General features: G+C 50.7%; 1 protein-coding gene across 2 annotated transcripts; it reads left to right on the top strand.

The window, feature by feature from the left end:
• The first annotated feature begins 2,343 nt into the window (after positions 1-2,343).
• Positions 2,344-54,903, top strand: USH1C (USH1 protein network component harmonin). Of its 2 annotated transcripts, XM_036862498.1 has the most exons (27): positions 2,344-2,446; positions 13,474-13,541; positions 14,963-15,106; positions 15,244-15,382; positions 19,114-19,222; positions 19,349-19,373; positions 19,567-19,624; positions 19,923-20,017; positions 21,766-21,850; positions 22,799-22,858; positions 23,019-23,075; positions 23,382-23,524; positions 24,586-24,651; positions 25,026-25,150; positions 29,437-29,486; positions 32,506-32,658; positions 33,997-34,113; positions 34,676-35,158; positions 38,437-38,556; positions 39,584-39,634; positions 46,745-46,786; positions 47,343-47,396; positions 47,731-47,830; positions 50,628-50,734; positions 51,189-51,191; positions 52,095-52,150; positions 53,260-53,700. In XM_036862498.1, exons 1-27 carry the CDS (start codon positions 2,411-2,413, stop codon positions 53,384-53,386), a joined length of 2,673 nt encoding a protein of 890 aa, XP_036718393.1. In that variant the 5' UTR covers positions 2,344-2,410; the 3' UTR covers positions 53,387-53,700. The 2 variants fall into 2 exon arrangements, with proteins under 2 accessions (XP_036718393.1, XP_036718391.1); XM_036862496.1 differs by lacking the exons at positions 29,437-29,486; positions 32,506-32,658; positions 33,997-34,113; ... (3 more) ...; positions 51,189-51,191; positions 53,260-53,700 and adding exons at positions 28,262-28,335; positions 54,504-54,903.
• The last annotated feature ends 491 nt before the right edge of the window (positions 54,904-55,394 follow it).

Genomic DNA, 55,394 nt, shown 5'->3' with positions numbered 1-55,394 from the left:
GAGCCCATGTCAACAGTTGCTATGGGAGCTTGGTTAATTCCGGAGTTTTTAATCCTATGTCCTTGATGTAGGGCTCCACAAGCCCCACACGGGGTATTTGAAGCCATGGGGTTAGATGGGAAGATGAAGAGGAAAGAGCAAAGGATGGAGCCTTAAAGAACACTGGTTAAGGAATGGGTGAAGGCAGGGCTGTCTTAGTGGAAGCTTGAAAAGGAACATTCATGATGTAATAGGGAAGGACAAATCTGACTCCATATTGAAGCTGTTTCTTTTACTTTAACCTTTGTATTCTATTGCTTTTGCTACAAGTTAAGAATGTTGCCAATTGCCTGAAATATACAGGATAGCCCATTCTCAAGGCTCTGACCTTTAAAGGTATAACACTTTCCCATTCATATAGAAATAAAAAGTTTCAGAACAGAGAATAACATTTGTCTTGTTGGACCTTTATAGGAACATTGTGACCCAGACCTACCTGGACAGCTATATGAACAAAGAATTCCAGCACCAAGAAGTTTGCAACCTCACCCCTTCCCCTTTCAGTATAAAAGAAGCCTGAATTCTAACTCAGGGAAGATGGTTCTTTGGGACACTAGTCCACCATGTTCTTGGTCTGCTGGCTTTAAAAATAAAGTTGCTGGGGAGGGGGAAGGGTAAGCTGGGACGAAGTGAGAGAGCAGCATGGACATATATACACTACCAAATGTAAAATAACTAGCTAGTGGGAAGCAGCTGCATAGCCCAGGGAGATCAGCTCGGTGCTTTGTGTCCACCTAGAGGGGTGGGATAGGGAGGGTGGGAGGGAGGCGCAAGAGGGAGGGGATATGGGGATATATGTATGCATATAGCTTGTTCACTTTGTTATACAGCAGAAACTAACACAACGCTGTAAAGCAATTATACTCCAATAAAGATGTTAAAAAAAATAAAAAATAAAAATAAAAAATAAAGTTGCTGTTCCTTGCCCCAACAACTCGTCTCTCAATTTATTGGTCTGTTGTGCAGTGAGCAGTTCAAACTTGGACTCAGTAACAATGAGAAAGGAGAACCAGGACTCAGTTTTGTCCCTAAAACCAAGAGGGAAACATTTAAAGAAGAGTCTGCAGGGGGCAATGGTCATGTAAAAGAAGGATTGGGGTGCCAGTGGATGGCATTCCCCTCATAAGGGCATTTGCTGCTCTGCCTGGATTCTGTATACGAAATAAACAGCCATATGACATAGTTACGAAATGCAGAAAATCAACAAAGTAAATTGGAGGGGAATATATTTTGTGTGTCTTTCCTGGGCCTCTGAAAATCTCACAATTCTTTTATCTCTGACTTAACTAGTTAATACGAAGGGGAGAACATGGATGATATTTTAAGGTTCTTCTCCAGGAAGGATTTATATCTTAAACTAGGCAATAATTTAGCCCAAATAAAAATAGTCTGCTGACAACACTTCAGCTATTGGTGGTGGGCTGCAAAGGAGGGGGTCTTTAGGTGCCTCTGAAGTTACAGTTGTTCACTGATTTGGGCTGCTGTCCACCTCCTGTCCCCTGTCCCTTGACATGGTGCAAACAGGGCAGGCCCTCACCCTGAGTTAAATCCAAGAACAAGCCCCATAATTAAAAGTGCCCACTCTTTCCATTCACGTCTGTTTTTATCACCCCTCTCCTGGCCCCCTCTTTCCTCTCAGTCTGTCCCAGGCTTGGTTCATCATTATCTTTGCACCCCAGCACTAGACCTAGGAGTCAAGCAAACTTTGGTTGAGTTGAATCAAATGAATCAGATGGGGCCTGGGCCCTGGGTAAAGGTCAGTTGTAAATCAGGATGTCATTGCCAGGCCCTTCTATGCTTCTGTGTGTGTGTGTGTGTGTGTGTGTGTGTGTGTGTGTGTGTGTGTGTGTGTGATTGGAGGGGAGCTAGGGAACGTGGGAGGGGAAATCAGTTAAGAAGGGGCACTCCCACCCACTGGTTCAGGCTCCTGTGGGCCACAATAAGACCCAGCCCCAAGGAATTCACAAAGAGAAGATTTCTTCCAAGTGGGAAAAACCCACGGAGGAATGCACACTGAAGGTGAGATGCCTGGCAAAGGGTGACAGACAGCTTCCTGAGATCCTTTCCCTCAACTGCGTGTGCCTGGGAGCCATTCCAAGAGCAGCGCCAGCCTCAAGTCCAACCACCGCTGCTGCCACCATCACTGACACACACTCCAGCCCATTTGCTCCAGGGCGTCAGTGAGAGGCGACGCGATTCAGGACTTGGGCCTCCCGCCTCCCCGCGGCCCCACCCCGCCCATCCCAGGCCCCGCCCCCTCCCTCCCAGGCCCCCGCCTGTCAGGGTCGCCGCCTCTGCCGGCTCGGGGCAAGCAAGCACTCCGCACCCGAAGGAGCTAGTTGTGTAGCAAGCGGTTCGATCTGGCCCAGCCATGGACCGGAAGGTGGCCCGAGAATTCCGGCACAAGGTCAGAGCTGCTAGGGGCCCCTCAAGCGCCCCGGACCTCGGAGTCCGGGGCGGAGTGGGTGGGAAGTGGACACCCTCGGCACCACCCCTCGCTTTCCCAGCAGGGCCTGGGGCTTTGGGCGGGCTGGGACCCCGAGGGTCATTTGGTTGCCAGCAGGGATCCCCAGTAAAATGAGGGAGGTGCAGTGGGACTCTAGGTATAGGAACCACTAAACTGATCTCCTTAAAGTGTCCTTTCTCTTTCTGCACTCCAGGTTTGGGACTTCTCTGGGGTTAGAATTCCTTCCAGTCTTGGTCTGAGACAGGCTATTTCTCTGAGATAGCCCATAGCGGGCAAACCCCCTCCCTGCTGGTGCTTCCAGCAGGTGCTGTTGGAACGTGTGGAGAGGCTTTGGGGTAGTGTCTGAGAGGTGAGGAGTGGTAGAGAGGGGAAGTGGGTGCTTCCTTCTGTCTTTTGACCTCAAAATTCCAGTTCGAAGCACTCCAGGCAGCCCCCTCCCCACTTAAGGGCATTTCTGACGGCCTGAGAAGTAGCTGCGGAACTGGGGCTGGCCAGGGGGCAGTGGGAGGAAGGGAGGAGGCCCAGGCAGTCAGCCAGAGCCTTCGGGCTCTCCCCTGGTGTGTCCCAGTGAGGGGCCTCATTGGTGGCCCGGAATCCTCAGAGACCATCACGGAAAGCTATTGGATTTCACCCAGGCTTTCCAGAACTGTTTCCAGAGCTGTGCAGGAGTCACTGAGACCCTAAGGTCAAAGAGGACCATTTGAAGAGACCCAGTGGACCACCCCACCAGGCCTGAGGATGCCTCAGAGCCTAAGGATAAAGGCAGGGGTGTCTGGAGCTACCCACAGGCCCTGCCTGAGGGACGGGTGACAGTACCTTGAGGCCTGCCCAGAAGGGCAGTGTCTTTAGACCAAGCCAACCCCCTTCCCAGGCCTGAGGGGGCAGAGGTCAGGTAGGCAAGGTCAGGATGCTTAGCCCCTCTCTCGCCACACAGAGGCCCAGGGGAGCCCAAGGAGCCAGCCAGTGCGGAGGCCACAGGGGCTAAAAGCCAGGGGCTTGGGGCTAGGGGCCGACGGTCAGTTGTCCATTTAAGAAACATGCTTTGAGCACCCACCCTGTGCCAGACCCAGCCTGTGCCCTCAAATTGCTGGTCATGTGGGTGGGAGGCAGACCCTACACTAATAACTACCCACAACTGGTTGCTGAGTGTTGGAATCAAGGTTTGGTGGGGGGACAGAGAGAGCAGCTCATACTGGTGGAAGTCTTCTGAAAATGAGGCCTTGGGATACCAGGGGTGAGAGATAACCGGAAGTTCAAGCAGGAGTTTGGGGGCTGGCAGATAGCAAGGGGAGTGTGAGAGAGCGTTCACCAGCTCATCCTGTTGCAAAGGGACCTGAGGGGAGAAATTTCAGCCGCTGAGGCCGTTTGGTGAGTGTAGATTTCAGGCAACCCACGTTGAAAGAGCACAACTGCCCGTCCCCCACCCCAAGATGACTCAGGCTTGAATTTCAGTTTCCTGCCCCTGGGCTGAAAATAATGTCGGGTCCTCTTTTGTCTTCTCCTCATGGGGTACTTTTCTCTGCCTCTTTGAGGGAATTATATCTGGGGTCCCTGGTGTCTGACTCAGCCCCTGGGTTAGCCCCTATTCCTCTTCCACAGGCCCCATGGGCTCCAAAGGGCCTCAAGCCTCTGTGTTTCCACTGCCCTCCTCTTCCGCATCACAAAAGTCATTACCTATTAATGCCCCTGTGTGAGCAGGCAGGGCATGCTGGGCAAGGCCGGGGCTGGACTTTGTGCCCTGTTGCTTCGGAGGCAGCAGCAACCTTCCCCTCCCAGGGTGGAGATCATCTAGGAACTGTGGAGAGAGGATGAAGCAGCAGAGGAGAGACCTTGCCTGTTGATTGCTTTCTAAGATGTCCCTTCCCTAGTGTTTCAGAGCAAATTTACCCCTTGGGAATGGTTTGTAATCTAAATAAATTCTTAGTCATTGGAGGTAACATTTTAAAGGTAGTGTGTTGTCATGGAAAGTGCTGTGTGACCTGGAGCAAGTTATTAGCCTCTCTGTGCCTCAGTTCTCCAATTTGTTAAATAGGGATAACAATAATATTTAACTAGTAAGTTTGTTGTGAGTACTAGATGAGATCTACACATGTGTAGGAAGCTTAAATAGACCCTTTTACTTAGTGAAGCCTCAACAAATGTCCACTGTTGTCTATTGTCTGGAGTTAGTTAGAACTGGGGTCAAATCTCAATCCTGTCACTCACTGCCAGTGAGACCTTGGGCAAGCCACTTAATCTCGCCGAGCTTTAGTTTCCTTAGCTTTGCGATGAGGTTCGTAGTGCTTACCCCACAGGACAGTTAGGATTAAATAGGAATTCAAATACTGGCTGCTCTGGTCATTTGGTAACCATTTGGTAAATGACCACACTGTTCCCAGCTGATACCTGCAGAGCATCCTGTTGGATGAGCCAACAGTCTCCAGGCCATTGAGCAGGGACTGTTGGGCTTGTGCAGTTTCCCCAAGGCCACCAGCAGACCAGCAGTACTTGCATGCCCTTCCCGGTCACAGCCTTGGAGTCAGGATACCAAGGTGAGGGGAGGGGGTATCAGAGACTAAGACTTCTACCCCAGAGAACCAGCTTTTCAAAAGAAGGCTGCCCCTATGCTCACTGCATCTGCATGTTGCAGGAACTCGGTTACTCATTTGCTCAAAAAGTATTTATTGACTGTTCAGCAATCATGCATTTATGGGCATCTATACTGTGACCTGCCCAAAGCTAGGCATCTGGCAGAAGAGGTTGGGGGGATAAATAAGAAGGTCAGAAAGAGCCTCTACATTCTAGGGATTTGCTAATCCTTCATTCAGTCATTCATTCATGCATGCAATAAATATTGACTGAGCTACTAATACATGCTGGGCAGTACTCTAACCATTGAATAACAAAACAAAGTCTCTGCCCTCTTAGAGAGCACTTTCTAGCGGGGAAGACAGACAGTTAACAAGTAAACCAAAGTATCATATATGAAAGTATCATATAATGCCAAGTAGTAATGAATGCTATGAAAAAAATAAACTGAGGTGAGGGGATAAAGTGACGAGATAGTACTTTTTATAGGATAGTCAGGAAAACCTCTCTGAAGAAGTGATATTTGAGCAAAGACATAAAAGAAATGAGGGAAGGAGCCATGGGGATATATGTAGAAGAGCATTCCAGGAAGAGGGAACAGCAAGTCCAAAGGCCCTGAAGCAAGCATTTGCTTGCCTTCTTTAGGAACAGCAAGTAGGATGGTGTTTCTGAGAATTATGGAATGAAGAGAGGTAGGGCGTGGATCAGAGTGGTGGTGGAGCCCTGATAGGCCATACTCAGGATTTTGGGTTTTGTTCTAAGTGAGAGAAGCCAGCTGGGGAGTGACATGACTGAATTACAGTTTAAAATAATTGCTCTGACTGCTGGTAGAGAACAGACTGAGAGGGCCAAGGGTAGAAAAGGGACCCTCACTTAGGAGGCTTCTGATGTAGCCCAGGGCACAGGGAGGGGAAGCGGGGGTTGGACCAGGTGGAGTGGCCAGACCGAGGATACATGTTCAAGGTAGACCTGACAGGCTTTGCTGATGGGATTGGCTGTGGGTGTGGAGAAAAAGGTATCAAGGGTGAGACTATGTGTTGGGAGGAGCAGGTTGGTGGGGACAGAGCGGGAGGTGGTGGAAACCAAGAGTTCCATTTTGAATGTTTTATGTTTGAGATGCCTTTTAGATCTCCAAGTACAGAGGTGACTAAGAATGCCCTCTTGCACTGTTGGTGGGAATGTAAATTGATACAGCCACTGTGGAGAACAGTATGGAGGTTCCTTAAAAAACTAAAAATAGAACTTCGATACGACCCAGCAATCCCACTCCTGGGCATATACCCTGAGAAAACCATAATTCAAAAAGAGTCATGTACCACAATGTTCATTGCAGCTCTATTTACAATAGCCAGGACATGGAAGCAACTTAAGTGTCCATCGACAGATGAATGGATAAAGATGAGTGGCACATATATACAATGGAATATTACTCAGCCATAGAAAGAAACGAAATTGAGTTATTTGTAGTGAGGTGGATGGACCTAGAGTCTGTCATACAGAGTGAAGTAAGTCAGAAAGAAAAACAAATACCGTATGCTAACACATATATACGGAATCTAAAAAAAAAAAAGATGGTTCTGAAGAACCTAGGGGCAGGACATGAATAAAGACGCAGACGTAGAGAATGGACTTGAGGACATGGGCAGGGGGAAGGGTAAGCTGGGACGAAGTGAGAGGGGGGCATGGACTTATATATACTACCAAATGTAAAATAGATAGCTAGTGGGAAGCAGCCGCATAGCACAGGGAGATCAGCTCGGTGCTTTGTGACCACCTAGAAGGGTGGGATAGGGAGGGTGGGAGGGAGACGCAAGAGGGAGGAGATATGGGGATATATGTATATGTATAGCTGATTCACTTTGTTATAAAGCAGAAACTAACACACCATTGTGAAGCAATTATACTCCAATAAAGATGTTTAAAAATATATATATATTAAAAAAAAAGAAGGCCAGTAGCTGTAGGAGTGTGAAAATCAGGGGAGAGGTCTGTGCTAGGATAAGCCTCAGTGAATCCTTGGGGAATAGGTGGTATTTAAACCCCAGAGACTGATGAGGTCACTTAGGGACACAGTGCAGATGGAAAGAAGACCCAGAACAGAGCCCGGAGCACCCCAATCTGTAGAGGAGAGGAAGAGGAGAAGAAACAGCAAGGAAGGCAGGAGAACCAGCAGAAGAAGGGCGTGATCGTCTGTGCCCAGCACTGGGTCAAATGCTACCAACTAGGTAGCATGACACGAGTCTCTTGAAAAGATGAAGGACAATAAAACATGAGTCAGATAAATCCAGTACTATCTGGGATGCACAATGTGAAGGCCTGGGCAGAAGTGGAGCTAGATCCATTCATCCCAGCGACATTTATGGAGGGTCCACTCTCTGCCAGCTGCTGAGAACATGGAATTTGTATTCATTTATTCTTACTTAATTTAATTAACAAACACTTAGAACTTGCTACTTTCCAGGCACTGTTCTAAGTATTTAACAACTATTAACTCAATGAATAATTAAAAAAACAATTTTTAATGTCTCATAGAAGGATGAAGTCCTATGAGATACTTTTATCCCCATTTTACAGATGAGGAAACTGAAGCACAGAGACGTGCAAACTCAGATGGGGAAGGGGCTTGTGGCCTCACTCCCCACCTTCCCCTAGACCTGTGTCGGGACTAGATACAGATTAGTGAGAGACAGGCAGGTGAAGAAAGAAAGTCCGACACAGCTTGGTGAGTCCCATGGCAGAGGTGGGGACAAAGTGCCATCCCGTGCACAGAGAATGACAGGACAGGCTTTGTGGGGGAGCCTGAGGAAAGACTTGACCAAGGAGAGCTGGTATTTGAGGAGACTTGCAGGTGGAGGAAAAGCTCCAGAGAAGAAGTACTGCTGGTACCACCAGTACTAATAGCTAAGGTTTCACACCAGCCAGGGTCGCAGCAGGAAGCAGGTGGCTCATCCAAATGGGAAACTGAAGAGTTTTATGAAGGGACTGCATAAAGGGAAGGGCAGGGATGGCTGAGCTGACAAGGCGTGGTAACACAGTCTGGGAGGAGCAGCAGCTGGAGGCCAGGGGCTCCTGAAGGGGCAACGGAAGGGGGTTCCAGAACAAGGGAGAGCATGGCTGCAAGAGAGACGCCCAGTCAGACGCTGCAGCCTCAGCTGGGGGCACCTGCCTCGTGGTGGTCCAGCATGGAGGGAGCCGGGGAATCAGAACCCCACTCCCTTTCTCCCCAGGCCCTCTCACCACCCCCTGGCTGAACACAGCAGGGAGCAGAGGGCAAGGGGCCCATGCAAAGCTTCTTGGGACATAAAACCAGGTGGAGGAGGCTGGGTTGTGGGTCTGGAGGCAAAAAGGAAGGGATCCAGCACACATTTTAGAGCCCTTGAAATTTTGGAGCCCTGGGCACTGTCCTAAGTACTTTATATACATTCATTCATTTAATCCCCAGCACAGCCCCAGGAGGGCAAATGTCACCCAGTGGAACAACATGCATTATTTAATTTGCTTCTTGCTCTCTTTCTCCTTCTTTGGCTGGGTGCATGCCTGGAGTTGAATTTGCATAAGCTGAAGGTTGTGTGCTTCCCCTGTGTGGCTGTTCTGAAAGGCCAGTCCATATGCAGGAAGGCGGGGAGATGAGGCTGGAGAGGGCTCAAGGCCAAAGCCAGAATTTGCCTCCACTGCCCCAGACACGGGGCCTGAACCTTATGAGGGGGGAGATGCACCTCCCCCGCTCACCATGCAGGCCAATAACACTGAGCCAGCTGAGCATCTGTCAGAGAATGCCCATGCTGGATGGAGGGGACCAGACACAGGGTGGGTGGGAATGGGGGATTGATGTGATAAAGAGACCCCCACACAGTTTTTTGTAGATGGTGGCCTCCTTAGGGCTTCTGTGCCCATCATCAAGGGGGATCCAAGAAAAGGAAAAGCTTTCTAAATCTAGCTGTAGAAAGAAGACACGGTCTTGCACACAGTAGGTGCTCAGTAAATGTGTACTGGACAAATGCAAACAAGAAAGTTCTATCTATAAGTGGATATCATGTGGTAGTTAGAAAACAAGCAGGGGTTTTGGAGCCAGCAGGCATCTCATCTCTCCCACTTCTCTGAGCCTCTATTGCCTCATCTGTCTAATGGGGATAATAATATCCATCCACTTACAGGGTTGTTGGGTGGTTAAAGATAATGCAAGTAAAGTTCTTCAGACTTGGTGGCCAGTCTGTAAGCAGAGTCTGTACTGAATGAGGGAGCCGGGCAAGAAGGGCCTCGGGCTGGGAGGCCTGTGAGGAGGCTCTGGGCTGGGCACGGTAAGGAAAGACTCTAGAAGAGGGGGCTTGGACTCCCCTTAAATGAAGGCAGGGGTCAGGTGGGAGGAGGGAGGGCAATCCCTCTTGCTTGGGTCTGGGATCTACTCTTTGTGAGCAGTGGGAACTGAGCTGAGAGGAGACAGATCCAGGAGGCTGTGTACTGAGGAGCGATGGGAAGGTGACTCGACTGGGCGGAGAAGAAGGAAGGAGGGCTCCAGTCTAAGGCAGAAGGAGTTCATTCGTCATTCAGCAGACACACTGAGCACTGTGCACCTGTGTGCATGGCACGGTGCTGTTGAAGACCTACTTTGTGCCAGGTGGGTTACAGGTACCTGAGGTCAAGGTTTCGGGAGAATGGTACAAAGGGCCCAAGGGCAGGGCTCCCTGAAACTGATCCTTGGACTGGTGCTGGGTAGACCCTCCTGGGGAGTTTGCTTGAACCCAGATTCCAGGAGGAGGGGATACCATATACATTTTTTAAATATTTAAAAATTTGAATTACAGTGGTGAGGTTACTGCACAGTTTGGGCTTCTAGAGAAAGTTCCATGCTTCTCAGTTGTCTTTCTCGGTGCCTTTTAAAGCCCAGAGACTGAGGTGTGACTGTGTGTTTTCACTTGGGTGTGGTCAGAGAACAAAGCAGTGCTGTTATCCCTGAGTCTCTCTGGAGACATTCCCGGGTGGAGACTGGTCAGGGTCACGAGAGTACCACCATTTTGATTTATCGCTTACATTGTACTTAAAGAGCATTCTACGTAAACCGGATACGTTTTCCCAGATATAATGGTATGTGGATAATTTTTTAAATGGACGAGTTGAATTTCTGGGGGTCAATGAAACATTCTGAGTGAGGATGGGAAGGTTCCAATATGTTGGGGGAAGGGTCTGTTCAGCTGCAGCCTGAGTCCCACTTGGGGAATGATGGAGATGACCCTGGAGGAGCAGGTAAAGGCAGAACTGAAGGCCAGGATTGGAGTGACCTAAGCAGTGAGAGTGGATGGACATCAGGCTAAAGAGCTGAACTTTGCGGGCTGCCTCAGAAGGAGACTGGTAGGATGTGGTTTCTCAGTGGGGCCTCTAGATGCAGTGATCAGCATTGGAGGGCTGCCCACAAGGACCGGGAGCCTGGGACCCCCCGGGAATAGGCTGTTTCCACAGAGAGCATCTCCAGGCGTTCTATGCTTGGCCCAGGAGGGCAGAAAAGCAGAACTCTAGACTCTAACATTGGAAATTGCCCTTGTCTTCCATTCCCACTCTCCACCCAGTGCCTAAACGCTGTCTACCGAGGACAGTGCCTCACTTCTTACATTTAATGATGCAGCAGGAGGCATTTCTGCAAGGAGGGGTGGGAGAGAGCTTCAGTCTTAAGGCCTCAGTCAATAAGAGATTTCCCTCTCCTCTTTGTCTTATGTCACCACCCATGGCTGGAATTGAGCTAGAAGCCCTTTGGTTGGGCTCTCCTCACTGCAATCAGAGCAGATGGGATTTTTATGCTTCCTTAGAGAACAGAACATCTGCGGTTCCAAGAGGCATCCAAAAGATGTTGTGTTTTCTTTCTTGTTATGAACCAAACCCAAAGGGTTTTCTTAATGGTACAGAGGAGAGTGGTGGGGATTAGAGATAAGGGAGATCTTCTTGAGAGCAAAACGTTTCAAATTTTGGCCTAAAGAGGCCCTGGAGTTTTTTTCTCTGGAAGGCCTGACTCACCCACGCACTGGTGCCAGCAGGAAGAGCATAGGCTTTGGAATCAGATAGACCAAGGTTCAAATCTTAGTTCTGTCTCTTATTAGCTGTGGGACCTTGAGTGAGATGGCTTAACCTCTCTGGTCTTCAGTTTCCTCATCTGCAAAATGGTGTGAGAACATTGGCCTTGTAGGGCTGGTGAGATAAACAAATGGAATAAAGCCCAGAAAAGCTCCTGGTGCCATCCCATGATGCAAATATTATTTCCCTTCCCCTTCTGTTCCAATGATTCCCTTTCTCCCATCTGATTGTGGATGTACCAAGAGGCAGGGGGATGGACAAATCCATTTGATGCTTATTTATTGACCACTTACTATGCATTAGGCACAAGAGATTTGGAACAAACAGACCTCATCTCTCCCTCATGGGGTTTTCTGTCTGATGAAGGAAACAGACCAATTCACAAAAAAGCAAGCCTTTAATTACAAATTGTGACTCTTACGGTGAAGGAATTGAAGCATCTCTAGGGTGTGGGAGTGGGTTCTGTTTAGGTAGGTGAGCAGGGAGACCTCCCTGGGGAGGAGGCCAGCCATGCAGGGAAGAGGGGAAGCAGTCTAGGCAGAGAGAACAGCACATGCGATGGCCCTGAGGCTAGAGCGAGTGGGGCCTGTGGGAAGCACTGAAAGGAGGCCCATGCAGCCAGTCAGGAGCTGAAGTTGGGCTTTGATAAGTTAAGGTAAGAAATTTGGATTTGAATTTTGTTTTGAGTACAATGAGAAGCTATTAAGTACTCAAGTGATATGATCCAATTTATTTAAATATTTCTGGCCCCTGATCCTAGGGAAATTCAGAATTTTTCTCTGCTCAGACTCCTTTTCCACAGCCACATGTGGGCAGCCCAGGCCTATCTTGGTGCTGTTCCCCACCCCTCTCTTGCAGGCCCAGGCAGAGTAGGGAGAGAGAGTCCAGGCTGGGCCCTCACAGAGATGAGCTTTTGGAGGTACCCACTTCTGTGGTGTGTGTAGAAGCCCGGGCTACCACCTAAGATTCAGTACCACCCACTGTAGCTGATGCTTCTGTCCCCCATCTTCTGGCTAGCTGGGAGCCCCTGGCCTGGAGGAGAGGGGCAGTGAAGTAGGAGAAAGCAGCAGTGCCCTTCTTGGAGCAGGTGGGATAGACTTCTGTAGCTGCTGAAGCCCAACTGTGAGTCAGTGAGTGCAGGGCAAGCCTCCTAGGTTATTCTCATCTTTAATGAAATGCTCAGCCTAATTCTAGAGGGAAGGGGGTACAGCTAGGTGGAGACAAGAAATCTGTATTCTGTACCCCTCCTGTTCAGCCCAGAAATCCCAAGGGCTGGGCCCAGTACATCCTCTCTGTGTTGGGACAGACAGATTTCCCCCAACCTTCCAGAATCCTTAAGATACCCATAGAAAAAGGCAAAGATGCCCTGGCCCTCCTCTGAGGACCAATCAGGTGGGAGCTTGCAGCTTCCAGCAGCAGCTTCTCCCTCTGTGGGCTGAGGCCCTGGACCATGCTGTTGGGCCTGGAGGCTGGAGGAGGGAGGGACCCAAGGACCCCTCGAGCCTCCACCCTGCCCTCTTACTCAGTCCTGGGCTGAAGAGAGAGCTAAGGATATAGTGCACAGAGATTCACACTGAGCTGTCCCAGGGAGTGGAATCTGGGGCTCCTGGCCCACCAACTCCCCTGGGATTGAGGTGCTAATGAAACAGCTCTTGACCCTGACCTTGGACTCCCAGCCATTGACGTCAGTGAAGTTGAAATAATGTAACCCGATTCTCCCCTTGGGGTGGCGGGGGAGGCATACAGGGGCCTGGGAAGGGGAAGGAGTGACCAGAAGTCAGGGCCGACCCAGCTTAGGCCAGGACTGGACAAGGAGGAATTCAGTGGTCGGGTGCTCCCGGCGGGTGGGATGTGCTATCTGAGCGAGTGGCCTAAATCCTTTCTGAAAGCAGTTATCCGGCACTACAGCCACCATCAGGTAAGACAGTGGGCTTCTTCCAGAGCGGGGAGCTGACGTTGGTGTTGCCACACTGGACACAGGTGACACAGCCATGGAGGTGATCGGCAGCACGGCTGCCATGGGGGTGCATCGCTGTCACATGGGGGTTCACGTGTATGATATCCGTGTGCATGCCCGTGTGCACACACATCACTCCACCTGGGGACGAGGCTCAGCCTGACCACATCGGATGTTTAGAGGTACTCTTGGAACCACATTGGGGTGGTCTGCACAGTCTGATGTGTTGGAGTCAGGGGGCCACCCTGGCTCTGGCTTCCTTCCTCTTCTCACAGCCCTGAGGAGATGTGGAGGAGGTCCCCCAGCAGGGGCCTCCCCTTCCCTGGGATCTGCTATCAGGGTGCTGGGCCTGGAGCTGTAATTCTGCCTTTGGGTTTTCCAGGTGGATTTTCTGATTGAAAATGATGCAGAAAAGGACTATCTCTACGATGTGTTGCGGATGTACCACCAGTAAGTGTACTGGGTCCAGCTCCTGTGGGCCACCCCGGGTACCTCTGTCTTCAGGGAATCCTGGGATGGATTGTTCTGAGACAGGAGGACCTCCCCCTCCTATCCTGGGGGGCTCAGGGAGGCCGATGCTCGGTGTTGCTGGGAATCAAATAGACATGCCATTCACTTGTCTCGGCAAATATTCACACAAATACGCTGTGCATGCCTCTGTGCTAGGGGATAGGGGTACACGGATAAGCAAGACAGGCTGGTTGCTGCCATTGAGTTGCCTACAGTCTGATGGGGGAGGCTGTCAAGTAGCCAGATGGGTTCAACAGAGTGTGATTGCTGGGATAGGACAGGAAATGCCAGCTGGTCCCAGTGCCAGCGTCAGATGTCTGTTATCGCTCACCCGCTCTTTGATTCATTCAGCAACATTCATAAGCTCCTGCCACTGGCCGGGCACCATGCAGAGTCTGGAAATGAATATCTACTTCCTCTCCTCAACTAACTTGTGGCTTAGCTGGGGGGAGATGGACAGACACTAGCAACTAATACAAGTTCCAGTAAAATAACTGCTGAGTAGAGGTAAAAGCAGGAATGTAAAGAAAGGAGTTCTCAGTTCTCACTGTGGAGGGAGGATCAAGAAGGCTTGAGCTAGGTTTTTGCAGGGTAAGAAGGATTTTGCTGGGTGGAAATATCAGGGAAGGACATTCCAGGATGAGAGATCAACATTAGCAACGGTTTAGAGATGTGAAAGCACAGGTTGTGACTGGGAGGTGATGAGTGATCTGGGGGAGTAGAACTGGGACACACAGAGACCATAAGAGCCACCAGCCTGGGCAGTTCCACAGAAACAGGTCATGGAGGCCCTGAGTCTACTAGGAAGGATGGACTGTGTCCTCTGGGCAGTGGGGAGCCATCGAAGGGTTTTGAGAAGGGGAGCAGTTTACATTTTAAAAAAAGATGGGCTGAGAGTGAGCCAGTCAGCTGGCAGCTGGAGAAGTGCTGGCCCCAGACGTTGAGGGTCTGAACGGTCTGAGGTGGAGCTTTGTGAGAGATAGTATGAGGCTGCAGCTCAGAGCAGGAAACAAGGGGATGAGAGGGCTCACCGCCATCTCAGAGAGGTTTCCTGTCTGGAAGGATGCTGGGCTTCAGAACTAGGCAGAGCTGACTTTGAATCCTGGCTTGATTTCATCCGCAGGATGGGTTAACAACCCCTACTTCGATGGTTTCCTTGAGGTACTTACATGGGAGAACAAACTCTTCTGAGGCACCCGACCCATCGTTAGGGGCTCTGGGCTTTTCAGGAGAGTTCTCCTCAATTCCAAGGCCTGGGCCCAGTGGGTGGGGACCCAGCCCAGGGCTGCTTCCTCTGGGAATCCTTGGGTCTCAGAGGTCATGGCTAAGGGGGAGGCTTCAGGGTCCCTGTGTCTGTGCAGAACCATGGACGTGGCCGTGCTTGTGGGAGACCTGAAGCTGGTCATCAACGAGCCCAGCCGCCTGCCCCTGTTTGACGCCATCAGGCCTCTGATCCCACTGAAGCACCAGGTGGAGTACGACCAACTAACCCCCCGGCGCTCCAGGTGCGGAGGGAGCCACAGGCTGGAGGCAGGGGTGGGAGAGGTCACCCTGGGATGGACAGGGTCGCTCACGAGTGGATGGGGCAGCGCTGGCCATCAGGCCAGAGCTGGGCCGTCACCGGCCCCTCCTCCCATGGCAGGAAGCTGAAGGAGGTGCGTCTGGACCGGCTGCACCCCGAAGGCCTCGGCCTTAGCGTGCGTGGCGGCCTCGAGTTCAGCTGCGGGCTCTTCATCTCCCACCTCATCAAAGGTGGCCAGGCAGACAGCGTCGGGCTCCAGGTGAGTGAGCAGAGCTCGGGGGATGTGGGGACCAAGCCCTCAGGCTTCCTGCCTCCCCCTCATTCACTCACTAGGCTGTGTGGTGTAACGTGGTCACCTCGCCCTTCTGAGCCTTTGGGAGAGGAAAAGGTGACATATCCTGACAGATTGTCCTCGGGCCTATAGATGTCTGGCTGCAGGCACTTGCCTGTTTTCTTTTTTCAATTTTTATTGGAGTATAGTTGATTTACAATGTTATCTTAGTTTCAGGTGTACAGCAAAGTGAATCAGTTACACATATACATATATCCACTCTTTTTTAGGTTCTTTTCCCATATAGGCCATTATAGAGTATTGGGTAGAGTTCCCTGTGCTGTACAGTATGTCCTTATCTATTTTGTATATAGTAGTGTGTTGCCTGTTTTCTTGAGTGGAGCTGAGAACCTGGCTCCCAGCTGCTGCTGCACCTGCTGCACTGCACCCCACCTCCCTTATGTCTGAAGGAAGAGCATAATTATGTCCTGACACCTGAAGTTCTGGACACATAGCCTTCTCCCTGAAAGGGAAAAGGAAATACTGGCATAGTGCAGTGCTTCAGAGCATAGACTCTGGAGCTGGAATGTCCTGGCTTTGCTATTCATTAGCTGTGTGACTTTGGTGAAATTACTTAACCCCCTGCCTCAGTTTCCTCACCTGTAAAATGGGATGATGATAATACTACTTACCTCATCAGGTTGTTACACCGGAATAAATGAATTCATATTACAAAGTACTTGTATCAGTATCTGGCACATAAATGCTGTGTGTTAGTTTGCAGAAAACAACATGTATTTTACACTCCCAGAATATATATGATTTCTGTTTGTGTTTGCTTAAGGAAACACACACACACACACACACACACACACAATGAAAAGCAGTTACTTGTTGGAGGGGGAACTAGAGTGGATGGGGGATAAGGTGAGATTGAGTCTTTTAAGGCTACGTCTTTTAATATTATTTGGCTTTTGAATCATATGAATGTATTATTTTTTTCTAAATGTATTCTTTTTATTGAAGTATAGTTGATTTACAATGTTGTGTTAATTACTGCTGTACAGCAGAGTGACTCAGTTATAAACATATATACATTCTTTTTCATATTCTTTTCCATTATGGTTTATCACTGGATACTGAATATAGTTCCCTGTGCTATACCATAGGACCTTGTTGTTTATCCATTCTATATATACCAGTTACAGAATGCTGTGTGTTTGTTAAGCAAGCAGAGAGGGAGATTTAATAAACACCTATAATGTGCCAGGTAACATGCTGACAACCAGTTCTCACTGTATGCCTTGGCTTTATCATCCCCATTTTACAGAGTTGATAGAAGATCAGAGACTTGACTAGAGTCACACAACCAGTAAGTGACAAAGCCAGGATTTGAACCTGGGTCTCCTGACTGCCAAGTCCAGGGATCTCTCTTCAGCACCCCAGGGGCCCCTCCCTTGGGGTCGCCACACCTCAGTGTCTGGGCAGAGATGGGCAGACCTCCAGGTCTCGCTCCTGCCAGAGCCCAGAGCTGTGTTTTTATATGTCCAGACAGAAGAGGCCCTCCCACCCCCGCCCAGAGCTTCTAGCGTGTTTGTTATCAGCATCCCAATCTGGGCTGCCAAGCCAGGGGCTTCAGGGCCCCTGAAGGCTAATGGTACAAGACACCATGGAGTGGGAGGTGGAAACTGGGAGCTGACAGACATTGCTTTGTTCTAAATCCCTGTCTCACGGCTCACTGGTAGCGTCTGAAATTTCAGCCCCTTCATTATTCCTCTCCTGTGCCGCACATTTTCCAGCCCAGAAACACAGCCAGAGAAAAAACATAATGAGCTCTTCTCTTGGCGTCAGCTGAGCCCTCTTTTTTTTCCAGGGTGAGGTCTCCTCCTAGGACAAGCATTTCTCAACGATTCCTCCATGATTGGGGGCATCAGGGCATTTTAATGAAACTTAGACTTTTACCTTCCTGCCTGTTTCTCAGGCTTATGAATTATCAACCCTTTCTCGGGTTAACGGGCTCATCTCTCCTTTGTGCCGCTGTCCCTCAGATCGTCATTTCACTGTGGCCCTTGCACAAAGGGCCTTTTGCAGGGCTCCACGCGGGAGCGAGAGGGAGAGGAAAGCCAATCCTGCAAGCTGAGCCGGGGGTTGTGTGGGAATCATTCCACTGGGGTCCCGGGCAGGTTCCCTTTAGGAACAACACAGGGAGCTTCACTCAGAGCAGCTTGGGGAAAACATCTGCATCCATTCACCTGTCTGGGGGTGGTTCATGTTTCTGGGGAGATCGCATGTCTGAGGGCGGGGGAGGGGCACGTTCAGATACAGCCTGGCTCAACTGAAGGCCCCGCTGATTTGACCTGTGAGGCTGGGCCCCGAGTGGGGGGCTTGGACCCAGCCCTGAGACTCCTCCATCTCTGCACTTGTCCCCCTACTGGAGTTATTTTAGATTTTTGTCCAAGTGTATCCTGTCTGAACCTACATCCTCTGCCCTGCACAACTTGCTGTATAGTCCAGGGCTAGAGAATAATTCTGTGTGCCTTGGTTGTCCCAGCTGTAAAATGGACAGAGTTATCCCTGCCTTTCGTATGGGACTTGAGGGCTCTGTCAGGTGGCAAGGATCCAGAGAGGACAGGACACAGGGAACTGCAGCCAAGCTTGGCCAGATTCTCTTCTTTTCTGCTTCCAGACACCCAAGAGACAACCCTTGTCTGTCAGGGAGCCCTGATGTCAAATCTCAGCAACACTGTTTACTAGCTGGATGACCTTGAGCAAGTCACCTCACCTCTCTGAGCCTCAGTTTCCTCATCTGATTAACAGACACACAGAGTTGTTGTGAAGAACTGATGCAAGGAGGCCGTCCAGCCATTCTCCTTCCATGAGAAGTCCCCAGAAACCTAGAGGGGTCTTTAGTGACCGCCCCCCCCACCCCCATGTCACCTCTTTGAGCCCCTTGCCAGACCGCTGAGAAGACTGGGGTCTGGGTCCAGGTGTGGAAGGGAAGTGTTCGGGTGACAATAGGGAGAAGGTGACTCTGGGGGGTGTTGTAAAGAGTAGGTCTGGTGAGGACCCCTCAGAGGCTATGTGCCCACCCAGCCCCCAGACCTCACTGAGAGTCAAGCTGCGTGCCCTACACAGAGACCAACAAGTCTCTTTAGAGACCAACAAGTTGGTCTTTAGAGACCAACAAGTCTCTAAAGGGTCAGCATGTGTGGTGTGAGGTAGGCCGCCAGCTGACCTGCACTGGCCTCAGGCTGGAGAAGGTCGTCCACGATCCAGTCCCTGCTCTGTAGCTAATGACTGTGACTGTGGACAAAACATCACCTCCTGGGCCTCAGTTTCAACTGATGTCTGAGGATCCTTCCAGCCCTGTAGTTATTTAATGGGGAGCTTCAGGACTGATCTCCAGGGCCAAGGTGCTCGGAGGACAAAGGCCAGGGAAGAGCTGCTTGAATCTTGTTGGAGGGTTGCCCTTCGCCTGAATTCCAGAACCTGATGGTGCCCCAGTGGGTGGAAGGGACAGAGTGAGGGTACAGAATCCTGACTTCTCCTCCCAGCTCTGCTACTCGCTCTCTGTGCCCCTCGCCCCCATCTTGGTTCCCCCATCTGTAAAATGGGCAGAAAGACTCCTGGAGAGCAGGCCAGGAGTATCTGGCCATGAGCCTGCCCAGCTGCCCGATGCTTCCCTACCCTGGTGCGTCTTCTCTCTGTCTGTGGTTAAGGTAGGGGACGAGATCGTCCGGATCAATGGGTATTCCATCTCCTCCTGCACCCATGAGGAGGTCATCAACCTCATCCGCACCAAGAAGACTGTGTCCATCAAAGTGAGACGTGAGTGAGGCCAGAGCACGGGGGTGCTGACGGTGGGGCAGGGTGGGGCACCTGGTGGTACCCAGCTTCTAGGGGAGGAAGGGAGGGCAGAGGAGCCATCCTAACCCCCATGCCTTTCTCCCGCAGACATCGGCCTGATCCCTGTGAAGAGGTGAGCAAGACCCTCCTCTGCAGGCAGACGCCTCCCTATGGGCTCAGGGTCCTGGGATCAGCCTGGGGTCTGGCCAGCACTGCCCCTGGGCCAGTGATGGTGGAGGCTTCACATGGGGAAGATTTGGATTTGGGGCCTGGTGCCTCAAACATCTCTCCCTAATGACCCCCCTTCTACTTTCCCCTCCCATCAGCTCTCCCGATGAGCCCCTCAAATGGCAGTATGTGGATCAGTTTGTGTCGGAATCTGGGGTAAGGGTCAGGACCGCCGGTGATGAGGGCTGGATGGGGTGGTCTTCAAGGAGGGGTAGCTGGTCCTGAAGGAAGGCCTGCTCTAGGGATGTGTTCTCAGGGGCTTCATATAGGCCCCCAGCACATCCAGAATGCCCCTGTGGGTGGTGGCCCAGCCGGTATAGACACACACTCCCAGGGACAAAACGGCAGCCGGGCTCATGTGGGGACAGCAATGCTTGTCCTGAAGGCCTTATGAGCACAAGAGGCCCCTTGCACAGTGCGGACACCCGGTGACCTTATCTTCTCCCTCCCTCAGGGTGGGCGGACCAGCCTGGGCTCCCCCAGCAGTCAGGAAAACAAGGAGAAGAAGGTCTTCATCAGCCTGGTGGGCTCCCGGGGCCTTGGCTGCAGGTGGGTGGCAGGTATGCCCTGGGGCTCACTCATGGCCAGCAGACCCCAATAGGTCCCTCACACCACTCCCCTTTCTCACTGCTGCTTCTGAGGAGACTTTTGTCCACTAGTGATGACACTTCTTGGTGCTTGATTTCCCCTCTGAGCTTCACAACAGCCCTGTAGGGCCAGAGGGACAGCTCTAACAGCCCCATTTTACAGAGGAGGAAACTGAGGCCCAAAGGCAGAGCCATGTTCCTTTGGTGGGCCCTCGAGTCATGCAAAAGGAGCCTGTCAAGCTGGTCGTCTCTGTCACAGTTCCCTTGTCACTTATTACCTTGTGGCTTCCTTAGGAGGCAGCCAGGGAGTTGCAAACAGGCATTGGGTCTCATGGGGCATTCTTGTTAAGCACACACGTACTGCGGTTAGAGATCTAGGTTCCAGGCCCTACTGTGCCACCTATGAACTCTAGAACCTTGGACTAGTTACTTAACCACCCCGACGCTCAGTTTCTTTTATTTATTTATTTATTTGTTTGTTTGTTTTGGTTGCATCAGGTCTTAGTTGCGGCAGGCGGGCTCCTTAGTTGAAGCTCACCAGCTCCTTAGTTGCGGCACGTGGGCTCCTTAGTTGTGGCATGCGAATTCTTAGTTGCGGCATGCATGTGGGATCTAGTTCCCTGACCAGGGATCAAACCCGCGCTCCCTGCATTGGGAGCACAGAGTCTTAACCACTGTGCCACCAGGGAAGTCCCCTCAGTTTCTTTCTCTATAAATCAGCAGTCATAGTCCCCATATCACAAGGCTGTTGTGAGGAAGAGTGAGATGACAGAATGAAGTACCAAGCTTAGTGCCTGGCAGGTAGTAAGCAGTTCGTAAATGTTAGCTATTATTATTTGTCTTTTTTTTTTTTTTGTCCGCACCACGAGGCTTGTGCGATCCTAGTTCCCCGACCAGAGATTGAATCTGGGACCTCGGCAGTGAAAGCGCAGAGTCCTAACCACTGGACCACCAGGGAATTCCCTAAGTTATTCTTCTTATTTCCATTCCATCACATTTATTCAACACTTTTCTGACAAGCATAAGTGATAAAAAAAAAAAGTCCCTCCTTTCTAAGACATTATAGCTTAATATAGAAGCCAACCACATAAATAGTTACAGTATTGAGGGACTCTGTCATAGAGCTGCATTCTGGGTCAGGCACGGCAAATAAGTTTTCTGTCCTGTGCTGTCTCTGATCAATTAGTGGTGGCTGCCCTGGAGTACTATTTTGAAAAGAGCTTTAATGCTGTATCTAGGCGCAGGTGGGAAAGAGTGTTGTGATTGATTAGCGATATCTGCCACAGATCTGGGAGGGGAGATTAACAAACAGTACAAGTGCCATCCTTGCTGTAGGTGTTTTAGGAGCACTGGGAAGGGAGCAACCAGCTTAGTCAGGGGCTAGAATAAGGAGTTTGGTTAAAACCTTGTAGAGGAGATAACATTTGAGTGTTGAGGAATGCATAGGAAAATGCTAGAAAGAGAGAAGAAACAGCATATGCAATATGTTGGATGAGAGGTTGGGTAGGAGGAATTAGAAGTAGCTTTCTGTGGTTATTGCCACAGGGAAATGAGGCTGGACAGGTAGACAGAGGCTGAACAGGTAGATGACAGAGGGCTTGGGTACTGAGCTCATGCATGACCTGGACACACAGGCATAGGGGGCCGGTCATTGAAAATGAGCAAGCACTGAAGAGCAGAGGCTCACCTGATCTCCCGTCTCTCCCACAGCATTTCCAGCGGCCCCATCCAGAAACCCGGCATCTTCATCAGCCACGTGAAGCCTGGCTCCCTGTCTGCTGAGGTGGGGTTGGAGGTGAGTGACCCTGGGCCTGCCCCAGTGGGGCCCCTGTGGGGTGCAGGGTCAGACTGTGATCACACAGGGATGGAGCACGTGCTTTCCCACACAGCCCTCTCTCAACACTCACTGGCTGATGATTCCTACTAACCCCCAAAGGGAAGGCTTCACAGAGGGGGTGACATTTGAGCCTTTCTACAGCCCTTCTCCAGGTCTGAGAGCCTTTGGTCCTGAGCTTGGGATGTAGTAATAATAATCAGAATTGACATTCATTGAGCGTTAACTGGATTGGACACTGTTCTAAGCCCTTTAAAATGTATGAGAACTCTGAAAATTAGGTACTATCGTTAGCCTCATTTTACAGATGAGGAAACTGAGAGCCAGAGAAAGATCTTTCCAAGATCATGTACCTAGTATGGCAGGGCTGGGATTCAAACCTAGATGGTCTGATTCCAGAGCTAGAACTCTTAACCTCTTCTTTGGACAAGTTATTTCCTCTTTCTGTGCTTCAGTTTCCTATCCTGTAAAATGGGGGTACTAGCCTTCCTTCTGGGGTCATTGTGTAGATTAAATGTATTAATACATATGCTTAGAACTGTGTCTGGTACAAACTGAGGGATCGATTAATGTTAGCTATTATACTAATTATTATTATGACTCCACACAGAATCTACTATATGAGAAGCTTAAAGGCTCCTATGTCTACAAACTGAGTTTTTAAAGCAAATGTCATAAATTCAGCCAAAGTAATGAACTTCTAAAGGTGTAATATTTGACAACTGATAAAAGAGATATGGGGTGGAGGAGCCCTGGGAGGACCCCACTGGAACTCTGCTCTTTCGGAAGAGTTGAGGTACAGCTACTTGAAGACCCAACGTCTGATGCTGGCCTCCAGGGGGAGCTCTTCCAACAGACTGAGTGTACAGATAATACAAACATGCCGATCCCTCTCCATTTCTCCACCAGACAGGGGACCAGATTGTCGAAGTCAATGGCATCGACTTCTCCAACCTGGACCACAAGGAGGTGAGATGTGGGTTTTTCACCTTCTGGCTGTGATCCTCTCTGCTGTCCTCGTCTCACCTACCTCCCCCTTGCCGCAGTGTCTGAAACCTTCTGTGCTCTCCAGAGGCCTCAACTACTCTGATCTGTCAGGTCTCAGCTGACTATCTGCCTGTCCCCACAGGCCGTGAACGTGCTGAAGAGTAGCCGCAGCCTGACCATCTCCGTCGTAGCTGGAGCGGTAAGTCCAGAACGAGCTGGTGGGAGCCCCATGACCCCTGACCTGCAGCCCAGCTGCTCAGACCCCTGATCTCTGCCACACACTCCTGGGAAAGGCCAAGGGCTCTCCTTCCCTGAAGCTCTGATAGCAGCTGGGGAGGATTTCTGCCCAGCCAGAAGCTTGGGTCAGACAGAGCAGGAGGCGCAATGCCTGACATGGGGGGGCCACGGAGATGAGAAGGCAACCCAAATCTTGGCCCTCAAACTCTGGCAGTGGACTCCTAGGTTCCCAGGGGACTGAGCAAGCCGCCCATTTTCTCCCCATGAGGGCCGGGAGCTGTTCATGACAGACCGGGAGCGGCTGGCAGAGGTCCGGCAGCGCGAGCTGCAGCGACAGGAGCTTCTGATGCAGAAGCGGCTGGCGATGGAATCCAACAAGATCCTCCAGGAGCAGCAGGAGATGGAGCGGCAGTGAGTGTGGCCAGCCAGGATGCCCCTGCCCTGCCCCCCCCAGACCACTGTACCATCCCACCCGCCTTTCTTCCTGCCCACTGCATCCTGAGCTGACTTTATTCTCTCCCCCGAGGCCTGTCTTCAGACCAGATGGGCTCAGTGATGCTCAGTGGAAGCACCCCCTGCCTCCAGACCACGAGGCTCCTCCCTCCTTGCCAAGGAAAGCCCTTGATTTCCAAGACCCAGGAATATGGAAAATGAGGGTGCTACTAGCAATAACTAACATTTGTCAAGTACCAACCACGTGGCTGGCATTGTATTAGGGCCTTGTTTATGTTCCTCAACTGAATTCCCATAAGAGCCCTGGGAGATAGATGGTATTAACCCATTTTATAGGTGAGGAGACTGAGACTCAGAGAGGTTACACCACTTGTGTACAAAGTCACACACGGCTAAGCTGTGGAATTCATACCCGGGCAGTTTGGCCGCCCCATCTATGGTAATAAGAACTACCCCCCCACCAACCCCAGAGTGGCTGGGATGATGACTGAGAGAATTCACAAGTCAAAAACTATTGTCAAAATCCCAATCCAGATACATTCTATGAGCGTAATAAGAATTTGGGAAAGGAAAGTGGACAGGATCTTTCCATCTCTCGCATCACAGAATTTGCCTGAAGAACCACCCTGGGTGGTACCTCTGCCCATTACCCTGGCCTTGCTTAGCAGCCCCGGCTTTGCCCCTGGGGTCTGGGGCCCTCCTCTGGGAGGACCTCACTCAGTCAGTCACTTTATGCTGGTGTTTAGAGGTGGCTGCATGGCATGTGGCCTGCACTGAACTGCCTCCGGTCTCCTGCAGTACAGAATCTCTGCTCAGCAGTGCCAGACGAAACCACACAAGAGCACAAGATCCAGACTTTTTTGGACCCTCTTTCCCAGCATCCAAATTTGGTCCAGGCATCCTTGGAAAGGAGCCTGGAAGAAATATTTAAAACTTTTCTCAAATCAGAGATTAGCTGCAAGGAAGAGTTAACTTCTCTTACATAGACTCCAACATGCCAACTTGCATTTGTGTTTCAGAAGGAAAAAGGAAATTGCCCAGAAGGCAGCAGAGGAAAATGAGAGATACCGGAAGGAGATGGAACAGTGAGTGCCTTGGCCCCATGTGTCTGCACACACATGTCTGTGCGTGGACGTGAGTGTACTCGCAGGAGTGCGGCCCCAGAGGCCACCTCCAGGCCCAGTTTACCTGGCCCTCTTGTCCCCTGGTGGACCGTCCTTTATTTGTAGTCATTCCATAATCCTAGTAAAACCCATCCTATTAGGGTAACTGGAACACAGTCTTGTAACTGCCAGGGTGGCATTCACACCTGATTTAGAATACAAGTACCAGGGACTCGTTTTCCTCACAGCTAGAACCACGTGGCTTCTCCCCAGGCTGGTTGGCATTCCCCAATAGGCAGAAGGCAGGCCTGTGAAGGTTCTGACTCCAGTCACAGGCGTGGGGGGTCTTATTTCAGGATCGTGGAGGAGGAAGAGAAGTTTAAGAAGCAGTGGGAAGAAGACTGGGGCTCAAAGGAACAGCTCCTGTCGCCTAAAACCATCACCGCCGAGGTGCACCCAGTAACCCTTCGCAAGCCAAAGTGTATGTATCATGTGCCGGGGGGGAGGGGGCTTCCTTCTGGGGCCTGGGGGTGTCTAGACAAAGATAGAGGTCTCCCTCCACTCACCACCACCTGCCCAGGTGAATAGGCCATGGCTCTGTCTTCATGGAGGGGCAACCAAGTGCCAGGTGCTGTCTGCCAGGGCATTGGGATGGGTGGGATCTGCCTGCCCTCCTTGTCCTGGGGGCCTGCTGCCAGGCTCTCCCCCATGACACAGACTCAGGCATGTGCCCTTGGACTTCTGAAGAGGGGCTGGAGAGCTGTGGCAAAAGCGAACTGCTGATGGGATTATCATCCTAGTATGTCAGGTGTTGTGTCCTCCTCTTGCCCGGTTCTGAATTGGGGCTGGGGTAAAACAGCAGCAAGAAAGAGGGGAAGGGGCTCACGTGAGAGAAGGACTCTGGTGGTCCAAGGCTGATGAGCAACTGTGGGAGGAGCTTACCGAAGTGCCCCTACCACCTGCATCCCTGACTGTGGACTGCAGTCACGCCACTCCGAGGATGGAGTCGGGGAGAGAACTGTGTGCCCCTCCCAGGCACCAAACTGCGGCCATCCTTGGGCCTCAGCAACCTCTGCCCTTCCCATCTCCTTTCTTCCTCTGTCCTGCGTTCCCACGTCCACTTGCAGTCCAGACCCCCACCACCTGCTCCCCCGTCCACCTGCTCTCCACACCAACTCCCAGGATGTCATGTCTCTTCAAGGGGCAGCTCACACCACCAGGGCAGAGTGGGGGGCTCAGTCTCAGTGCTTCTTCAGTGGGGTAGTGGTGGGGAGCCAGGAGCCAGGCAGCTTGGGGGCCGTGGCAATCACAGGTCCAGGATGCCTGGTTGGGCCTTTACTCTGACTTTACAGCTGTTTCGATTTGTACTTGACACAAGGCAGATTCTACTCCAGCTGACTGTGCTCAGCCGACCTGGGACCCTCCAGATATGAGGCAAATCTGCACCCAAGAACCAAGGTTCCCCCACTTCCCCTGTGCAGCAGCCATTTGGGATCCTGTGATGGGGTCTGGACAGCTTTGGCCCCAACTTTGAATCATACTCGAGCCCTAGAGGGACATCAACTTGCCAACCCAGGCCACTTGGGTCAACAAGAGGCGCAGGGCATCTGGATGGTTCCATGTCACCCCTCCCTGGTGCAGGGCAAGCATCTCCCAGCACATTTCTTGCTGGCACCGGGGCAGTGTCATCTCGGGTCCTCTCCCAAGGACAAAGCACTCTCTCATCAGCTGCCCCCATGACATTCGGTATGAGTTGAGGATGTGGCCAGAGCTAAATTCCCGGCGAATAATCTGTGCTTTAGACAGGTAGCTGATTTGCTCTTTGGAGTGAAATAGGAGCTTCCAAAGGAGAGAAATCGATTTTAATTGCTTCTCATGAAAGTAATCCTAGTCAATTTAGTACCTTCCTAGAAATTCGGTCTTGGCTTCAAAGCAAACACACCCTCTCAGGAACTGTAAAAAATGAAAACCCGTTCTCTAGCTATTTATTCAGTGCTTTTAGACCAAATCAAGCTTCTTGAATAAAAGGAGCAAAAACGTTCCCTTTGCTCGAGATATAAATGTTTTCTAAGGGAACAGGAGGAAGCAAGTGATTGAGGACCAGGCTCTGCCGGCCTGAGCTGAGGCAGCCAGGCCACCTCCATCCATTTCCATTTGCATCGGCAGTTTAATTCTACTTTGGAGATTAGTCAGGAAGTGCAGGAAGGCCTCTGAGCCAGCTCAGTTCCCACCTTTTCCCCGTTCCTGGGAGGCTGCAATGGTCTCTGCCCTTTAGGGCCGACAGGACCAGGCTGCAGCCAGCCCCTCCCTGACCACTCTTCAATCTGGGGGTCCAGTCAGCTGACAGGTTCTACCCGACTCAGGTGTCTGTGCCTGTGTGGAGCCAGCGTTTTTGAACAGACAGGAAAAGAGTGTGAAGCATCTCTTGCCTGGAAAATGAAGCCACTCATCCTAATGATCAGGGTGGGACTGACTGTTCCCCTCCCCACCCGCTTCCCAGGGGCTCCGCCTGCCTACCCATGACCGACCTAGCAGAACCCCAACATTGCACTGAGCCCTCAAAGCCAGGACGTACAGTCACAGGGGCCCCAGAATAGCTTTCCTTAGCAAAAGCAAAAGGGGGCAGAGGGGTAATTAAGGTTCCCAGAGCTGGAAGGAGGCTTGAAAGATAAGAAGTTTAAATAAGAGCTTTCCAGCCTTCTCATCAAGGACCCCATCTATTAGCCCCCAATCCCATTAGACCCCATGGTTTGGAAGTTGAGTTTTTTCCTACCACACTATTAAGTAATCATTTGTATTCACTGTTTTATTAAGTAGTCCCTCTTGTTAGCAAGAAAGCATCAGTGTTCCATTGCTGAGTAAATATAAACTGAGCCAAAAGCAAAGGAATTTACGTATAGCCTTTTCATAGGTTAATAGGCCAGCTCTTCTAATTAATATTTTGAAATATTGATAAGCAGCTTGTAGGAGACTCAAACACTACTTTCCAGGGCCCCAGGGAGGCCAGAGTCCAGGTTAGAAATCACTGGAAAGGACAGTTTGCTATTCTCCACATTAGGTCAGAATTCATGTCTTTCTAAGCACACGTGTCCCTTTTACCCCTTGGGATCTCCTCATCTCCTCAGGATCCCAAACTTCCATCTGCTGCCCACACACACAGTTCTGACATCCCCTGGGGACCCAGAGCTCCAAGGGTGATGAGAAGAAGCTAGGAGGATCTGTTTCCCATTGCAAGCCCTTGGCATCAAACGTGTATAATACTCAGATATTCCTGTCATCAGTACTGCACCTCCTGTTTCAACCAAACACCCTGCGAAATGGTTCTCATGCTGCTGTCAGATCAGAGGCCCCTGCTGTGAGCCCATTTTACAGATGGAGAAATGAGAACTACCAAGGTTGAAAGCACTGCAGGCACCATCCTAGAGCAAGAAACCTTTGCTCTGGGTTCCTGAGCCCTGTTCTTGCCCCTGACCTCCCAGCTCTCCCATGGAGTAAGCTGGTCACAGGCCCCCAGGCACCCCTAAGCACCTCTGGCCTCTTGATCTCCCAAGTCTTTCTTGGTTCACCAGCTTCCTCCTCTTTTCCCGGGTAGATGAGCTGGGAGTGGACCCCGAGTTTGACCCGGCAGATGACCTGGACGGAGGCACGGAAAAGCAGGGAGAGCAGGTTTGCGGCCCCCGCTTCGCTCCCTGGCCTTGCTGCTCTGTTTGCCCTGCCCGCCTCCTCCTGCCAGCCCTGCAGATACCCAGCTCTGAGGGGCCAATATGTGGTAGGGACTCCTGGAGTCCCGGAAGCTCCTCCAAGCCCCGGCTTGGTCCAAGCACTGCCTACAATACCTTAAGGACGAGACTCACGGCCAGGCTGCAATGTCAGCTGGAACTGCTGGCTCAAATATTTAATACTACCCACGCCTAAGTTCTTCCTCTGCTGCTCTGGCCTCTCCCCCAAGACTCCCTAGACCTCCCCAACATCCAGCAACTAAGAGGGTAGTGCCGGGTCTAACAGGGGGCTTTCTAGATCCTGTTCCAGAGCTCAGGCTGGTCAAGGGTGGGTAATTAAGCCATCACTTCTGGCCAGGGAGCTTCAGTCTTGAGGTATTAGCCCATCCGTCATGCTGTTGCCTGGGGAAGACAGGGGGCTGGTGATCTGGCCTGGGTGGGGATGTGCTTTTCTGTGGGCAGATCTCCTGCCCACTGCTGCCTGAGTGTCCTTCCCTGAGCTGACCCTGCCAGGGCCTTCTCTTTCGACGTTGAAAGCAGAGGACGTGGCCTGCTCTGTGAGACAAGACAGTTTTGTTCTGTCTGACAGTCGTTCTAGGCAGATACCCAGGCTCCCTTTTGTTTCGGGTTGTTTCTTGGATGGAGGAACCTGACGCCAGTCAGGAGAGGCCTTGTTCAATGGGGCTTTGTGTTTGCAGACTGTGGCTGTGATGGGGAAAAGCTCATCCTTCTACAAGGGGCTTTCTCTTTGACTTTCTGGCACTGACTTCTGAAGCCAGTGTCCTGGGGGAGGCAGCTGACCGTGGCCCGGGGCCTGGGAATCCGGCCCTTTCTCAGGTGGTCTTGGGCCTGCTTTACAACCCAGGTGAGGCCAGGTAAGTGGAGAGTCAGACAGAGGGTGCGGTTCTGCTGTTGAATTTGCTGAGGCTGCTCTTCATCTCACAAAGCCGTGAGTTCCTTGGGAACCCAACTCCTCCTGGCTGCTGCCCATGGGTGCTCTGGCTGAGCTGAACTGCATCTCATCGCTTTGTTCTCTGTGTTCTTATAGCCTTTGGATGGTTTTATCGCTACGATGGCAAATTCCCAACCATCCGGAAGGTAGGTCAGGACTGAGTGCTGTTTGCTGCTGAGTTTGCCTTTTGGTTTTGACCTTTTCCAAACATTGTTTCTTCTCCTGTCGCCTCTCAACAGTGTGACCGCCTGTTCACTGGGGGGGGCTAACCCTGTCTGTGCCTCTCTGTCAGACTGATGTCAGATGGCAGGGCGCTGTCACAGCGGCATCATGGGGGAGGTATTCACGGGCTGAGACCTGCCCAGGTACCATCAGGCACTGCTGGGTCGGCACCAGCCCCACTGGGCACGGGACAGGGCAGAGCCATGGCAGGAAACTTCTGCTTTGTTTCTCTGTCAAGTAGAACCAGAGGCCAAGACCAGAAGCCAAGGTCAGACAGAGTGAAAAATCAAGTTGGGTGCAGGTTATGAGACACGCACATGTACACACACACACAGAGGATTTTATTTGAAAAAATAGTAAAAGGAGATGTACAGGTAAATTCTTTTCCAGGCACTAATAACTAGATAAATGTAAAAGAACTAGCGTCTCCTCCACACACACCTCCCATCAGAAATCATGTCACTCGAAAATCGCTGTTGGTGAAGAGGAAAGCTTATTTTCCTCTATTCATTAGTCCAGTCATTCCAGAAATAGCTGGTATTTTGGTTTTCATTTCATTTCCAAAAGAGAGAAAAATTGCATCTAGGTAGAAGCAAGAGCACATCCACCCCATCTGCCTCTCCTCTCAGTCTGGACCAGAAGGAATATTTGCCATGAATTTAACTGGCAGCTAAAGGACAACAGAATCATGTCCCTCATTCTGGCTCTGAAAATCCATTGACATTTTTTCTAGAGTCATGTGAGATGCTTTGTCTCCCAGCAGCTGGAACGAAGTCCCCAGATAATACAAGTGGCCCTCTATGGCCTTGATCAGCAATGTACAAAATTCCCCTTATTTGAAAAGATAACTATTCAGTGACTTCTTGAGCCCTGTGGGTCTCAAGGTGCCCAGGCCTGTGACCTCACAAAATCTATTTCAGCGCCTGAAGAATTCATGGTTCTGACTGAATCCTTTCCCCAGGACTGCTTGAGTAAATAACGCAGACCAACCCTACTTGTAGGAGCCCGCCATCTGGCAGGGCAAGCAGATTCACACACAGCTAAGTAACATGTATGGAAAAGGCTAGTGTGCGATCAGTAGGCAATGCTACGGGGCAGCTTGCCTTTCTGCATCAGTAAGCAGGTGCTCTTTTCTTGGAGATGGGACAGAAACTGTCATATCTGCCTGCCCCACCCAGGAGCCCTAGCTCTAAAATCTTTAACACTGGTGGTTTTTTTTAAACCAGTAGAATGGCCATGCCTATTATGATGGTCCCTGTGAGAGGCCATGCCCTTAGTCTAGCAAGCTGCCATTGGGTAGAATGTTTCTGGCTCCTCTTGGGGAATTGTCTGAATTGATAATATGATAGTAGGGATTCATCTGTCAACTGAGCTGAGAGTCTAGTGAACAGGATAGGAAGGAATCCAGCAGAACTCTGAAGTAGTGAAAACCATTTTCTCAAGTGGCTCACAGACTGCTCTGGGGGTGAGACCCCATATCCTAGATGGAGGACAGTCCCCATATCCTAGATGGGGGACCATCTCCAAAGCACCTGCGCACAGAGGTGGGGGTAGTCTTTAGGAGGGGAGGCAGAATGACTCGGTCACATGTCCATAATGACCCATCATGCCCCTCCAGCTGTGGACAAAGTTGTGTGTCCATTGCTGGGAAACTCAATTCCTCCTTCCTGGCCTTGGACGCTGGGATGATTCAGGAATTCTGAGAGCAGGCCCCAGGAAGGCTTGTGGGTTTGGGGGTGAGCTCAGTGAACGTGCAGGCTTCCTCCTTCCCCAGAGGGTTGACTGTCTCTGCTGGCCCCTGTCCTCCATGCTGTGTGATGGGGTCTGACGCTCCCTCCTGCCATGCTCCATTGCCCCCAGCTCATCAGAGCACCGTGGGGAAACTCGGGTCCAAACTCTGGCACCACCACTTACTAGATGTTTGACGTCCAGCAAGGGACTTCACCTCTCTGAACCTCGGCTCTTTCATCAGAGGGGGGATGATACCTACTTATGAGATAATCAACTTTTAATACCTTGGCACATAGGCAGTCCGTAAATCTTAATTCTCTTCATTCCTTACTCCTTGGCTTCCCTGCAAGCCCATGGGAGAAGCAACCAGGAAAGCAGACGTTGTGGTCTAATTCAAACAGGAAAAAGAAGTCTGTTTGCCCTGCATCTCCTTCCCCCAGTCCTCTTCAACCCTGATGGCCAGTGAAGAGCAGTTAGGCCATCCTCCCTACCTTCTCCTGCCCACCATCTCCCAGTCCTGTAATTTCTGTCTAGTCCTCAGTTCAGGAGCCTAGTTCAGAGGGAACAGTGGATTTGGACTCTCCAGGATGAAGTGGTCTGGAGTTTAAGCATCAGGACAAAATCTGATGTCCCTGGCTCTGGGCTCCCAGGTCGGAGGCTGACACCCTTCTCCTCTAGCTCAGGACAGGGGATCTGTCCCAGATTTTCTCTAGAATCTACCAGGATGCACCCGTGGTGTCTGAACATCCAGTTGTTGGAGAAGGCATATGCCCAGATACTAAGAAGTAAATACAATGCTTTTTAAAATACAGCACTTTGAAGCTCACGAAGCTCTTTCGTAGATGTTATTTCATTGGCTCTGAATGGCAAACCTGTAGGGTAGGTATTTCCCCCATTTTGGAGATGAGATAAACCAGGCCCAGAGAGGTTAAGGAACTTAACCAAGGTCACACAGCTTGTTAGTGAACTAGTAAGCCAGTTCTTCTGGCTGGCACAGGGAAATGTGTCTCACTCTGTGATGGGTGGAAGCGTCCTGCCTGTCCTAAACCTTAAGTCCAATGCCCAGTGTGGTGGGGCAGAGCTAGGGGAGGGGCTCACCGTGGGGTGGTTGCCTGCTGTTGTCTGAAGACTGAATGCCCTGTTTGCTGTGCTGTGCCAGTGTCAACACTACCTTGTAACCCTTGTCATATAAACAATGCCACATCTGCTCAGAAAGGAAAGGATAAGAAGAAAGCCAAGTATGATAGCCTTCAGGAGTTGAGAAAGAATAAGAAGGAACTGGAATTTGAGCAAAAGCTTTACAAAGAGAAAGAGGAAATGCTAGAGAAGGAAAAGCAACTGAAGATCAACCGGCTGGCCCAGGAGGTATGTGTCCTTCTCCCAGGCCAGGTGAGCATCCCTGGGAGAGTTCGGTTGGTCCCCACCACGCTCTCAGGGAACCAGATGGAGTTGCTCTTCCCAAATGCAGTCCAAGGATGGAGTGAGCCTGGCCCCCTCCCCAGGCTGGAGAGTGACATCTTCCTACCTACCCAGAGTCGTCTGAGACTAGCCCCTGGCTTAGTGTATGTATGAGATCGAGACGGGCCCCCTTGCTCAGGGGCTGGCCTCTCTGCCCAGATTGTAGGTCTCGGGTTAGCCTCTACACATGTGGCTAGAGATTTGAGTCTGTCCTCTACTCCCACCACCCCCAACCAGAGTATGAGCCCAAGGCTAGGCCGCTCCACCCTCCGTGTGGCTGTGAGGCTGCCCTCCCTGCTCAGGGTTTGAGTCGGAGGCTAACCCTCTGTTCAGCTGTAGATCTGAAGTTAGCCTTCTACCCACCTGTCATTAGATCTGGGTCAGTTTGACACCCCCCTCCCCAACCCAGGTTATGAATCCAAGACCCGTTTTCCCCAATCTGCCTTGTGTCTGAGGGTATGGGTCTGAAGCTAACCCCTTTAGGCGGGTGGGGTGTCTTGAGGTTATCCCCCAATTAATCAGGCTATGAGTTTGAGGCTGCTCCCATCAACATGAAATGTGTCTGAGGCTAGACCTCTTCAACCCAGGAATATATCTAAGGCTGTCCCCTTCAAGACATGTCAAAAGTAGTCTTCCAGCATAAGTAATTCCTATCTCCTAGGTAACTCCCTAGCTGTTGGAGAGATTCCTGGTTTCGCTTCTCTTTAATGCTTCCATGAATCAGAATGCCAAACTGATTAGATTACAAATCCAGAGAAGTCCTGAAAAATGTGAAGTGCGTTAGATCTCTCATTAGGAGCAAATTAGCTAAAAAATTAAAGATAAAATTGGGCTTGTGCTCCTGAGGACAAGGCGGCCTGGAGGGGGGATGAAAAAGAGTACAATTGAACTCTTGGAAGGTGCTGAGAGCCTATAAAAGGACCATACTTGGAGAATCATAAGAGACTCAGGGTTGGTGGGGATCCTGGGGGCCAGCTAATCCCACGCAATGCACGAGCCCCTTCTCGGATTTTGCCTGCACCTGCCGTTAGCTAGCCCAGCACCCTAACACCCCCTCCCCCTTATTTCCACCTCCTCTGGGGCAGGTGGAACAAGCCCGGGGCTTTTTCTAGGTAATTGACACACCCAACAGTACTCTGGGTTTTTTTAAGAAGTGCTTCTGTTCTACTGATTTGAGTGTGCCGCCCACATGTGACTCAAGTGTGCCCTCTGTCCTCTCCATTTTGCGCCGGCCTTGGGTCCCAGGTATCGGAGACAGAGCGGGAAGACCTTGAGGAATCGGAAAAGATTCAGTATTGGGTGGAAAGGCTCTGTCAGACGCGCCTTGAGCAGATTTCCTCTGCTGATACTGAGATTTCAGAGGTAACAGAGCCCTTCTTTCCACATAGACCCTCCTGCTGCCTTCAGGACCACCCACCCTGGGGACAGCGGCAGGCAAGATGGCCACTGGCAAGCTTCACTGTGCAGGGCCGCCAACCAGCCCACTCCCCCTTCCTCTCTTGAGGAGGGGGGCATATCTGTATTTCTGGGATTATCTCCAGAGTGACCACTAAGTCCCAGCTCATCTGAGATGATCCCGGTTAGGCCTGTTGTCCTGGCATAATTACTCAGATGTCCTTTTCACTGTCAAGTGTGTTCCAGTTGAGATGACTATTGGTCATCTAATTGGTCATCTAATGGATTATATGGTCGCCTTCTTACCCCCCACATAACTTGGGGCTCCTCCTGCATTTGGGCACTCCCTACTGGCCACCTCGTATGGGATCAGCTGGGCACCCAGGTGGCAGAGAAGTGACACCCCCGTGGTTCTGGTTTGAGGGTGATGGGTCTTCAGCAGCAAGAGAAATAAGTAGATGAGCATTATACTCGATGTATTGTGAAGTGGGGCACTAAGCAGTTACAGAACTTCCTTGCAACCCCCCAGATGACCACAGGGCCCCCGCCTCCCCCGCCTTCTGTGTCTCCCCTGGCCCCACCCCTGAGACGCTTCGCAGGTGGGCTGCACCTCCACACCACTGACCTGGATGACATCCCCTTGGACATGTTCTACTATCCCCCCAAGACTGCTTCTGCCTTGCCTGTGATGCCCCACCCTCCAGCCTCCAACCCACCCCCCAAGGTCCCCGCGCCCCCTGTCCTTCCCTCATCGGGCCGCCTGAGTGCCTCATCCTCACCCTGGGTGCAACGCACTCCACCCCCCATTCCCATCCCTCCCCCACCATCCATTCCTACCCAAGACCTCACTCCTACCCGCCCGCTGCCCTCGGCACTGGAAGAGGCACTAGGCAACCACCCCTTCCGCGCTGGGGAGACAGGCAATCCAGCAGAGGACTGGGAGGCAAAGAACCACAGTGGGAAGCCGGCCAACTCTCCCGTCCCTGAACGGAGCTTCCCACCCACCGCAAAGGTACTACCTCTGTTCTGCATGCTATGCTGGGAAGCAGGAAGAGTGGGCTGGGCTGCTGTTTCCCAAGTCCTCCTCTGTTCCTGTGAGTGGAGACGGGAAGAAGCATCCCCCCCACCCCATTTCCAAGAACGAGCTCCCCAGACTGCCTGTTGTGGATGTCCTGCATGCGTGTGGTTTCTGCTGATTTTGAAGTGCTGTATTGTATGGTGAATTGCCTGTGATACTTGGGATGAGCAACATTGTATCACTGTTGATTGCTCTCTCTTTGCTCCGCTTCGCTAGTATGGGCTGGTAACATTCAATGTAGTATTTGCAAGGCTGTGTTAATGAAGAGCCAGAGCTCTATTTATATGACAGCCAGTTGTTTCTCGATGTTAGCTCAGAAAGCCTTGAATATGGGAAATGAATTCTCTGTTTCACAGGGGGAAAGGGGGGTGGGAAGCAGGGGAGCAGTATTAGGCTCTGTAAATGAGGTGATAACACTGTCCAGTTATTAGGACATTACTGTGCCATTTTCTATGGCACTAGCCAACTACGTTAGCTTGAAGCATAATGCCCATAAATTTCTGGCCAACTTCCAGCTACAGAAAAAATGAAAATGGATAGTTCCTAGAAAGCTCCAAATTTACTACTAAAAGATTAGGGATCTTTTTCTTGGATGTCAGCAGGGAGAACAGTGATCTTTCTCAAAAAGACATATTTCTCATTAATTGTTCTTAACCCAAAGGCTAAGAGGCGATCCCCAAGGAAGAGATGGAGCTTTGATCCTTTGGAGGGAAAAACAAAATATTTCTCTGCTCCAGTAGCTGTGAGGCTAAGACTCCAGTCAGAACTACAGCAGCTCATGTCAGCTAAGAGTGGGGGTTTGGGGGGAGGGTAGTCAGTAGTACCTGATCAGTTGTTTTTATTAACCTTTCCTGCATGGATTTGAGTTCCTGCATGAAGTGCAGAATAAGCATCTCAGAGCATTCAGGAGCGCTTGGGGGAAGGGATGTGGGAATGAAGAAAGTGCCAGATGCTGACGAGGCTGCAGCTGCCAGCAGGGCACTCTCAGAGGGACTCCCGGTGGGGTCCTGAGCCCTGAGCTCTGACAGAGAGAAGTCTGTCTGTTCCAAGGATGTCTTGCCCCAGAGCCCAGGCAGCGCATTTTGCAGGGGCTGAGTTAGCCTGGCAAAGAGGCCCACATCCTTCTTGTGAGTGGCCCCCACCAAGAGGGGCAGCAGCTTTCCCTCAACAAATTTGGCTCAGTAATCAATTGAGCACCTTCCTTGTGCTTCTGTGTGTGGGAATGGGGAGCTGTGCTTAAGCGGACACAGAGGCAATTGGCACACCTGTGCTCTCCAGGACTTTGCTGTCTGAAGGATTAGCAGCTGACCAGGCAGGATTCAGCTATAAAATTGGCACAGGCTAGGTGCTGTGGGAGGGATTCATTCTAATGGGAAGTTGAAGGCACCTCTGTAGAGCTGAGCCTTGAGGGATGGTGATACATGGAGGATGGGAGAAGGGCATTGCAGGTGCAGGGGACATAACGATGACAAGAAGGAACTACCCAGGTTTGAATCCTGGCTCAGTCACTGGCTAGATGACTTTGGGCATGCGTTATTTCACCTATCTGAACCTAGGTATCCTTGTCCAGAAAATGGGAATGCTGACGGCACCTACTTATTATGAGGATCAAATGAGTTAATACATGAATTCATTCTAAGTTAATACTTGGGAGAGTGGCAGGCACATAGGAGGTGCTCAATAGACATTACCTATGCTCAGTGACAGATCAGGGTACAAGATAATTTGGGTGAAGCTGCAAACTTGAGATCGGAGGTAAACTGCAACCTTTTGAGTCAGGGTCAAAATTCAGAAACAGGGTCCAACTTTCTTGGATTTCTCCAGGCATCACGAAGTTCCCACTGTTAGTTCCTGATCAGAGCAGAGAGAAGGTTAAAAGCTCTCCCCACACAAGGAGCCTCTGAAGAACTGGACCCTAAATCTCTTAAGTGCCATCAAAGCCAGTGTTGTCCCTGATGCGGAGGTCAGGGGTCAGCTGTTTTGGTTAGCTTCATCCTGCTCACGTCAGCACTTTGGCTCATGCACCGCTGACCCTGCCCAGCCTTCTCCTCCCTGCATGCTAGTGGCGAGTGTCATCAGTGCTGCAGTAGGACGTGTGGACCATCACACATCTGCACAGTCAGCCCCGCCACCAGCAGGTCTCAGATGGTGGAAACAAACACCTGTGTCAGGTCGGCACCTGTGCCTGCCACACAGGCACCTGCCAGGGGAAGGTTTTCAGAGCCATGTGTACTCCCAGGCACTGCCCCATGCACCCACCATAATACTGAGTCATTCATTTACTCATGTATCGTGTTTAGTGAGCACCTACTATATGCCAGACACCGTGCTGGGCACCAGAGAACCACCACAAAATAGGCAGCCCAGTCCCTGTCTGAGACTGTCTGGTGGGAGGACAGACAAGTAAGCAGGAAACTCCCACACTACCAGGGCAGATGAGGGAAACACAGGTGCTGTGTTGAGGGGAGGGGGTGGAGAGGAAAAGCTCAAGGAATGGTCCCCAAAGGTGGTGATACCCAAGCTAATACCTGGGCAGGTAAAAAACCCTCAAGGCAAGAAAACTGGGCATTTTGGAGGCTCAAGTTAGGCAGTGTGAGAAGGGCGAGGAGTGAGGGATGAGGCTGCCAAGGAAAGTAGAGAAGCTCATGGGGGTCGAGCCAAGGAGTTTAGTAGTCAGTGGGGACCCATGAAGGGTTTGGGGCAGGGCTGTGACCCGATTTGTCTTGCCCAAGATGATCAAGTGGGTTAGAGCAAAGCAGACGTGTTGCGTCAGCTCTCCTGGATGCCGTGCTTACTGGTCCTCCCTCCCAAACCCCCACCTCTGTGCCCACCCACCAGGAACAGCAGGTGCTGCATGCGCAGTCCGGGAACTGCAACGGTCTCCTTTGGGAGAGAGGAAGCTGGATGGCACCCGTGGCCACCGAGAGAGAGCCTTGAAAGTATCCTCTGACTGACAGTGCCCGCTGGCACCCCCATAGCAGGCTCTGGCTCAAGCCCCTGATCCCTCAGAACCACCCAGTAGTTTCTGTGGCCTCAGGACACACCGTGGCCAGTGGACTTCTTGTCCCTGTCCCTAGGACATCCGTCAGGGTGAACGGACCAGGCTGGCTCAGTGCATGGTGTGAATTTGCCTGTGTGTCAAAGTGCCGTGGTTGGCCTGGGCCACCCGGGCCATGACCTCACATGGGTCTCTCTTTAAACTAACCCCGTAGACATTTTGCCCAAGCCCACAGCCTCCACGAGGCCCTGGCGTGTCCACCATCTCCAAACCTGTCATGGTCCACCAGGAGTCCAACTTCATCTACAGGCCAGCTGTGAAATCCGAGGTCCTGGTAAGCCCCTTGGGTCCCCTCCAGGGCATCTCCGGAGGAGCAGACATGGACTGTCTCCCCTAGCTGCTACTGCCTCTAGAGCGAGGTGGGATACAAACTCACATCAGATGCCATCTCGTCACCTTCTCATTAGCCAAGAGGTGAATCCACATAGGTATAAGTGGATGTTGCCACAGCCAGAGAAATGCCTGTTTCTCACTTGACCAAACAGCTTAGAGCGCCATCTAGAAGTAATAATATGGTTCCTATTGTTAGCCCTGTTTAACACTTGAGGAAACTGAGCTTAGAGAGGTTAAGTAGGTTGTCCAAGGCAGAGCCAGGACCGACAATTTACTCCAGTCTTTCAGACTCCAAAGCCCAAACTCCTACGTACTTGCCATTTTGCCAAAACCTGCAGTGATTCCAGTTGCCCTGGCCTGCGCCCCTAAGGCCTGTCGAGGATCACCCTCAGATGCGGAACTGGCCAAAGCAGATCCACTTCCCTTCTCCACTTCCTGTCTCACTCCTCACTGCGGCTGGGAATGTGGGGTGTGGCCCTGGGAGGGGGGAGGGTCTGCCCACCTGCCCACCCCCAGTCACCCACGCCTGAGCAAGCTGGGACTCAGGTGCACCCCCTGCAAGGGTGCCGGCCCCTGACAGGCCTCCCACCCACAGTGGGAGGAGTCATGCCACAGTTTATATTCCCCTTTCAAGGAAACCCTATCCAAATGTTAGGGTGGAGTAGCTCAGATACTTATTTTGAGCTTTAGCTCTCCAAAAAGCAAAGTTCACGCTCCTCTGACAGCCTGCTGATGCCTCCGCATTGTGTTTTCAGGCTGATGACAAGGGGTGGTGTCTTCCTGACTAGGACTAGGTAGCTGCTGCATCTGGGTGGCGTTGAGGGGCCCCTCACATAAATCAGGCTGCGTCTGTCTGGGGAGGGATGTTGGCCAGGCAACCCCAGGCTGGCAGGCCCAGGGTTTGGCACCAGGGGGCAGACGAGACCTATTGGTAACATCCAGCGTGGAACTTTTTTTTTTTCTGGCAGCCACAGGAGATGTTGAAGAGGATGGTGGTTTATCAGACAGCGTTCCGACAAGTAAAATGATACCCGTCGTGTGTCTGTGGTCCTCCCCACCACCCTCTGCCCCTCCCACTCTGACCTCTCTGGGAGTGCCTGTCAGCTTGGAGGTGGCCCCAAGCGCCATCTTCCAGGAGCCTCAGGCCCAAAACTGTGTCCTGTTACCTGTGGCCAGGGGTTTGGGGTGTGTGTGTGTGCATATGTGTGTGTGTCTCATATCAAGTGGGGATCCTGGGCTTGTGAGACCCCATGGCCAAGCTGAGAAAGCAGCAGTGTCCCTGGGGGCTGGCTTCTTTTGCTGCTATTTGTTCATAGAGGAGCAGCAGAGGGACCCCTCAGAGGGTCACAGAGGCCAAGATAGGTGCTCGCTGCAGCTCTAGAGAGAAAAAGGGGCTGCCTGAGGTGTTTCCCTGCCCCTTCCCATGTCTTGCCTCCTCAAGGCAGATCACAGCTTCACCAAACCCCACTTGGCCCCAAACCACCATCAGGGAGGAAGTGGTGGCCCAGGTCCTCCATCTGCAGGGGGCGCTCCTGTGCACGGGGCCCCACAGAAGTCCTTGCTGGTCCATGAGTGGATTCAGGCAGGCAGCCACTTATCCTCCCACCTCCTGCGGCTTACATCCTCAGAGCCAGCCATTGGATTGGCTGTCTCATTGCTGATGAAAGAGACCCCAAGATGGAGATCTTGCAGCCAACATCCTCACCAATAACCGAATATCTGACTACAGGCTGATTTGACTGCAGGCAGGGAACAAAGGGGAGGTGTCAGCTGTACAGTGAGATGGGGGGGTCTGCAAAGGAAACTGCCCCCAACGCAGGACTGAGCAGTGACAGGTGACAGCTGACACTTAGCTGTGATGTGCTAAGCACTGTTTCTTTTTTTTTCTTTTAAGTGTTTCTTTTATTTTTGAATCTAAAATTTCAAACTAATTTTTAAATTTTATTTGCTTTTTTTTAATTTTTAAATTTTATTTTATTTATTTTTTTATACAGTAGGTTCTTATTAGTCATCAATTTTATACACATCAGTGTATACACGTCAATCCCAATCACCCCATTCAGCACACCACCATCCCTACCCTCCCGTGGCTTTCCCCCCTTGGTGTCCATACATTTGTTCTCTACATCTGTGTCTCAACTTCTGCCCTGCAAACCGGTTCATCTGTACCATTTTTCTAGATTGCACATACATGCGTTAGTATACGATATTTGTTTTTCTCTTTCTGACTTATTTCACTCTGTATGACAGTCTCTAGATCCATCCACGTCTCAATTTCGTTCCTTTTTATGGCTGAGTAACATTCCATTGTATATATGTACCACAACTTCTTTATCCATTCGTCTGTCGATGGGCATTTAGATTGCTTCCATGACCTGGCTATTATAAATAGCACTGCAATGAACATTGGGGTGCATGTGTCTTTTCGAATTACGGTTTCCTCTGGGTATATGCCCAGTAGTGGGATTGCTGGATCATATGGTAATTCTATTTTTAGTTTTTTAAGGAACCTCCATTCTGTTCTCCATAGTGGCTGTATCAATTTACATTTCCACCAACAGTGCAAGAGGGTTCCCTTTTCTCCACATCCTCTCCAGCATTTGTTGTTTGTAGATTTTCTGATGATGCCCATTCTAACTGGTGTGAGGTGATACCTCATTGTAGTTTTGATTTGCATTTCTCTAATAATTAGTGATGTTGAGCAGCTTTTCATGTGCTTCTTGGCCATCTGTATGTCTTCTTTGGAGAAATGTCAATTTAGGTCTTCTGCCCATTTTTGGATTGGGTTGTTTGTTTCTTTAATATTGAGCTGCATGAGCTGTTTATATATTTTGGAGATTAATTGTTTGTCCGTTGATTCGCTTGCAAACATTTTCTCCCATTCTGAGGGTTGTCTTTTCGTCTTGTTTATGGTTTCCTTTGCTGTGCAAAAGCTTTTAAGTTTCATTAGGTCCCATTTGTTTATTTTTGTTCTTATTTCCATTACTCTAGGAGGTGGATCAAAAAAGATCTTGTTGTGATTTATGTCAAAGAGTGTTCTTCCTATGTTTTCCTCTAAGAGTTTTATAGTGTCTGGTCTTATATTTAGGTCTCAAATCCATTTTGAGTTTATTTTTGTGTATGGTGTTAAGGAGTGTTCTAACTTCATTCTTTTACATGTAGCTGTCCAGTTTTCCCAGCACCACTTATTGAAGAGACTGTCTTTTCTCCATTGTGTTATATCCTTGCCTCCTTTGTCATAGATTAGTTGACCATAGGTGCGTGGGTTTATCTCTGGGCTTTCTGTCTTGTTCCATTGATCTATGTTTCTGTTTTTGTGCCAGTACCATATTATCTTGATTACTGTAGCTTTGTAGTATAGTCTGAAGTCAGGGAGTCTGATTCCTCCAGCTCCGTCTTTTTCCCTCAAGACTGCTTTGGCTATTCGGGGTTGTCTCCATACAAATTTTAAGATTTTTTGTTCTAGTTTCGTAAAAATGCCATTGGTAATTTGATAGGGATTGCATTGAATCGGTAGATTGCTTTGGGTAGTATAGTCATTTTCACAATATTGATTCTTGCAATCCAAGAGCATGGTATATCTCTCCATCTGCTGGTATCATCTTTAATTTCTTTCATCAGTGTCTTATAGTTTTCTGCATACAGGTCTTTTGTCTCCCTAGGTAGGTTTATTCCTAGGTATTTTATTCTTTTTGTTGCAATGGTAAATGGGAGTGTTTCCATAATTTCTCTTTCAGATTTTTCATCATTAGTGTATAGGAATGCAAGAGATTTCTGTGCATTAATTTTGTATCCTGCAACCTTACCAAATTCATTGATTAGCTCTAGTAGTTTTCTGGTGGCATTTTTAGGATTCTCTATGTATAGTATCATGTCATCCGCAAACAGTGACAGTTTTACTTCTTCTTTTCCAATTTGTATTCCTTTTATTTCTTTTTCTTCTCTGATTGCTGTGGCTAGGACTTCCAAAACTATGTTGAATAATAGTGGTGAGAGTGGACATCCTTGTCTTGTTCCTGATCTGAAGAGGAAATGCTTTCAGTTTTTCACCATTGAGAATGATGTTTGCTGTGGGTTTGTCGTATATGGCCTTTATTATGTTGAGGTAGGTTCCCTCTTTGCCCACTTTCTGGAGAGTTTTTATCATCAATGGGTGTTGAATTTTGTCAAAAGCTTTTTCTGCATCTACTGAGATGATCATATGGTTTTTATTCTTCAATTTGTCAATATGGTATATCACATTGATTGATTTGCATATATTGAAGAATCCTTGCATCCCTGGGATAAATCCCACTTGATCATGGTGTATGATCCTTTTAATGTGTTGTTGGATTCTGTTTGCTAGTATTTTGTTGAGGATTTTTGCATCTATATTCATCAGTGATATTGGTCTGTAATTTTCTTTTTTTGTAGTATCTTTGTCTGGTTTTGGTATCAGGGCGATGGTGGCCTCATAGAATGAGTTTGGGAGTGTTCTTTCCTCTGCAGTTTTTGGGAAGAGTTTGAGAAGGATGGGTGTCAGCTCTTCTCTAAATGTTTGATAGAATTCACCTGTGAAGCCATCTGGTCCTGGACTTTTGTTTGTTGGAAGATTTTTAATCACAGTTTCAATTTCATTACTTGTGATTGGTCTGTTCATATTTTCTATTTCTTCCTGGTTCAGTCTTGGAAGGTTGTACCTTTCTAAGAATTTGTCCATTTCTTCCAGGTTGTCCATTTTATTGGCATAGAGTTGCTTGTAGTAGTCTCTTAGGATGCTTTGTATTTCTGCGGTGTCTGTTGTAACTTCTCCTTGTTCATTTCTAATTTTATTGATTTGAGTCCTCTCCCTCTTGATGAGTCTGGCTAATGGTTTATCAATTTTGTTTATCTTCTCAAAGAACTAGCTTTTAGTTTTATTGATCTTTGCTATTGTTTTCTTTGTTTCTATTTCATTTATTTCTGCTCTGATCTTTATGATTTCTTTCCTTCTGCTAACTTTGGGTTTTGTTTGTTCTTCTTTCTCTAGTTCCTTTAGGTGTAAGGTTAGATTGTTTATTTGAGATGTTTCCTGTTTCTTGAGGTAGGCTTGTATAGCTATAAACTTCCCTCCTAGAGCTGCTTTTCCTGCATCCCATAGGTTTTGGATCATCGTGTTTTCACTGTCATTTGTCTCTAGGTAATTTTTTATTTCCTCTTTGATTTCTTCAGTGATCTCTTGGTTATTTAGTAACGTACTGTTTAGCCTCCATGTGTTTGTGTTTTTTACGTTTTTTTCCCTGTAATTCATTTCTAATCTCGGAGCGTTGTGGTCAGAAAAGATGCTTGATATGATTTCAATTTTCTTAAATTTACTGAGGCTTGATTTGTGACCCAAGATGTGATCAGTCCTGGAGAATGTTCCATGCGCACTTGAGAAGAAAGTGTAATCTGCTGTTTTTGGATGGAATGTCCTATAAATATCAATTAAATCTATCTGGTCTGTTGTGTCATTTAAAGCTTCTGTTTCCTTATTTATTTTCATTTTGGATGATCTGTCCATTGGTGTAAGTGAGGTGTTAAAGCCCCCCACTATTATTGTGTTACTGTCAATTTCCTCTTTTATAGCTGTTAGCAGTAACCTTATGTATTGAGGTGCTCCTATATTGGGTGCATATATATTTATAATTGTTATATCTTCTTCTTGGATTGATCCCTTGATCATTATGTAGTGTCCTTCCTTGTCTCTTGTAACATTCTTTATTTTCAAGTCTATTTTATCTGATATGAGTATTGCTAACTCCAGCTTTCTTTTGATTTCCATTTGCATGGAATATCTTTTTCCATCCCCTCACTTTCAGTCTGTATGTGTCCCTAGGTCTGAAGTGGGTCTCTTGTAGACAGCATATATATGGGTCTTGTTTTTGTATCCACTCAGCAAGCCTGTGTCTTTTGGTTGGAGCATTTAATCCATTCACGTTTAAGGTAATTATCGATATGTATGTTCCTATGACCATTTTCTTAATTGTTTTGGGTTTGTTTTTGTAGGTCCTTTTCTTCTCTTGTGTTTCCCACTTAGAGAAGTTCCTTTAGCATTTGTTGTAGAGCTGGTTTGGTGGTGCTGAATTCTCTTAGCTTTTGCTTGTCTGTAAAGCTTTTGATTTCTCCGTCGAATCTGAATGAGATCCTTGCCGGGTAGAGTAATCTTGGTTGTAGGTTCTTCCCTTTCATCACTTTAAGTATATCATACCACTCCCTTCTGGACAAGCACTGTTTCTAAATATTTTATGTACTTTAACTCTTTTAATCTTTACCAGAACCTAGGAGGTAAGTGCTTTTATCACCCCCATTTTATAGATGAGAAACCAATGCAGAGAGATTAGGAATCATGCCCTTGATAGCACAGCTAGTGTCAGACCCTGGATTTGAATTTGACCCAGGAGGCCAGGCTCCATAGCTGGGCTCCTAAATCCTACGCCATCCTGCCTCTCAGGATGAAATAGACATTTAAGGGTTTTGTTATTCAAGGCACAAATAGGTTTCGAGGAGAGAGAGGCAGGAAGGTGAATCCAACGGCCCAGACTGGGAGTCAGACCTTCACCTCACTGCCCACTGACGGGGTGACTTGAGCATGAATGTCACCTCTCTGGGTCCCAGTGTCTCCATCTGTTGGACGAAGGGCTGGACTCCCTCTTCAAGGGCCGGCCCGCGATAGTGGCTTATAGGTCTCTAATCTAAATTCACATAAGACACAAGTCCTTGCCATCCGGCCTGTTGCTGAGAGCAGATTCTCAGAGGGAAGGAGAGAGGGAGGCCCATAGCCAGCCCTGCTCACTTTTCCAGAAGAAACAGCCAGGGGTAGGCAGGGTTCTCTCCGTGAAAGAGAATTGACTCCACATCCTGCCTAATGACTCCCCTTGCCCGTGGATTTGCTGCATCCCTTCCTCTGTCTGCTGCCCTGACACCCACACACCGACCTGGGGGTGGCCTCAGAGCTGGGCCAGGCTGGAGACCCCCAGGCTTTTTGGGGTTGAGCCCGGGAGATGAAGGCGAGTGAGGAGGCAGGGCAGGCAGATGCCCAGGGATCCGTCTGCTGATATCTGGCCCCTGTCTTGAGCCCAGAGCTTGGTTGCTGCATGCTGGGCATAGAGGAGGATGTGACCTCCCCGTGATGCCAACCACAGGCCCCAGGGGACACTTGGTGTGGCCCAGGTGACTGTATGCTGGGGGTGACTCCACTCAGTCCAGCAAGGCTGCATGGGCACCTGTCACAGGGCTTCTCCTTTGCTTCCACCTTCCTGGGGGGACTAACTGAGGCTTTGCTGCCCTCGGGCTTAGCATGCCTGGCCCCTCAATCCATGGACCCCGGGCTCCTGCTCTCTGTGTGTGACTCCTGGGAAGACAGTGCTTTTCCGACTCTGCTCCCCCTTCTCCCTTCTCACCACCTTGCTTGGTGAGAAGGGCATATTTTGGGGGATATTGTTCCCACAGCTCCCACCAAGCCAGGTCCCCGGAGCTGAGCGTCCCCCTCCTCCCCTGGCTAGGTTCTGGGGGGAACCTTACCTTCTAGATAAGCATTACGTTAAGAACAGTGCAGGCGCTGGGCAAGCACAGACAGCCCTCCTTTTCCTCTGGGTGCCTGATGTCCCTTCCCCACGCCCATCATGTTGTGACTGGTTTCCCCAGGGAGCCTCTTGAGCAGTATTGTCCTTCTTTGGGGTCAGAGCACTGGGTGGAGAAAAGCTGGGCTTCATCCCCAGAGCCTGGACCTGGCCTCAGGTGGGCACTTGGAGGAACTGAGAAAGAGCCTAAAAGACCTGAAACTGTGGGCAATGAGACCTTCAGTAAGGTTGCCCAGACCACCTAGATGTCAGCAGGTGCCCCTGCCAGCCACAGATGCCCACCCCTCTGGAACAGTGCAGGGTCCAGGGCCAGGGTCCTTCAAATGCTTCCCGTAGCTTCCCGCTTCTCCCAGGCAGGGGTGCTCTGGCTGTCAGGGCTGCCAGCCTCCTCCCCGAATCCCCCATGCAGTCCACAACTGGCCCCTCACCCCGCCACTCTCTCCCCTACCTCCTAGCCATTCACCGTCTTCCTCCGCCCTAAGCTTCTTTCCTGCAGTGACTCTCAAGGGCCTCTGCTCTGAAGCCCTAACACCCTCCCTTTGCTTCCAGGATTTCCGGAAATACGAGGAAGGCTTTGACCCCTACTCCATGGTGAGAGATAACTCTCCTCCCCTGGGGAGTAACCCCAGGAGTGGGGGGTGGGGGATTACGGTGTGTTTGGTGCTGGTGCATTGTGGGCTCTGAGGGCCCTGGGGATGAGGCAGGGCGTGTGAACAGCCCCAAGGAGGCCCCAGCTGCTCTTCCCTGTGTGGGCTCCTTTCAAACAGCATTCCATTGTGAACTTGTGTGTGTGTGTATGTATGTATGTGTGTGTGTGTGCGTGTGTGTGGTTTACAACAACAGTTACACTTGCTGAGCACTAACTACATACCAGACACTGTGCTGTGTGTTTACAAGGCATGCTCTCGCCCAGTCCTCACAATAATCCCAGGGAAGAACGATCTCTGTGTGTGCGTGTCCATGGGGCCCCTATGGGGCCTGGGACCTCCAGCTGAAGACTGATGGGGATGAGGCTGTGCAAGGTCCCCTTGACCATGTGTTCTGTGGGGCCCAATGTCCCACAGGTGCCTGGCTTTCCCTCCCACCCCTGCCCCCGCCTGCATCCTTCAGGCAGGCATCCTTCATCCCCACTGTCTTTTCCCTCTAGTTCACCCCGGAGCAGATCGTAGGAAAGGATGTCCGGCTCCTGCGCATTAAGAAGGTACCCGGGCACACGGAGGTCAGGCGGGGACCACGCTTCTTTGTCCCTGTCCCCTCCCATCTTAGTCCCTTGTTTCTCCTACTCTCAAGGTGACTCCTGGGGGACCCCTCAGATCCCCACTCTCCTCTTTCCCCTTGGGAACACCCCTTCCTATTGCAGGACCACACCCCCAGGCCCCACTTGGCATCCATGCCCCATTTTCTCCCTGACGGCACTGCCATTGCCCCATGGCTTCTCCCGCCCTGTCTGTGGCCCCGACAAGAGGCTCCTGGGTGCCCAGGTGCCCACAACCTGTTGTCTCCTTGGCTCCAGAGGCCTGTTTTCTTCTCACCAGGAGGGAGCCTTAGACCTGGCCCTGGAAGGCGGAGTGGACTCCCCGATCGGGAAGGTGGTCATCTCGGCTGTTTACGAGGGCGGAGCCGCTGAGCGGCACGGTGAGTGGGGACCAGCCATGCCCCGGTTTGGGGATGGTGTGATGGTTATACAGGACCCTCCAGGAAAGCAAACAGCAGCCTTCTGGGAGTGGGCTGACCATTCTCAGAAATGCCCTCCCACCTGGATCCGCCCACTCATGCATCAGTGTCCCACATGTGACCTGCAGGCATATGACAGTGCCAGGATCTGCAGGCACACAGCAAACCAGACACCACTTTGCCCTCCGGGGGCTCCCCATCTAGTGGTGAAAACATCCTCAGAATTGCCGGGTGCTGACGATAACAGTGTGGTCTGCTGTGGGCTGGCAGAGGACTGAGAGGGTGGAGGGACGCTGTGGGAACCCTGAGGCCCCTAACCTATCAAGGGCAAGAGGGCTGCTGGGAGGGCTCCCTACAAGGGTGATACTGAGCTGAGCCTTTAAAGAAAGTTGATGCTAGCCTTGCAAAGGAGGGAAAGAGCTTTCCAGGCAGAGAGGACAGCACAAGTAAAGGCAAGAGAGAAACCATCAAAACGTTACCCGTCCTTTTCATAATGATAAGAGCCAACATCTGTCAAGAACTAACCTCGTGCCAGGTGTTATTCTAAGTACCTGCACATAACCTGTGTCTGGGTAATCATGTGTATTAACTCATTTAATTCTTACAATAGATACCGTTATCACTCTCATTTCACATCTTAGGAAACTGAGGCACAGAAAGGTTAAGTACAATACTTGTTCAGGACCCACAGCCAGTAAGGGATGGAGGCAGGACTTGAACCCAAGCAGTTTGGTCATTCGCTTTACTGCCCAGCACAAGTGCCACCCCTGCTTGGGGCCTTCTGCAGCCCTGCCCCCTCCCAGCGGGGCAGGGGCCCTCTCCCACCCTGTGTCTCTCCTGTGGCATGATCTTCTTGCTTTGCCTTGATCCCCTTACCAACAAAAACACCCCTGCTGATGAGTGAAGCCTTTGTGGACCCAGCACAGACTTGTGCCTCAAACGATCAACCCATTCACCTGACAATGTCTGAAACTCCACCTTCTTCCAAGTCTGGGCAGCTTTTCAGTACTCCTGAGTCCTTTGTGGAGGAATAGGTGCCGTTGAAGGAGGAGCCCCTCACCTTTGCAGGCCAGAGCAGGGAATCCCAGAGTCAGATCCCTTCTCTGCAGCGCTAGGCTGGAGTCTTTCCCACAAGCCAAGGTGGTAGAATGGAGGGTGGGTGTGGGCCTGAGGCAGGAGGTGGAGTGATGGCAGTCACCTGGGCACACTGGCAGCCAGGCTTCTGTGGGTTGCTAGGGCGAGTCCAGCTCTGCCACCCGGGGCCTTGGTGACCTCGGCCCCTCACAGCCGCACTTGAGCCTTCATTTCCGCTATAGAAGGGGGGCCTGCTCAGCTAGGCAGCTGCCATGGCCCACCACTGCCCACCTGGCCAATGCGCTCCACCTCTGTCCTCATTTCCTGTGCCAGCTGAGGGAAGGGTTGATGCTGGCCCCACCTGTCTGCCATGTCTAGCAGGGAAAGAGGACCAGGATGTATGGGTGGCTTCCTGGGCCCTCCCCACCTTACAAAGCCCCAGCCCAACCACTGCCTTATTGGTCCTGAGGCTGCATCTTGGGTTTGTACAAAGTGAAAATGTGGAAGCTACCTCTCCCCAGGCCCACTGTCCAGAGGAAACTGCTGTCTACAGTTTGGTTCCACACTACTTTGGACATACAAGCAGCTGGTGAACGTTCCCCAGGAGCACATGTGTTTTAAGCCACCATAGCCACCATCTTCAGCAACACGCATCATAATCCTGTGGACCTTCATGCCTGCAAGGCTCCTGAGTAAACTATTTCAGCATAGCACAGAATGTTCTGTGGACACCAGAACTGGGAGAAATTGCTCAAAAAAAAAAAAAAAGAAGAAAGGGTTCTGAAGTTGAAGATGTGTGTTAGATCTACTTCTCGGAGAGCCACAAGGCATATTAGCATATTCAAGGTTCTGACAAGTCCTGCAGTGAGTAGCTCTGTTTAAGCTTATAACGTCAGCTTTTCTCAAACTACTTATTAGATCACAGGTCCGCTTATCCAGGAACACCTTCAACATCACTCATTTATTCAAGAAATATCTATTGAATTCCTATTTTGTGCTAGGTATTTTGTTAAGTGCTGGAGATATAGTGGTGAACTAAAAAGACAACCCCTGCCCTTATGGAGCTGACAGTCTGGTAGGAGGGACCACCAGTCAATAAATAGATATATGGTTACAAATTGTGAAAAATGCTGTGCAGAAAAAGACCAGGATACTTTAATAGAATAATAGGAAAGTTCTACTTGAGATTGAGTGGGCAGTCAGAGAAGACCTCTCAGAGTTTTATCTCAGACTTGGAAGAAGAGGGAAAGAGAGCGAGGGCAAGTGCACCGGGTGGAACAGCATGTGAAAGCTCTGAGGCAGGAAAGAGCTCAGTCTGCTCAGGGACCTAAAGCCGACCAGCACGGCTAGAGCACAGAGAGGGACGGCTCATAGAACTAGCTTGTGTTTCTGGTAACCTCCCTGGAAATGCAGGTCTGCTTCCCTCTGCAATCAGAGGCCCATACAAAAGCTGGGGTGGCAATAATTCATCACTGGTGTCCCGATTCTACTGAGCTGGGGTGAGGGTGTGTGGATGAGGTGGGAAGGAAGTGCCCTTTGAGCAACCTGGTCGATTGTTTCCCCTTGTGCTTTCTGAGCCCATATGAGCTTTCAGAATCCAAGTCAGGCCCCTTCTGCAGCCCTACAGTCACTCCCCATTTTCTATATACAGCCCAGTTGGTCAGTCAGCCTTGTCTTCCTGCAGGTGGCATTGTGAAAGGGGATGAGGTCATGGCCATCAATGGCAAGATCGTGACGGACTACACCCTGGCTGAGGCTGAGGCTGCCCTGCAGAAGGCCTGGAATCAGGGGGTAAGAACAATCCCCCACCCTTTTTCCCTCCCTTGCCTGCCTGCCTCAAACCCTGGCCTCTGCAACCAGGCCTTACAGTCAGGGTGCCCCATCCCAGGGCCGATATCCAAGGTCCAGGTAACTCCTGGGTGACACTCACATACCCTATCCAGCCAGTGGTCTTAATCTGACAAGATAGAATTCAGAAAGTCAGTTTCCAACCTTGAATCCAAAAAACAAGTGGCACAAATAGACTCCAGAAGACCAGATGTGGCAACCCACCTAAGAAAAAAACTTAAGGTCTTCTCTAAGTACACACCAAACAGGAATCAAGAGAGTGCTTGAAAGCATTAACAGAAGTAGAGGGCTCAGAATGGAGGAGGGGCTGGTGGTAGTTTGCTCTGGCTCATTAGACACCCACCTGGGTCAGGGCCACCACATAAGGTCTCCCAGGCTGTGCCCTGCACAATCCGAGGGGGTGCCCTCCTACAGACTACAGTGTGAATGGTGCTCGCTCATGTTGTGCAATGCACAACCTGTGCAACTGTATGCAGGCAGCCGAGCCTGAGGTATTAAGTTCAGTGCCGAGGATGCTGACCAGATGGGCCTGGGACCCACATGAAGGGATGTGGAGAAGAGAAGACTCACGGGTAACATGATGACTGTCTTTAACTATCTCAAGTGCTGCATTAGGGTAGAGGGAGCGAAAGTTTTCTGTGATCTTGAGGGCAGAGCTGAATTGGATGGAGGGAGGTCCTGAGGAGAGATTTCAGTTCAATATTAGGAGCTATTGCATGGTAGAGGGGCCTAGTGATATTTCACAAAATTTTTATTGGATACACCCAAGCCAAGGATGGACAATGATGGAGAAGCTAAGGATGGCAGTGATGCCATTGAGGGGATTCAAATGTTAGGAGCAGAAAGCTAGGCCTGAAATTCCCCAATTGGCTGTGCATCAGAATGACCTAGGGACTTTGTTAAAAATACCGTTTCCCAGGACCTAACCTCAGATTTCCAGGCACCAAGTCCATGAATCTAGAATTTTAAGGAATTCCCCAAGTGATTCTGAGGTTGATGCCCGGCCAGGGTCTGCAGATCAGCATTTGGGAACTTGGTGTCATTCAAGGACCTGGCAACCCTGGCTTCTATGGTTCTGAAACCTCAGAGTCTGGAAGCTTCCCCCAGACCGTGGGATTGCACAGTGAGGCCCTTCCCCACCAGGAGGACCTCCAGCCCCACCTGGGCCCACCCCCCCCATGGGAAGAAGGCCCCAGCCGGCTGATCCTGGGCCATGGTGCCCTGGCATGGGAATGGAGTGTCAGGGGCAGACATGCCACTGACCGCTGAGCGTGCCTCAGAGTCACATGGCTTCTCCCCACAGGACTGGATCGACCTTGTCATTGCCGTCTGTCCCCCCAAGGAGTATGACGATGAGCTGTAAGTGTGTGCGGGTGCCTGGCCCCCTACCTCCTCTCCCTCCTCCTCTTCCTCCGGGATCTTGGCCACTTTCTCCCAGCCCAGCCCCAGTCCTCATCCAGCCTAACGGAATGGCCCAAGCGCACAAAGTCTAGTAGTAATTGATCCTGGAAAGCTCCCAGGCTAGAGCAAGCCTAGAACTAAGTCACTGTCCTCAAGCATTGCCAGAGCCGCCTTCAAGTCGGTCTTGTCCGGATTCTTCTTTCCATATGCAAAACTGAAGCCCAGAGAAATTCAAGGTCTCAGGCCAAGTAAACAGTGAAGCTGGGACAAAGCCTCAGATTTTTGATTCCCTACTCAGAACTTCGTCTCCTGCCCCATCACCAGCTAGTTTAAAGACTTCTGTGTCTTGCTCTCTGGAGGGTCTTCCTGCTACGTAGCTGCTTTCTCTCATGCAGCCAGGACCATAGGCTTTGGCCCCATCCTGCAGGCTTTCCTTGGCCCAGTCTCTGTCTTTCTCTGCAATTCCCTGTATGGTCTGTCTCTCCCTATGTCTGTTTCATTCCTGTCTCTGTATCTGTGTGGGTCTCTCTATCTCATTCTCTCTCTCTCTCTCTCTCTGTGTCCTTCCCCTCCCTCCTGCTCCCCCTTCCTTCCTGTCAGTCTCTCTCCCATCCATCCCTCTCCCCTGCATCCTTCTTCCCTTCATCTCTCTCTCTCTTCTCTTACCTCTCCTTTTCTTGTCTCTCTCCACCCCTGGCTCTGAGTCCCTGCTTCTCCATCTTTGCCACCCTGCATCCATTTTCTCTCTCTCTGTCTTTCTGTCTCTGCCCCTGTCTCTCTGTGTGCCTCTGTGTGTGCCTCTTACTGTCCCCCACCCTCACTTCATCACATCACCTCTCCATCCCTGTGCTTGCCTGTCATGACGGTGCCTACCCACTCCCCCTCCCAGCAGAGGCTGAGTCCTGTGTACATCTTAGAGAAATCAAGGTCTTGTAGCAACTAATTCTGGAACCCAGGGCCTAGGCAGGACCTGAGGCAGGAGCCAAGTGAAGGGAGAGGTCCGGTGGAGCTCTGCCTGGAATAACCAAGCCCTGTTTTGTGTTTCCTGCTCCGCTCTGCATATGTAGCTCTTCTCTTCCCTCCTCTGCAGCCGAAAGCCCCCGGCTGGTCCGAAAGCTCCTTGGAGACAATGCTCCCATGCTTAGACACGGGTTCCTCCTGCAGCTGGAGCCTGGCAACCCCCGCGGTGAATAGGCAGGCGGGCTGCAGGGCCCCGTCTGTCCACGCTGCACGTCGTGGCTGTCTGCTGCCCATGCTGTCGGCAGGTTCTTTGGACTGGTGTCTGGGGATTCGCCATCCCTGAAGTGCCACCTGGGCCTGCTGTTGGTGACACTGGAATTCTGTTGGACTCAAAGGCCCTCCCGCTCAGGGAAGCCAAGCAGAGCCCAGTGTGCGGCATGCTTGGGACCTGGGTGTCCTGACTCACCACAGCCCTTGGGATCTGCCCTGGGTCCCACATAGCACCCCAATGAGCAGGATAGAGCAGTGAGCGCCATTCTCAGTTGGGCACAGGCAGTGCCTCAAACCAGGCACGATGGGCTGGGAGAACCCAAAGGAAGCGCAGCCTGGGTTTCCCCTTCCCTGTCATCCCCACCCTCTGGGACCTCCACAAAGCCGCCATGCTTGGCCAGAGCCAGGGCAATTGAGGCAATTAACGCTGGTCCAGAGAACCAGGATTGGCCTATCAGAGTTGTCCATGTCCTGTTGTGACCTGCTGTGGCTGAGCCCTGCTCAGACCAAACTGTCCTCTGTGCCTTCTGTCTCCCTTGACTCTGGACTCTATCTGTGGGACACTGTGGAGCCCAGCTTTGGGATGTGTTTCCTGCCCTGTGACAGGGCTGTGCCCATGGACAGAGCTGGTAGGTGGCCGTGAAACTGGTGTTTGGTGTGGCCTAAAGCCCATAGCTGGCAGCATCTGGGGCAGACCCAAGCCTGGACTTGTTGACTTTTCTGTTGCAAGTTTCTCATGCTCCCAAAACAGTTGGCCTCAACTGTGGCTGTGGCTTCTGGGATGGGCTCGTGGCCCTTTGTTTTCTATCACTTGTCATCTGCTCTGTGAGGGACCTCAGTGCCTTTGCCTTCTGGTCCCCTCCTACCTCATCCCAGGTGTCCCTTCTGCGCCCTCCCTGGCCTCCTGTGTGCCGTGGCTGGGGTGTGACTGCTGGGGGCCTCCACCAAGAGGGGCATCCAGAGGTCGGCAAGGCCTTGTGCCTCCAAGGGGCAGGGTGTGCTCCCTTTCGTTGGCCTTGCCCTTGGCTGAGTGCGCACCCACAAGACCTGCAGCCTCCTTATTTGTTCCTCTTCTCCACAGGACCTTCTTCTGAAGTTCAGAGGAGAAACCATACCCACCCGTAGAAGCCAGTGAGCTCTGGACCCACCCTCCTGGACACCGTGCCTGGAGCCAGCTGAGCCACCGCAGCGGGCAGGCACCTGGAAACCCATAGCCAGCACCCAGGGATTGCAGACTCCCTCTGGCCCTGAAGTAGGGCTGCATAGGAACACTTCGGGCCACCCCTCTGAAGGCCAGCATGGAGGGAGGGAGCAGCTAGCCGTTCTAAAGAGGCCCCTTTTGCAGGGTTACGGGGGAACCCAGCCTACACCCAGTGGATACCCAATAAATGTTTGTAGTCAATTGGCTAATTGCCTCAAATACAGATCTGAGCACCCATTGACTGAGGCAAATTATTTCTTCCAAGTAGGGGAGCAAGCAAACCTCAACACCCTCCCCCCCAACCCTCTCCCACCAGGGGGCTGGATCAGCAAAGGAATTTGATTTGATTCTCCAGCTCCAATGGAAAAGGTGATGCTTCTCTCCAAACCACCTGGCTCACTCTTCCTAACAAAACTTCTCCTTATGGTTACCGAGGGGAAGGGTGGGGGGAAGGGATAGTCAGGGAGTTTGGGATTGGCATGTACACACTGCTATATTTAAAATGGATAACCAAAAATAAATACATACATACATACATACATACATACATGAATACATAAGTAAAATGGATAACCAACAAGGACCTACTGTATAGCACAGGGAACTCTGCTCAATATTATCTAACAACCTAAATGGGAAAAGAATTTTAAAAAGAACAGATACATGTATATGTATAACTGAATCACTTTGCTGTACACCTGAAACTAACACAACATTTTTAATCAACTATACTCCAATATAAAATTAAAAGTAAGTAAATAAATACACTGG

This window comes from Balaenoptera musculus, chromosome 8 (genome assembly GCF_009873245.2).
Source record: "Balaenoptera musculus isolate JJ_BM4_2016_0621 chromosome 8, mBalMus1.pri.v3, whole genome shotgun sequence".
Taxonomy (NCBI): Eukaryota; Metazoa; Chordata; class Mammalia; order Artiodactyla; family Balaenopteridae; genus Balaenoptera; species Balaenoptera musculus.
The sequence above is the reverse complement of the archived record's forward strand: the minus strand, read 5'-3'. Positions and strand labels throughout refer to the sequence as shown.

Excerpts from the sequence above, each read along its gene's own strand:
- USH1C (XM_036862498.1), top strand. The coding sequence starts at position 2,411 with ATGGACCGGAAGGTGGCCCGAGAATTCCGGCACAAG. Across the intron at positions 13,542-14,962 it reads GTGTTGCGGATGTACCACCA|AACCATGGACGTGGCCGTGC; the intron begins GTAAGTGTACTG and ends GTGTCTGTGCAG. Across the intron at positions 23,076-23,381 it reads TCTCCGTCGTAGCTGGAGCG|GGCCGGGAGCTGTTCATGAC; the intron begins GTAAGTCCAGAA and ends TCTCCCCATGAG.